This window comes from Engystomops pustulosus, chromosome 2 (assembly GCF_040894005.1).
Source record: "Engystomops pustulosus chromosome 2, aEngPut4.maternal, whole genome shotgun sequence".
Taxonomy (NCBI): domain Eukaryota; kingdom Metazoa; phylum Chordata; class Amphibia; order Anura; family Leptodactylidae; genus Engystomops; species Engystomops pustulosus.
The window spans coordinates 158,634,772-158,706,860 of NC_092412.1; the positions used below are offsets into that span (position 1 = coordinate 158,634,772).

At 42.0% G+C, this 72,089-nt stretch overlaps 2 protein-coding genes and 1 long non-coding RNA gene across 3 annotated transcripts; 2 read left to right on the plus strand and 1 right to left on the minus strand.

The window, feature by feature from the left end:
- Positions 1-12,806: 12,806 nt before the first annotated feature.
- LOC140118802 (uncharacterized) lies at positions 12,807-25,085 on the minus strand. The gene is made up of 3 exons (XR_011853260.1): positions 24,987-25,085; positions 13,429-13,498; positions 12,807-13,252 (listed from the first exon to the last, which is right to left on the minus strand). It is a non-coding gene; the product is annotated as an uncharacterized lncRNA (long non-coding RNA).
- A 1-nt stretch (position 25,086) lies between these two features.
- On the plus strand, positions 25,087-30,596 carry RABIF (RAB interacting factor). Its single transcript, XM_072137142.1, has 2 exons — positions 25,087-25,292; positions 28,423-30,596. The coding sequence occupies exons 1-2, from the start codon at positions 25,182-25,184 to the stop codon at positions 28,666-28,668; spliced, it is 357 nt and encodes a 118-aa protein (XP_071993243.1). The 5' UTR covers positions 25,087-25,181; the 3' UTR covers positions 28,669-30,596.
- Positions 30,597-60,807: 30,211 nt separating this feature from the next.
- On the plus strand, positions 60,808-66,246 carry LOC140118803 (tubulin alpha-1 chain-like). The gene is made up of 5 exons (XM_072137143.1): positions 60,808-60,968; positions 62,434-62,656; positions 63,810-63,958; positions 64,197-64,877; positions 65,870-66,246. The coding sequence occupies exons 1-5, from the start codon at positions 60,966-60,968 to the stop codon at positions 66,161-66,163; spliced, it is 1,350 nt and encodes a 449-aa protein (XP_071993244.1). The 5' UTR covers positions 60,808-60,965; the 3' UTR covers positions 66,164-66,246.
- The last annotated feature ends 5,843 nt before the right edge of the window (positions 66,247-72,089 follow it).

The window sequence follows — 72,089 nt, forward strand, 5'->3', positions numbered from 1 at the left end:
GGCTTGTCGACTACCCCTTATTGTGTTGTCTGTCTTGTCCTGTTACGTGTGTCACTTACATAGTATAGGGACCGCCACCGAGGTTGTCCGCAGTTGCTAGAGCTGTCTTGAGGCAAGTAGGTAGGGACAGTGGGGGGGGTTCAGCCTTAGGGCTCACTGTCTGGTTGTCTTGCCCCCCTATACTGACAGAATAGCCAGCCCAATATACTGTCGCTGTCATGGACAGCAGAACTGCGTTGACAAATATTGTGGAACAGATGCAGCAAATCAACACCATGGTGCAGGAACTAGCTGTTCGGCTTCATGAGCAGGAGACGGCCCCACGTCAGTTTACCATGGCTTCCCCAGCACCACCTGAGCCACCTGTACAACTCCCAGATAAGTTCAGTGGGGATAGAAAGAGATTCTGTGCATTTCGGGAGGGGTGTAAATTGTTTTTTAGATTGCGCCCCCGCTCTTCTGGGGATGAGGTCCAGAAGGTGGGCATAGTTATGTCTCTACTCCAGGGGTCACCACAGGAATGGGCTTTCTCGTTACCTCCTAGTTCTCCTGAGTTGCAGACGGTGGATGGGTTTTTTCAGGCCCTAGGGCTACTGTATGATGACCCGGATAGTGCAGCTAATGCTGAACGTCACTTGACAGGTCTGAGGCAGGGTAGACGTCCTGTGGAGGAATATTGCTCGGAGTTTAGGCAGTGGAGTGGTCCCTCCACTTGGAATGACTCGGCACTTCGATTTCAGTTTCGTGTCGGACTGAATGATCGGTTGAAGGATCTGTTGGTAGCTTATCCCACTCCTAGTTCCCTTGAGGATAGCATGACATTAGCTATCCGAGTTGACAGACGCTTGAGAGACAGGCTAAAGGAGAGAGGTACATCAGACGCTTTTAGACCTTCACCTATTCGTGTTACCAACCCTAGTCCTTCCCCTTCTGCTATACCCCCATCAGAGGAACCTATGCAAGTGGATTCTACTGATGCCAAGACCAGACGTGCATATCGTGTGTTGAACAACTTATGTTTCTACTGTGGGAAAGCAGGACATCGAGTCCGGCAATGTCCATCCCTTCCTGGACCACCGCCGGAAAACTTCTACGCCTGAGTGACTATCGAGGGGGTCACTCAGGCGAACAGGTAACCTTCACCAATAAGAATAAGTTATTATTGCCTATTTCATTGTCTTTGGGAGGGAGAAACATCTCTGGTTATGCTCAGATTGACTCGGGGTCTTCTGCTAATTTTGTTAACCCTATGTTCTTTTCCGGTCTAGAGGTGTGTCCCCTTCTGCTCCAATCTCCTGTTAATGTCACAGGAGCAGACTCAGCCCCCTTTGCTCAGGGGGATATACGTTACATCACTCCCTGCCTTGAGGTTAAGGTGGGGGCAGTTCATGTGGAACGTATGAAGTTTTTGTGTCTGCATAACCTGTCGTCTGATGTGATCTTAGGTTTGCCTTGGTTGGAGAAGCACAATCCTGTTTTTGATTGGGCAAACCGGGAACTGGTAAAATGGGGTACTGAATGTGACTCCCATTGTGAGGTGGTTTCTTTTGCTGAGTGCTCTTCCATGGAAGAGGGTATTCCGAGTTTTTTGTCCGATTATGCGGATGTATTTGATGAAAAAGCTGTGGACGGATTGCCGCCACACAGACCATACGACTGTACCATTGAATTAATTCCCGGTGCCAAGTTTCCTCGAGGTCGTATTTTTAACTTGTCTTGTCCAGAAAGGGAGGCTATGCGGGAGTACATTAAGGAAAGTCTCCAGAAGGGTCACATTCGCCCATCTTCCTCCCCATTGGGAGCAGGGTTCTTTTTTGTGGGAAAGAAGGATGGGGGATTACGACCCTGTATAGATTATCGACAACTTAACAGAATCACTGTTAAGAATCAACACCCTCTACCCCTGATTCCTGACTTATTTAACCAAATTGTGGGGGCCAAATGGTTTTCCAAGATAGACTTGCGAGGGGCTTACAATTTGATTAGAATCAGAGAGGGTGATGAATGGAAGACCGCTTTCAATACACCAGAGGGTCATTTTGAATATCTAGTGATGCCTTTCGGTTTATGCAATGCCCCGGCGGTCTTTCAACATTTTGTGAATGATATATTTCGTCAGCATCTAGGTCGTTTTCTTGTGGTCTACTTAGATGACATTTTGATTTTTTCTCCCGACTGGGCTTCACACATAAAACATGTTCGGGTAGTGATGGAACTGCTTAGACAAAACAGTCTGTTTGCTAAGTTGTCTAAATGTCAGTTTGGTATCCAGGAGGTCTCTTTTTTGGGTTACTACGTCACCCCTAATTCCTTCCGTATGGATCCCCTTAAGGTGGTGGCCATCGAAAAGTGGGAACGTCCCAATAATTTGAAGGCCTTACAAAGATTTCTGGGGTTCGCTAATTATTATAGGAAATTTATTAAGGGGTTTTCTGTTATAGCCAAACCACTTACTGATCTCACCAGGAAGGGGGCAGATCTTGTCAACTGGTCTCATGAGGCTATCCGAGCATTTGACAAGCTCCGTAAGTGTTTTTCAGAGGCCCCAGTACTGACTCAACCTAATTTTGAACGTCCATTTATTGTGGAGGTGGACGCATCAGAGGTAGGGGTAGGAGCGGTGTTGTCCCAAGAATCGGACACTCTCACTAACCTGCGACCTATTGCGTTCTTCTCAAAGAAGTTCTCTCAAGCTGAATGTAACTATGATATCGGTAATAGGGAACTATTGGCCATCAAGTTGGCATTTGATGAATGGAGGCATTTCCTTGAAGGTGCCAAACATAAGGTGGTGGTACTCACTGATCATAAGAATCTGGTTTACCTAGACAATGCTAAACGTCTCTCGCCACGTCAAGCCCGATGGGCTTTGTTTTTTACCAGATTCGATTTTGAAGTCACTTACCGACCTGGTTCCCGTAATATCAAGGCTGACGCCTTGTCTCGTAGCTTTGATTTAGAAAGTTCCCCCAGAACTCAATCTGATACTGTTTTAAGACCCGGGGTAGTAGTGTCTATTTTGCAACCTGACTTGGTGACCCTGATTGCAGAATCTCAGGGTCAAGCACCTCATAACACTCCAGACTCTTTGTTGTATGTACCGCCTAACCTTCGACTCCGAGTTCTTGAAGAGATTCATAGTTCTGTTTTGTCTGGTCATCCAGGTGTGGCAGGTACTAAGTATCTGCTCTCACGCCATTACTGGTGGCCATCTTGGGCTCGAGATGTCAAGGCTTTTGTCGAAGCTTGTGAGGTTTGTGCTAGGTCCAAGGTCCCTCGTAGGCCACCCGAGGGTCTGTTACATCCTCTACCGGTCCCTACGAGACCTTGGACGCATCTTTCTATGGATTTTATTACCGACTTGCCACTATCTAAGGGTAAGACAGTCATTTGGGTAGTGGTGGATAGATTTTCTAAGATGTGTCATCTCATTCCACTACGTAAACTGCCTAACGCTCGCACACTCGCCACACTTTTTATTAATCATATTCTACGTCTTCATGGGGTGCCTGAGAATGTTGTTTCCGACAGGGGTGTCCAGTTTGTGGCTAGGTTTTGGAGAGAGTTCTGTGGCAAATTAGGTATCTCTCTGTCCTTCTCGTCTGCATTCCATCCTCAGACAAATGGACAGACAGAGAGGACCAATCAATCGTTAGAGCAATTTCTAAGATGTTTTGTGGCTGATACTCAGAATAAGTGGAAAGACTTCATTTCTCTAGCAGAGTTTGCTATAAACAATCATGAACAACGTGCTATTAAGATGTCACCATTCTTCTGTAATTATGGTTTTAACCCCAGGTACTCGTCTGTTCATTCTGCAGAATCTATTAATCCCTCAGCCGAGGCCATTTTCTCTAAACTGTGCACAGTTTGGGCCCAAGCTCATCAGAACTTGGTAAAAGCCCAAGAGTCTTATCAAAGACATGCTAATAAAAGACGTATATCTGGCCAGCAATATGTACTAGGTGAGAAGGTCTGGCTTTCAGCTAAAAATCTGAAACTTAGGGTGCAGTCAGGGAAACTGGCACCCAAATATATTGGACCTTATACCATTGTGGAAATCATTAATCCGGTAACCTTTAGGTTGAAACTACCCAATGCTCTTCGTATCCATCCTGTGTTTCATAAGTCTCTTCTTAAAAGATATGTGCCACCGGTGTTGCCTTCACCTCCTCCGGCTCCACTCATCGTCCAGGGGGAATTGGAGTATGAGGTGGAGAAAATTTTGAATTCCCGCTGGGTACAGGATTCCTTACAGTATCTGGTCCACTGGAAGGGTTTCGGACCGGAGGAGCGCACGTGGGTCTCTGCTAAGGACATGCATGCGCCCCGTCTGGTCCGGCGGTACCATTTACATAATCCTTCTAAGCCTGGTCCAATGATTAAGGGTCCTGAGGCCCCTCATAAGAGGGGGGGTACTGTCAGAACCGTTCAGTGTGAATTGTGTCTCAGGGGTTTTGACACGCCCGATTGCGGTGGTGCAGCAAGTTCTGACAGTAATGTGCAATGTGAATTGTGCCTTTGGAGTCTGGACACACCCGATGACTTTGGTCCAGCAGTTAATGAGTTACCTGGTCTTTGCTGGACTGATGCAGGTGATTTCAGCTCCAATCAGCACTAGTCCTATCAGCTTCTTGTCTGTCTCTCCAGCTTTACTTATAAGGCAGCTAGTGGCTCAATTGCGTGCTGGCTATTGTCTTGTTCTTACCTGGATATCCCAGCTCCCCATATTTCCCTGTGACCTCTTTGTACCTTCTGTTATCGTTGCCGAACCTCTGCCTGACTTTTGACTACCGTTTTTTGCCCACTGAATTTGTACTGCGATTCTTCTGGTTTTGATTCTGGCTTGTCGACTACCCCTTATTGTGTTGTCTGTCTTGTCCTGTTACGTGTGTCACTTACATAGTATAGGGACCGCCACCGAGGTTGTCCGCAGTTGCTAGAGCTGTCTTGAGGCAAGTAGGTAGGGACAGTGGGGGGGGTTCAGCCTTAGGGCTCACTGTCTGGTTGTCTTGCCCCCCTATACTGACAGCGCCGTAGAGCTACGGCGCAGAGCGTTAAGGGGTTAAAGGGGTTTTCCCACAAATACAAGTTAGGCTCTATCCATAGGACAGGGCTTAACCTGCTGATGTGTGGGGGTTTCAGTGATGTGACCCCCATAGATCATGAAAACGAGGGGTCTATTGGGGTCCACATAAGGTACATGTCATCGCTCTATGACAGTAATGGAGCAGAATGGTCATACACGGCCGTCTGCTCCATTACTCTGACGGAACGATTTTTGCGTTTCCATATTTTACTCCCCACTTTCAAAAATCAATAACTTTTTTATTTTTCCACGTACAGAGCTGTGTGCGGCCTGTTTCTGCGTAACAAATTATACTTCCTAGTGACAGTATTAAATATTCCAGGCCCTGTACTGGGAAGCGGGAAGGAAAATATCAAATGTGTTTTTTATGGCTTTCACTGCGCGCTCCATAGGACCCCTCCCCTTTACTGCGCTCCATAGGACCCCTCCCCTTTACTGCGCTCCATAGGACCCCTCCCCTTTACTGCGCTCCATAGGACCCCTCCCCTTTACTGCGACAACGAGCATGTCTCCCCCCCCCTAGACAACAAGCATGTCCCCCCCCTAGACAACGAGCATTTCCCCCCCTAGACAACGAGCATTTCCCCCTGCTAGACAACGAGCATGTCTCCCCCTGACCCCTAGACAACGAGCATGTCCCCCCCCAAGACAACGAGCATGCCCCCCCCTAGACAACGAGCATGTCCCCCCCCCAGACAACGAGCATTCCCCCCCCCCCCTAGACAACGAGCATGTCTCCCCCCGACTCCTAGACAACGAGCATGTCCCCCCCCTAGACAACGAGCATTTCCCCCCCCCCCAGACAACGAGCATGTCTACCCCTGACCCCTAGACAACGAGCATGTCCTCCCCTGTGGCTGCGTGCCCTTTTTTGTGTGTTTGTGTTATTTTTGTCTTCCAGGACCGTGCCTGCTGTGGACTGCTTCGGATTCGAAGGATTACGTCTATGACCGACATTTCTAACAAATAAAATGGTCAACGAGGGTGTGTCTGCGTTTTTTGTTCAATAAAATTTTCTGAAAACGGTGTGATTATTTATTTTTTTGCGACACTCTTCATAGTTTGCCGTAGTAGTGGTGCCGGCTAGGTGACGGTGCTCATTACTAAGGGCTGGCCTTAGTGTTTGCCTTAATTTTTTTGGCAAATTCACACTAACGCCCATACCATTACCCCGGTACCCACCGCCACCAGGGGTGCCGGGAAGAGCTGGGTACAAACCAGTACCTGACCGTCTATAGATGGTCAGGTGCTGGGGCGGCCGCAGGCTGTTATTGTTGCGCTGGAATAGCCCCCTAACAGTGGCCTATCCCAGCTCAGTAATGGCAGGCTGCTTCTGCTTTTTTGTATCAGGCTGATTTGAACAATAGGGGCACCCCATGCCGTTTTTCCCCCCATTTTTTTGTAAAAATGGGGGAAACAGCCTGGGAGCCCCCTTTAAAGGGGGAACCCCACGCATATTTTTGTCAAAAATTTTAAGAAAAAACGGCATGGGGTGCCCCCTATTTTTCAAATCAGCCTGATACAAAAAAGCAGCAGCAGCCTGCCATTACTGAGCTGGGATAGGCCACTGTTAGGGGGCTATTCCAGCGCAACAATAACAGCCTGCAGCCGCCCCAGCACCTGACCATCTATAGACGGTCAGGTACTGGTTTGTACCCGGCTCTTCCCGGCACCCCTGGTGGCGGTGGGTACCAGGGTAATGGTATGGGCGTTAGTGTGAATTTGCCAAAAAAATGAAGGCAAACACTAAGGCCAGCCCTTAGTAATGAGCACCGTCACCTAGCCGGCACCACTACTACGGCAAACTATGAAGAGTGTCGCAAAAAAATAAATAATCACACCGTTTTCAGAAAATTTTATTGAACAAAAAACGCAGACACACCCTCGTTGACCATTTTATTTGTTAGAACTGTCGGTCATCGATGTAATCCTTCGAATCCGAAGCAGTCCACAGCAGGCACGGTCCTGGAAGACAAAAATAACACAAACACACAAAAAAGGGCACGCAGCCACAGGGGGGGACAGGCTCGTTGTCTAGGTGGGGGACATGCTCGTTGTCTAGGGGGGGACATGCTCGTTGTCTAGGTGGGGGTACATTCTCGTTGTCTAGGTGGGGGTACATGCTCGTTGTCTAGGGGGGGGTACATGATCGTTGTCTAGGGGGGGCATGCTCGTTGTCTAGGGGGGGGCATGCTCGTTGTCTAGGGGGGGACATGCTCGTTGTCTAGGGGGGGCATGCTCGTTGTCTAGGGGGGGCATGCTCGTTGTCTGGGGGGGACATGCTCGTTGTCTAGGGGGGGGCATGCTCGTTGTCTGGGGGCGGACATGCCCGTTGTGTGGGGGGGACATGCTCGTTGTCTAGGGGGGGGCATGCTCGTTGTCTAGGGGGGGGCATGCTCGTTGTCTAGGGGGGGACATGCTCGTTGTCTAGGGGAGGACATGCTCGTTGTCTGGGGGGGGCATGCTCGTTGTCTAGGGGAGGACATGCTCGTTGTCTAGGAGGGCATGCTCGTTGTCTGGGGGGGGCATGCTCGTTGTCTAGGAGGGCATGCTCGTTGTCTGGGGGGGGGACATGCTCGTTGTCTGGGGGGGGGACATGCTCGTTGTCTAGGGGGAGTGGAATATGCCCCCCGATTATATACATAAATATACATTGGTGCCAGTGGATGCGTTGAAGGTATGAGCAGTGGCGTGGCCAGGGGGTGTGGTTAGGGGGCGTGGCTAGGGTGTGGCTTCTGTGGGTAAAAAAATCTTCTGTCCCTCTTTCTCCTCCACAAAAGTTGGGAGGTATGGTATGTGTACTAGATGGAGGGGTTACTGCATCACCTGACCTAACAGGGACCTCCTCTAGTATGTGTACTAGATGGAGGGGTTACTGCATCACCTGACCTAACAGGGACCTCCTATAGTTTGTGTACTACATGGAGGGGTTACTGCATCACCTGACCTAACAGCATAGCTCCCAACCGTCCCGATTTTGACGGGACTTTCCCGTTTTTCGTACCTCTGCCCCGCGTCACGGGCAGCTATGAGATTGTCACGGATTTTCCCCCCAGGTCCCGCTGTGTCCCGGCGCTGTGTCCCCATAGTAAATACTTTGAAAGCCAGAACTCACAGTACAGAATGGCTTCTACAGACATCGGGAGGGAATCCTTTTCAGAGAAGTGTCGGGCTTAGCGGAGAGCAGGGACCACGTCATCAGCTTCAGATCACCATGTGTCTATATATGGTCACTGCATCTCCTAGGGTTCCCCAGAGCAGACATCGGGCAGGGAATCCTTTTCAGAGAAGTGTCGGCTTAGCAGAGAGAGCAGGGACCACGTCATCAGGTCAGATTAGCATCTGTCCATATATGGTCTCCAGGGCTTCCCCAGACACAAGCTCTTAATTTAATTAAATTAAATAAAGTTTTGGCCAGGCAGAGATTCGAACCTGGGACCCTCTGCACTGCAGACAGAAGCTTAACTAACTGAGCTATAAGCCCAGTGATACAGAACTGAGGATTTCTGGTAACTAAGAAGTGTTATCTGCCATTTACACGGTGACACAGACTAATGCACTGATATATAGAGAGGGATCTTCTCAGAGATTATTATTGTAATTATTCAGACTATTATTATTATTATTATTATAAATTTTATTATTATGGAGATGATTATTAATAATAGTAAAAATAATAATAATCATCTCAATAATAATAATAATCATCTTTATAATAATAATAATAGTCTCAATAATTACAATAATCAATGAGAAGATACCTCCCTATATACCAAGGCAGTAAATCTGTGTCACAGTGTAACAGTAGTCATAGTTCTTAGTTACCAAAATTCTACATCTTGTTAATCACAGAGGCTATGGCACAGTGGGTTGGGGCACTGAGTCATTATTGTACATGGACACTGCAGGTTCTGGGTTCAATTCCCATTGAGGATAATTTTTTTTATTGAGATGATTTTTATTATAATATGGCTAAAATTTGGGGCGTGGCCAGGGAGTGATTGGGGGTGTGGCTTAGGGGGATCGCTACGCGTGCCGCCATTTTGTCCCTCTTTCCCTTTCACAAATGTTGGGAGGTATGCCTAACAGGGACCTCCTCTAGTATGTGTACTAGATGGAGGGGTTACTGACCCTTTTAATTTTGCTTCCCATAGTTCCAACAATCCTGAACTACACGATTCCTGCACCACAGTATCATACAGAGCCTGGGACCAGCCCGGGACGTCTACATGTGGCGTGGTTTTGGTATATTTCTTTTCCCGGAACATCTTGGCACCGTGCCAATTGTCAAAAATTTGCACTAATGTACGGTGTCCAATATGCTTCCACCCTATGTAGTTAGTTTTAGGATATCTCCTATGGTTCTTTAGATACAGCTTCCGATATCCTGCCTTGACTACGCCAATTTATGTATTACTGAGTCAGCTAAGTGCGGGCATTGCCCAAACATGCGAAGCGCTCACCAACACACAGATTGGGATTATTAAAACAGTTATACTTTATTATTGAAAATTACAGAAAACCATATAATTATATCCTTATTGCTTAATTCTTATAATCATGAGAAGCAAACATCAATATATTTACCGGATATTGTAGCATCACTTCACTATCGGGGGACCTCGACAAAGGAAGGCATCACAGACAGAAGTGTGTCCACTTGTCACGTCTGGAAAGTCCCTGCCCCCTGTCAGAATCCCCTTGCTTTTATAACATTTCAGAAACAAAGGCATTATCTGTATTAGATACTGCCGCATCATCATTGTGTATCATATATGAACATGAAATAAACAAAGGCATTATTCGTACTAGATACTGTCACATCATCATTTTGTAACATATGTATCAACAATTCTCGCTTTTAACACTGCGTGATCACATCATGGATGAGACAAAGGACAAGGTTTTACTCCATTTTGTATAGTCCTTATTAGAAACTTAATAGGCCACATTGTCACATTCTAATTGATGTAATTATCATTCACACTCCAAATGCTTCACATTTGTATCACATGATTTTCTAATGAATAATGTAATAATGTATAAAATGTATTGTAATGACAATTGTATCCACTGTGTATCTGTAATTGTATCTGCTGTGTAAAGAGGAAATGAAGTCCAGACTTGGGTGTACCCGCCCATGTCAGTCCTCTTTTCTTTTAAATATGGTTGTGCATTGAGCAAAATGTTACCATGATTAAGGAAGATTATGCTCCTGAAACACATTGGTCTTTGCTATGGACTTTTTAATCTAAATGAAATAAAGAAGAATGGATTTTCACTACTGATGCTGAGCTATTCCTTGCATTTGAATTTTCACTATTTGTGTCCGTGGCCGGCGGACTAGGTTCTCTTGCATCCCAGAAGAGTGGAGACTGGATTACAGACTACATGTCCTGGTGTGTGAGCACTTATACCTGTTTCCCTTTCATATATGTGGCAGTGCTCTCCTCCACCAAGAGAGCGATATCTGACCTCCGACCACCGAGTGTTACATGGCGCCATATGTATCATCAGAGGCAGCACCACGATCACCCCCATCATCACCTTCCCTCATCATCACCCTCCCCCCATCATCACCTTTCCCTATTATCACTCCCAATATTGATCCAATAAATTGATGGTGTCGTCTTCGTGAGGAACCACAGAGCTTCATTGTCATCTTCATCGCTCCTGGCATTACCATAGAAGTACAGTGTTCTATCATGTACACTGCTTTATACTCTGTGTTACCTGCTTGTATGTTTGTGCACTTCTGTGTCTCTCATTAGTAGTTGCCCATAGTAATAATTGGATGTCAGCACAGCAAGGTTAGGGTTATAGTAACCTGTAACCTGGGATGGATGTGTCAGTGATGTAATGAATCTGTAGTAATGGTCCCTCTTCATAGTGATTCTTGGATTTCTGGTGTAATGCCCTCTTAAACAATCTTGTAGTGTCTGCAGACATAATAATAGGAGGAGTACAGAGACCCAGGTCATACAGCAACATCACCCCAACCTGTCCTACTAGGAGTTTATAGGATCATAATAAACTCTTCTCTGTTATTTATTCATCACTTGTATGTCTGGATTATTAAAAAATAAAAAAAAGCAAAAATAAATACTTGGTCAACATTTATTGATCAGTCTGTGCCAGTATTCTTGCATAGATTGCACATAAAATACATGTTCAAACTGCTTACACATGTATCTATGAAGTGTTTGCACCAGTTATGTATCGCGGCTGCACTATCCACTGCGCAACACAATTCTGTGCACGCATTCTGGTGCTTGCACCACATTTTTGCCAGCAAGTTGGGGGTGCACCAGATTAATTAAGACTGTTCGCCGGTCTTCATTAATCAGGTGCACTCTGCACGCTAGTGAGCCAAACTGTACGTAGTACAGTTCTCCTGACTATTAATAGATGTGGCCCAATGGCCCAAATTTATCAAAAGTGGTGCAAACTCTATTATGTAAAGTTCGCCTCACCAATGTGCAGAGTGCACCTGATTAATGAAATGTGCTGCACGGCCTTCATTAATCTTTCCTCCCCTGCACTGCTTGGGAAGTGTACACCATATTTTATTTAGTGCCCTTTAACATACAGTGTCCGACACAGTTCTGTTGAGTAATAAATGTAGCTCACGGTCCGACTCTGCACCGGAACACCCTTTAGGTGCAGAATTTTTGGGCATGTCAAGCATAGTGCAGCTGTGAAACAAAACTGGCGCAAACACTTAAATACACTGCTCAAGAAAAATAAAGGGAACACACACTCAATAACAAACAATTTTACAGGCAATTAGCAAGACACACTCAAAAGGAGTGGTTCTGCAGGTGGGGACCGCAGACCACTTCTCAGTACCTATGCTTTCTAAATTTTGAATGAATTATTATTATTATTATTATTATTATTGCTGTTGCTTTCACACTCTTGGTAGCATGAGAAGTTCTCTAAAACCCGCACAAGTGGCTCTTCTAGTGCACCTCATCCAGGACGGCACATCAATGTGAACTGTGGCCAGAGGGTTTGCTGTGTCTGTCAGCATAGTGTCCAGAGACCTTTAGGCGCTACCAGGAGACAGGTCACTACACCAGGAGACGTGGAGGGGGCTGTAGGAACCCATCAGCAGGACCGCTACCTCTGCCTTTGTGCAAGGAGGAATAGGAGGAGCACTGCCAAAGCCCTGCACAATGACCTCCAGCAGCCACAAATGTGCATGAGTCTGCACAAACGGTTAGAAACCGACTCCATGAGGATGGTATTAGGGTCGGACGTCCACAGATGGGGGTTGTGCTCACAGCACCAACACCGTGGACACTTGGCATTTGCCAGAGAATTTCCGGATTGGCAAATTCGCCACTGGTGCCCTGTGCTCTTCACAGATGAAAGCAGGTTCTGCAACATCCTTCAGCATCACTGGATTGGCAGTTTTCATTTATTTCATACATTCAGATCTAGGATGTGTTATTTTTTTGAGCAATGTACATGTGCAAGCAGTTTGCATGTTCTTTTCAGTGCAAAGGCAGACAGACAACTCGCGCAAAACACTAAAAAATGTGGCCCATTGTTTCAAGTTCTCCAGATTACAAAGAGTTCAAATGGTTGCACCCCATAATGTTCTAACACTTATCCCTATCCTGCAGCTATTGAAGTGTTTTTTGCAGGAGAACCTCTTTAAGCCTTTACAATCCTCTTAAGAAACAGAACATAGAACCATTTCCAGCAATCCTTTATTATAGATATTGTAATCTGAAGTAACAAACCTTCCTGACCACTGGATTCTTGTGGTTTCATCCCAGTAAGATTCCCTCTCCAAATTTGGGGCTCATGATGGGAAAAGCTATAAATGTACAAAGTCTCCACAAATACACATATATGTGATACATCCATATATATGAGGAGGAGGTTTCTGTATTGCCAGCCACATATCTTCTTGTGTAATGTTCTCATATGCTGACATCAGCAGGTTCCTAATCCGTGGTGTGGCTGGCCTTGTATTAAGGTAGGTACAACCTATAGTACATGATCTGTCCCAATATAGTCCTTAGATGGCAGGTATCTTCAGGGTCAGGAACCCTGGGTAACGCTGTCCAGGATTTTCTGAGCAATGCTGGTGATGGATGAGTATGCCGCACTCTTCGGAACTCCTTAATAAGATCTTTCCCCTGCTACAGACTTTGGGTCAGTAGAGGATCAAAAGGAACACAAAGTGAGATTTTTGGAATAGTGGGCAGCACATCTTTATGAATTAGGTTATACTGTATACTGTATTCCAGTGACCCTCTAAATTATTTTTTTAACAAAATCCACTATAGAATAAAATTATAGTATACAAGGGTTTTTTCATTTACCCAGAAATGGGACTCCTGCGTGTTTTGCCACCTCCTCTCCACCTCCTTTGGAAAAGACATTGGTGCATTCCTAGGATGAGACAGAGACAACATGTGTAAGTACAGTTAGTTCAGGTAGGCCCTTATGGAGGCAAGTTGAACCCCAAGGACACACACCTAAGACATGAGCAGGGCCCCCTAACCTCCATCCCACAACATCCTGTATCCCCATCCCCCACTCTTCATCTCACTGTGCAGTGAGGACAAACAAAGCCAATCATATTCTCTACAATCCCAACCACTGGAAGTCCCATCTTCTTACAGAACGTCAGCTTATGTCTCACATCTTCAATAGACACTTCCTGCAAACATTCATATAGTCACAAAATAATGTTATTACTGACAGGGTATTACCTACACAACAGAGTAAAGAATTATCAAGCCATCGGGAATCTGTGTTCTCCAGGAAAGAGTAGGGATATAGTGGCTAGTTACCCCCCCCCCCTCCCCACCGGAAAGGCTGTTGGGGGCTATCCAGGCACATATGAGAAATTTAGGGAGGGGAATATAGTGGACAAATATGTCATCTGGGGATGTCAACGGCCATCTATGTGATCCCTGCATGTCTGGGAATTATTATGGGAGACTCAAGTGGCCATCTTTTCTATCCAGGAATTTCTGGGGAAGTGGATGCTAGTGACCATCAATAGCATTCAGTCATGTCTTGGTAAGATGGCATGATCTGGGCATTTATGGAGGAGGTGGTCATTTGCTCAAGCGGCCATTTAAACCACCAAAATATGTACAGAAAACTTGGTCAGAAGGTTCTAGTGGACACCAAGGTATGTTTGGAAAAGTTGTTGAGGGGGTATAATGGCCATCTATACCAAGCATGTCTGAGAATGTTTCACTGGTGGTCATTCATTCATGTCTGGGAAACTTAAAGGGAGCTCTTGTGGCAATGTATGTCACCCAGCTATTTCTAAGAAAGTTGCCAAGGGAGTTAGTTGGGGGCTTAGTGGCCATCTACACCATCCAGGCCTGTTATGGAAAGTTGGTGGGGGACACCAGTGGCCATCTATACCACCTAGATATGTTCTGGAAAGTTAGTGGGGGACACCAGTGGTCATCTATACCACCCAGGTATGTTCTGGAAAGTTAGTGGGGTACACCAGTGGCCATCTATACCACACAGGTATGTTCTGGAAAGTTGGTGGGAACACCAGTAGAAATCTATATCAACCAGGCCAGTTAGGGAAAATTGTTGGTTGTCTTTAGGTAAAAATGCTTAGATCAGTTTCCACAAGGAATCAATGACATGTTATGAGTGAGTTCAGCATTAAGCACCTGCGGAGTAGTGACCACTACAGCTCAGAGCATCCATGGTGGAGATATGCACATCGGAGGTTTCCGGTGGGGTGTCAATGCTTTATCATTGCTAGAAGATAGAATGAAATGATATTATTTTAAGGCTATATTAGCCCTTAGGACGCGCTCCGATTTTTTTGCCTGTGTCACTATAGGTGCTTATAGCTTTGGAACGATATAAGATATCCAGGGGATTTTGAGATTGTTTTCTCATGACACATTGTACTTCAAATTAGTTTAAACATTTGGATGATATCTTTTGTGTTCAGTTATGAAAAAAATTCTATTTTTGATGCCGATAGTCATATCACCCAAATAAATTCATAACTTACATTTTCCAAAAGTCTGCTTTATGTTGGCATGGTTTTTTAAGATGGGGTGACATTTTTTACATTCTTTGGAAAAATCACCCAAACTCATATTTAGATGGACCTACTCAATTTTTAATTGACTGTGAGAGGCCTAGATAATAGCTAGAATTGTTAATGACCCCATTATCGAAACTACATCCCTCAACGTATGAAAAAGCACTTTTAAGAAGTTTGTTAACACTTTAGGTGTTTTATAGGGGTTAAAACAAAATGGAGGTGCGGCCTACAAATTGTAATATTTTTTGACAATACACTTATTTTGGGTGTAAAATTAAACATTTGTAATGGATTAAATGAAAAAAGGCTCCACAAAGTTAGAAACCCAAGCAAAATCAGTTTATTTAAAAAATCATTAAAAAAAATATTATTCAGGTATTAATTAAAAATGATCTTTTTTCTGATAGTTTTTTGCGTTTTTTTCCCCCGGTCAGTAGCGATTCTGTTTTATTATACAGATTGTTACGGAACCGGCAATACAAAATATGTGGCGTTTTTTTGTGTGTCTGTATTTTTTTATACTTTAGTATATACTTTTGTGTTTTTATGGGAAAGTGACATTTTCGGGTCTCATATTTTTATGTATTTATTTTTTATTTATTCTAGCGTGTAAACTTTTGTGTTTTTAACTTTTTTTACTTATACATACTTGAACTTGAACCATGCTCTGATCGCTGGTTCAAGTCCAATACACTGCTCTACAATACTAATTCTTTGTAGAGCAGTGTAAACTGTCTGAGCATGCAGATGCATGCGCAGACAGTTTACAGTCAGACCCCGAAGGGGCACTTGGGCAGCCCTGGGGCACCTTGCAGACCTCGGGGCTGCCCAGAAGTGGATCAGATTCCAGTAAGAGACATGGGGGATCCGATCCATAGGAGGAAGACCCTTACACGCCGTGGTCATGCTTGACCGCGGCAATGTAAGGGGATAACACTCGCGATTGGAGCCGCCTCCAATCATGGGTGTTAACCCCTTTGCGCACCCTGACGTGATACTACGTCATAGGATGTGGGTCGTTCCCGCACCTTGACGTAGTGTCACGTCATGCCGATCACCTGGGCTCAGAAGCTGAGCCCGGGCGATCGCCGCGGGATCCCGGCAGTACGCGGTAGCCGGGAACCCGCAGTAACAGCCAGGATCGCGACTATCGCGATCCCGGCTGTTTAACCCTATAGACGCCGCAGTGATTGTGACCGCAGAGTCTATTGTGAATCGCCGCGACGATCGGCACCCTCCGTGCATGGTACGGAGGTGCCGATCGTTGCCATGGCAACCCTGAAGCCCGATAAGGACCCCAGGGTTGCCTTTACTAGAAGCCTGTTAGGATCGTGCTGTAAGCACGATCTAACAGTGCTGATGTCAGCCTATGCAGAATGCATAGGCTGACTATGTAATATGCTGCAATACATTAGTATTGCAGTATATTACAATGAACAAGTGATGAAATTATCACTTGTTCATGTCCCACCCTGGGACAAAATAAAACAGTAAAAAAAGTAAAAAAAAAACAAAGTGCAATTTAAAAAAATTATTAAAAAAGAATAAAAGTCCCTTGAAGTCTCATCCCATGCAATAATACAATAAAACATAAAAAAGTGAAAATCACCAAAAAAACACAAATATTGGGCATCACAACGTCCGTTACAACCCGTACAATAAAATAAAATCGTCACTGAACCCGTACGGTGAACGGTGTAAAAAAAACAAAAAAACTTGCAAAAATTATTACATTTTCACATCTGACCTCATAAAAAGGGCATAAAAAGTAATCAAAAAGTAAAATTTACCCCGACATGATACCAAGAATAAGTACAGCTTGTCCAGCAAAAAATAAGCTATAAACCAGCTCTGTAAACAAAAAAAATATACCTTATATACTCGAGTATAAGCCTAGTTTTTCAGCACAAAAAATGTGCTGAAAAACCCAAACTCGGCTTATACTCGAGTCAAAAAAATAAATATATCTAAACTCACCTTTCCGGCGACCCCTGTATATCTTCTGTGCGATCTGTCCGGCAGCGGCGGCAGGCTATATACCCTGGGGCAGGGTCTGGCAGGCTATATACCCTGGGGCAGGGTCTGGCAGGCTATATACCCTGGGGCAGGGTCTGGCAGGCTATATACCCTGGGGCAGGGTCTGGCAGGCTATATACCCTGGGGCAGGGTCTGGCAGGCTATATACCCTGGGGCAGGGTCTGGCAGGCTATATACCCTGGGGCAGGGTCTGGCAGGCTATATACCCTGGGGCAGGGTCTGGCAGGCTATATACCCTGGGGCAGGGTCTGGCAGGCTATATACCCTGGGGCAGGGTCTGGCAGGCTATATACCCTGGGGCAGGGGCTGGCAGGCTATATACCCTGGGGCAGGGGCTGGCAGGCTATATACCCTGGGGCAGGGGCTGGCAGGCTATATACCCTGGGGCAGGGGCTGGCAGGCTATATACCCTGGGGCAGCTGTGACCAATGCATTTCCCACCCTCGGCTTATACTCAAGTCAATAGGTTTTCCCAGTATTTTGTGGTAAAATTAGGGGCCTTGGCTTATACTCGAGTATATACGGTAAATGTTCTGCCCATTGTTACATAGCAATACAAAAACAAGCATATTTCTCACAAAATTTGTTCTATATTCTGCAAAACAAGTTAACCATAAAAAAGCCATATAAATGGGGTATCGCCGTAATCGTGATGAACCGTAGAATAAAGATAACACATTATTTTTATGGTATGGTGAACGTCCGGCGAAAAAAATGCTAAAAACCATAAACAAGAATTAATGATTTTTTTAACCACCACCAAGAAAGAGTTAATAAAATCTGATTATTGTCTATTGAGCCCCCTCGTAAATGATGTCCCTGAAAAGTGGATTTCATCCACAAAAAAAAATAATCTCCCATATGTCCAAATTACAAAAAAATAAACATTTTATAGCCTGTAAAATGTGACATTGCAGATCTGCTCTGAATGGCGCAGCTTCTCTTCTATGCACGGCCGTGTGCCCATACAGCAGTCACCACCACATATGGGGCATCCTCACACTCGGGAGAAATTGGGTATCAAACTTTGTGGAGATTTTTGTCGTTTAATACGTTGTAACGGTTTAATTTTTGGTCAAAATTAATGCATTGTCTAAAAAAATTACAGCTTGTAAATTATACCTTCATATTGTTTTAACCCATGTGAAGCATCTAAAGGGTTAACACACTATATAAAGCAGACATTCGGGAAATGTTAGTTATAAAGTTACTTGGGTGCTATGACTATCTGCCTGAAAAGCAGATAATTTTGAACTTTGAAAATGAAAAATTTTCAGAAATTTTTGCCAAATTTCAATTTTTTTCATAACTAAACACAAAAGATATCATCAAATTTTTTTTATTACTTTGAAGTACAATGTGTGACGGTAAAACAATCTCAAAATCCCCTGGATATGTTAAAGCGTCGCAAAGTCATAACCTCCTATAATGACACAGGGCAAATTAAAAAAATCAGGCCTGGTCCTAAAGGTCTAAAATGGCTTGGACACAAAGGGGTTAAAGCGCGGTGTCAGCTGTACTAGACAGCTGACAGCCGCTGCTTCTGGTGCCGGCTATGTTCGTGAGCAGGTGCCAGAAGCGGGACGTTATAGCACGTCCCGATGCGGGAAGTATCTACCTGCAGGGACGTACTATAATGTCCAGGTGCGTGTAGGGGTTAAACTATCTGATAAACATCAGATAAACAAATCTACGATGGAGAGGAAGCAGCTGTTCCAGCTCTGAGGTAATCTAAGGGGTAAAGGAAATAAACTACTGGATGTAAGGGTGCGTTCACATGTTGCAGTTAAAACTGCATCACAATTAGTTTTGGGTTAGTTTTAGGTGGTATTACTTATTTTAACAAGTAAAAGACATCAAATCAGCAGGTGAATGACATTTGTGGAACAGCTTTCTCCTTCAAAATCAAATTCACTCGTTCAGTCCATCTCTTTCACCTGTGAAATTGACAAAACTGCACCTAAAACCACCTCAAAGCTGATTGCGATGCAGTTTTAACTGCAACGTGTGACCGCACCCTAATAGGCAAAATATAAAGATAATAGGCAAAATTGTTTTACATTCCTATTGATATGTGAAAAATAAACCTTTACAGTTACTCTTTAAGCTTATGTTTACCATCAGCATGTAGTTTCGGATGTTCCTCATATTGGAAGAGCACAAGATAAAGTGTCTATTGCTAAGTGAAGTTTCTAACAGCATTGTCCATAATTTGGATAGCTTGAAAAATGTATCCTGTCCACAAAAAACAAAAAGGTCTCTTCAATAGTAATTGACTTTCTGTACACTTTTTTGGTGGTTTTTTTGTAGTGTAACTAAGGCCGGAATGACTGGTATGAACGCTCAGCAGCCAGAACTGAACTGACAAGCTGAGGTGAGTTTCGGCTGCTCGGCGTTCAGGACAATTATTCCTGCCAACACGCACAACTCGTGTTTAAAACTAGACTGATTTTTACATTGTGATAATCACAGTTCAGTGTGTATTGCAAAAATAATAGTGACTGGTTCATCACACCAAGCTCCTTGAGGCTAGGGAGACTGTGGGTAACATCCACAATAGCCACTGCACATTTGGTGGCTGCTAACATGCACTGATTTATATGTGCAGATGGATGGATATATCCTATAATGGATAGGATTCTGACACACCCCATCTCCTGATGTATGAAGACCACACAGTGCAGGTTTTCATGTAGAACATCAATTATAGCAGTAGGTTTAACTTGTGGATTTCAGAGTTTGCAATGAGAAGCCTTGAATCAGGAGAATTTTGAAATGCAATTCAAGTGCATCGAGGAGGTATAGATGGTAAGATACTACAGGCGGTCCCCTACTTAAGGACACCCGACTTACAGACAACCCATAGTTACAGACGGACCCCTCTGCCCACTGTGACCTCTGGTGAAGCTCTCTGGATGCTTTACTACAGTCCCAGACTGCAATGATCAGCTGTAAGGTGTCTGTGAAGCTTATCAATGAAGCTTTATTGATAATTCTTGGTCCAATTACACCAAAAATTTTGAAACTCCAATTGTCACTGGGGCAAAAGAATGTAACCCGGGGACTGCCTGTAGTTGCTAGTTCCTGAAGTGTTTAGGTCTAAATGCATTTAACCTACCAACACAAATGCACCAATGCATAACAATAAAAGTTACACTTTATAAATAATATAGTAAAAATATTGCTGTGAAAATACAACAAAAAAGCAGAAGTTAGTCCATACACAATCATTGTCTTGTATCACTCATTGTATTGCCAATGTTTGGGCAGGACAAAAATGGATAGACAAATGATAAAATCCTAAATTATTGTATATTAACAAAGTGCTTACACAGCCAGCAATACAAGTATCAAAATATTCCTAGAAAAGGTGCTGCCCTAACCCACATGTCCACCCTCAAGCCTTCTTCCAGGGTTTTTTTTTTCTCTAAAAGCCTATATGGTAAGGTGATTTTTTTTTAAAATAAATAATGTAATCTACAGTAATCAATATTTGATGGATTTTTGTAGGGGGTACACCATGCCACTGATTACCAAAGTATATCAACAAAAAACCTTTATTTTGCAAAAAACATGATGATCATAATTGAACAGCAATGACTGGAGCACAGATAAAGATTCTAATTACATATTCTGAAGGTTATAGAAATCAGTAGGAAGTGCACAGACCTTTGCTTTGAATGACTTCAGCACATCTGCAGCCGGAGAAAATCCCACACTCCTCTGGTGGGATTTTAGTCCTCTATTTTTTAAGTCTCTTCCACGCCCTAGGCCCCCACCACTTAGCCCTTAAAGCGGTCCCCGCTAAATGTGTCGCATGACCGCCCAAATTGCCCACAGCCTATCTGGGTCCAGGTTCCCCGGGCTGTACCCAGGAGACATGTGGCGTGCTCCAACTTCAGCCTATGGCAGAGCAAGGGGACAATGAGTTGCCTGCTCTGCCATGGACAATCGGTGGTATACCAAGATCGAGGCGGCCTGCCGCTGGCAGCGCAGTGTGTGACATCACTGCGCTGCCTGCCAGCAGGGCGCCTGCTTATTGGTACACCTCCGGGGGACACCACAAGAAGATGATGAGGTCGGCTTGCATCAGGGAAACGGAAGAAGGTTAGTACAATTTTATTATTTTACCTTGGACTGTATATAGGTTTTATAGGGGGATTGTATATAGTTATTATGGGGTGTATATAATAGAGGGACTGTATATTGTTATTAAGGGGGGTGTATAAAGTAGGTTATTATAGAGGGGTGTATATAGTTATAATAGGGGGCTGTATATAGTTATAATAGGGGGACTGTATATAGCTATTATGGGGGGTGTATATAGTTCTTATAGGAGGCTGTATATAGTTATTATGGGGGGGTGAATATAGTTAATGCTGGGGACTGTATATTGTTAATGCTGGGGAGGGGCTGTATGTAGTATGCACTATATGCTGGGCAGTGCATGAAGTGATTACTCGGAGGGTTGTATATACTGAATACTGGGAGCTGTATATAGTTATTACTGGGGGGGCTGTACATAGTTTTTACTGGGGGCTATATACACTGATTACTTGGGAAGCTATATACAGTGATTACTGGGAGCTGTATATAGTTTTTACTGGGGGCTATATACAGTGATTACTGGGAAAGCTATATACAGTGATTACTGGGGGCTGTATATAGTTATTGCTGGGGGGGCTGTATACAGTGATTACTGGGGGCTGTATATAGTTATTGCTTGGGGGGCTGTATACAGTGATTACTGGGGGCAGTATATAGTTATTGGCGGGGGCTGTTTACAGTGATTACTGGGGGCTGTATATAGTGATTGCTGGGGGGGCTGTATACAGTTATAGCTGGGGGCTGTATATAGTGATTACTGGGGGATGTATATAGTGATTGCTGGGGGCTGTATATAGTTTTAGCTGGGGGTTGTATATAATGATTACTGGGGGCTGTATACAGTGATTGCTGGGGGTCTGTATATAGTGATTACTTGAGGCTGTATACATTGATTGTTGGAGGTCTGTATCTTGTGATTACTAGTGGGCTGTTTATAGTGATTACTGGGAGCTCTATACAGCGATTACTGGGGGCTGTATGCAGTGATTACTGGGGGTTTGTATATAGTGATTACTAGTGGGCTGTTTATAGTGTTTACTGGGAGCTCTATACAGCGATTACTGGGTTGGTTGGGGGGTTGTTTATAGTGATTACTGGGGGTTTGTATATAGTGATTACTAGGGGCTGTGCATAGTGATTGCTGGGGGAGTTGTATATAGTGAGTACTGGGGGGCTGTGTATAGTGATTGTTGGGGGAGCTGTATATAGTGATTGCTGGGGGGGCTGTATATAGTGATTACTTGGGGCTGTTATTAGCAATTGCTGTACCATCTGGACTACATTCAATGGGGGCCCCCCACCAGATTTTGTTCCACAGTTCTTAGTTAATAAAATGATCCTATACTAAATCAACGTGCCAACGCCATTCCTTTAGGTCCATTTTTTCCCAATAGTGGTGTGTCACACGACGTCCCCCTTACATTTGGTTCAGTGTAATATACCACAGGGGCCAAAGGCCACGCCAGGGGTAGGACGAGGCTGCGGCAAAACACCTATTATGCTGGCAAATCAGCCCATTGGGTGGCACACAAGCGCTAGCACTGTTAAAGGGGTATCCCGGGAATATGAACGTCTGATACAAAAAGCCATAATTCTATAAATAAATGAATGTAAGAAAACTTAATGTCATTAGTCACAAAATGAAGCTTAAATAGTTTGATTTTATGATTCACAAAATTTTATGGCCTCTCTAAAGTCATCACCAAAATGGCTGCCACTGGAAACTACAAGTCCCAAGCTCCTTTAGTTCTCAGTAACTCCTCCTCCCTCTTATGGTCTTCTCCCACTGTTGATCTAACAGGTTTTCGTGCTCTGTTACCATTGTAATGATGTGTAACTGCCATCACCAAAACACTGGCCATACTGGATGCACTGCAACCAACCGACTACAGCCAAACATAGTGCTGATCACATGACCTGCCCAGGCAGGTGCAGGACATGTGAGGTGGACATGTGACCAGCGACCATCTTGTGTCCTGTGTATGCTCCACGCGGAGGAAATCAACCATCGACTGATTAAAGGGCCAGGAGCATTTTAATTCTTCATTACAGTCTATGTCATCAGCATTTTTCTGCTAACGGGAGCAAAATTACAACTAATTACATATTAGCTTATATTTTAAGGACTCATTTGTATATGAATTATGCTGATTCCTGGAATACCCATTTAAAGATCTTTAACTAGGGCTCAAACTGCTCTAATCAGATGTAAGGTGACTTCCAGATTAACTGTTATAGCCAAAATGGCTACCAGTACTGGGATGAGAGCAGACACCAAGACACACCAGTCTCTTAGAAAATACAGACTCACAATGTTTATTAGCGCGCAGCAGCATATATAAAACATAGAAAATTATCTGTATAGGGGCGTGAAAACATGATAAAATACTGCAATGATATAGGCCAGCTGAATATCCAAGACCATCCCATTTAAGTCATTCTCCCAAAATGTTGATGAACTGTTTCTTCCAGAGGCCTTGTTCTCATATAAACAGTATGTTTATATTATCCCAGCTACAAAATGTACTAAGAATGGCTCCAAAGGCTTCTTGCTAACCAAAATAAGAAGAAAATAGCCTGAAGGACAACTATCTCTGACAAGAGTCAAGGAGAAGGCAAACAAGCAAACAAGATGGCTGAGTCATGACACAAATAGACATTTCACAATATGGCTTTTGAATGGACAACAAGATGGCATCTGGTTGGACAAAATGGCATCTGTAGAGAAATATGATATCTTTCACAGCACATCCACCACAGGTGTCTGTCGCCATATATGACAAGCCCATTGGGTGACAGCAGAGCCCCGCTCCACCACACTTGGCCCAGTACGTCTAATTACAGCCGGTGAGGCATGCTTCAGCGACCTAGGGCACGCCGGTGAACGCGGCAGCACAGGTGGCTACTAGACCGACCCCTCCCCTTGAGCGGCATCAGGCAGTAGTGCAGGGCTGACCCTGCAGGGAAGTGTATTAGTAGGATGGGAGGCAGTGGCGGGCAGGAGCAATATTCTGATGTGCTGGGACAGTGCAGGACACATAATAGACAGGTGATACACGTTCATGTTAGGGAATCCGGCCTGACAGGAGACCTGCACGACTATAGTCTGGAGTTTATCGTCATATCCAATGCCAACCAAATTGCACAGAAGAACTGGTGGAGACAGGTTATAAATATATCTGTGGAACTCTTCATTTAAAAAAAAAAAAATCTTCTGTTCTGTATGTAATTAGGAATTTTGCCTCTGTGGGAACACCCCTTTAAGGTGTTAGACCATTTTAGGTTGTTTTCTAAATCCCCTGAAAAAGGGGTGTGGCCGAGCCAAAAAAATATCCTGTGTGCCAGAAAATTCAACTAGATCAACTAACAGGAGATACAAAAGAAGACTCGCCAGTCTTATACTGCACCAGGTTAATTATCCAGACACACAGGGGGTAGTTTATTATTGTTTTCTTGTCTACGTTTTGGTGCAGTTTTGTTTCTTTCCAAATGAACATAGGACAGTGCAATTCCTAATGAGCTGGACCATGGTACAAGCACTGTCTCATCTTCTGTGTGGAGAATATTTGTCAGATCAGCCTTCCCTACACAGACCTCAGATCATAGTGATTTTACAATGCAATTTCACACATGGAAGCTATGGATGTTCATGAAAAAAATATGCAAGCTACTTATTTTAACGCAAATGACTCCACCCACACATGCGATTTTCTGTAGTCTCCTTGACATGTTGCGCTGCCATTTTATGTGCGTCTCTGAAGTTCCCTGGCCTGAAAAGGATAGCATGAGTAAGAGCTAAAGACGCCTAACAAAACCCACCCACTAAGGCAGTCACGTGCTCCTGTGCCGGTCACGTGACAATGACGCACGGGGCCTTCATTCAGCCGATCAAGTATGGAAGAAACACTTGTGTCTGCGGATGGGAAGAACTTGCGGGCGGTGCTATGCCAGCGCTGCGGCTGCCGGGTGTTATCGGTGGGGACAGCTACTCTGGCAAAGAGAGAGGTCAGAGGCCGTAGGTGACGTAGACCACAAATAGCCCTGTGCTGTAGACATTTGCTGCATGGTATCTCCCCCATAGAAGTGGAGTATTAGGCCATGGGAACTACCACCATAACCCTTGTGTACCAGTGTGATTAGATGGATACCCCTACTTATCACAAGAACTGGAGGCCCGAGTAACCTCAAGCTATTTGGAGCTGTGGTTACTCTTTCTAGGGCTATGAAATGATCTTCGTGTGGCACCACCATCTATGAGGCTCACCCCAATATTTCCATTTCACAGTCTAGTGCAGTGGTGGCGAACCTATGGCACGGGTGCCAGAGCTGGCACTCAGAGGCCTTGCTGTGGGCACCCAGGACTTTATCCCAACACAGAGTTTGCCAGATAGGACTCAAGGCCTCCTCCTGTGGTCCAAGACAGCCCAGGACGTGCCATGCTCAGCCCTATTTTAAAGTAAGTAGAAGGTGTGGATAGAGATGGGTTGCCATTGGGACCCTGGAGGGAAGCTTCAATCCAAATTGTATTGGTGAACTCAGGACGCCAATACGATTAAAACCTATGATACAGCAGGGATCAATAAGTTACTGCTTAAATTGTCATGTTGGCACTTTGCAACATATAAGTGGGTTTTGGTTGTAGCTTGGGCACTCTGTCTCCAAAAGGTTCGCCATCACTGGTCTAGTGGTTAAAGTTGGCTCAGATCTTTCCTTCACTCAAGACATTCAATCACTTGCAGGCTTCTTCCACCTACAACTCCATAACATTGCCAGAATCCACCAAAACTCTTATAGGCCCTTAGATTTATTTTCATTTCACTGAAAACTAATGACTAATTCTCCCCGAACCAGATGTCTCCTGAATATAGCAGCCAGATACATATTTTTCTCCAACTGCTACACCTGATCAGTCACAACAACAGATATTCCCTTTAGAATATCTTCCATGGTGCTGCATCTCCGTACATTTCATTCTTCATCTTTCTACTCTCCGGCCATACTCTTATGTTCTGCCAACCTTGGGCCTTAGGCCTATTGCCCATGAGCAAGTGTAATGCATTTTAGTCGCATCATAAGCTCGCCTGAATGTCCGGCCCAAACGCTTTGCGAGCGAAGCTGAACTATCATAAGCTGATTTCAGATCCGGTCTCGGATGGTTTGGCCAGACATTCAGGCTAGCTTACAATGTGAGTATCTTGGGAGTAAGTCACTCACTCGTGGGCAATAGACCTTAGACTCAGAGCTCTGCCTTCGATTCAGGCTGCTCACTCTGTGAGGTGCTATCCCAGACAAAACTGCTTAGTTCCACAATCCTCTCCTTTCAACCACCATCTCCTATTATTCATTGGAACCTTTTCTGTACACTTAAAAGGGCCAGCCTTTCTCTAAAAATAGTTAAAGCACACCTGTCATCAAGAATGTCATTTTTTGGTTGGTAACATTATTTGACGTTACCTGCTGCCTGTCAGCCTGTGGCGCAGTCTTTTCATGCATTCTTCCTCTCATCCAGCTCCCTCCCCTATGCTTGTCATGTGCCTTGAGCAAACATGGGAGGGAGTGGGATGGTGTGGAGGAGAGGAAGAATGCATGAGGAGACACAACAACACACAAGATGCAGCTACCCCCATACCCCAGGGCTCACCACTGGCTGCTGGCAGGGAACCAGGTAATGTAAAATAAGATTTTATAAAGTTAGTGGCAGTATTCAGAATTCTGACAAAGGCATTTTAAAAATCAGCAAAGCATAGGCTATTGGAACCATTCACCAGCCCAAAATTTTTTTTTTGAATTTTTTGGAAACTATATCAATGTAGTTGAAAAAAAAAACACTTTGAAGGCTGCATTCACACGAACGTATCGGGGACGTATATACGGTGTATATACAACCTTCATACACTTAAATGGCCTCACTGCTCCGTGCGGCACCGTACTGTCTGTAGCCGTAGAAAGATAGGACATGTCCTAACTTTTGACGGTACACTGTGCCGGGCCCTATGTTACTGTATGGAAAGGGCGGGGTGAGCGGCGCTCATCCCTTGCTCCTCTCTCCGGCGGCAATGTATGCCCGCCGTACTAGATCATGTGATTGTAGCCTAACAATGAATTAAATTACAAAATGCACTGCAAAGTTTGATACCCAATTTCTATATACCAATACCCCATATGTGGTGGTAAACTGCTGTATGGATTCATTACAGGGCAATGAAGGGAAGGAGTGCCGTTGGGCTTTGTACTGAGACTGTCCACAATCTAAAACAAAAAAATATTTTTTAAACCATTATTTCTGACTGTATTTTATTATGTTGATCCTGTGTTTTTTTGTTATGGACCTGAGGAAGGGGACGATCCGCCCCCAAAATGCTTAGTCCTATTATTATCAATTAAAAAAATAAATTTAATATTATATATTGATACCTAATGTCTATACGGAGCAGTGGGTTCAAGACAAACCTGTTTTTTTTTTTTTTTTTTTTAAAAACAGATACTACATGCTCTTTTATACCGCACCAGCCAATGTGATGGTGCCCAGGGAACGCAGCAGCCGTTTCGATTTTATTCAAGAAGATTCATCATCTTCTAGACATCTCATCACTTAAATGGGATTTCCAGGAATGGTCAAGTGATAGGAAAATAAAAGCATGCAACCTTTCCCACCTCTGGCTCCCTCTGCTACTTTTAGATGGAAGTTCTGTAGGGTTAAAGTACCTGCTTCACTCAATGAGTTGCTAGTTCAGACTAGGGACAGTAAGTGAATTCCTCTGGAAATCAGTACTGATGCCCCATGATTCAAGGAGGCCACTCATTCACAGGTTACCCATGGAACCTCTGGCCAGATGCAGGGCTAAAATCCGCAACTACCTTAGCGTAACACATCCTGGAGCTGGGTATTCTTCTTGTTTTGTTTCCCATACCTCGGCCTGCTTGAGTTATTTAAGATTCTTGGAAAACACATTTGAGGTGGTTACATCAGGACTTGTGAAACATTTTACTATAAATTGAGTTCTTAGCAGGGATAACCCTTCTCTGTGAATTAATTTATTCTATTTGGATAATTGTTTCATGTCATTTTTATTTATTCAGTAATGTGCTTAAAAAAGCCTTATTTTTGTTACAAAGCCCAATTTTTATTTTGCAGCTACTTCTGCCTTCAATGAAGAAGAAATCGTCTCTGGCTGATGAGTCAAATCCAGACTGTGAGCTTCTTGTAGAGCATTGGCTTGTACATGACATGTTCACTTTTGAGAATGTGGGATTCACCAAAGACGTAGGAAATGTAAAGTTCCTGGTGTGTGCAGACTGTGAAGTGGGACCTATTGGTTGGCACAGTTTGGAAGAGAAGAGTAACTTTTATGTAGCAATACAGAGAGTCCGGCATGAGTGAGGAATACGTGCTGACTTCAGAAGGAGCCTTTAGATGATCTGAAATCATTGGCTTCATGAGGTCATGTGTACAGGTTGGACTAGCACTTTCTCTAGTGCCATACATGTTTTCTAACCACTGATTAAAGGGCCTCAATTCTTTTGAACATTTTGTAAAGTTTCACATATACGCTTCTCTGTTTCACTGGTACTCCTACTAGATATTATTAGATGTGGTCATGAAACCATTCTTTTATTTTATTGTCGCTGTACCAGTGCTGGTACCAGTCCTTGGTATACGAATAATTGTACAACTGAGAACTGTGGATTATATAAAATAGGGGGTGGAGAAATACAATAGACTTTACTTTGGTATGCATTGTCCTGTACCCTTCCTCTAGCAAAAACAATACCGTAAGTTGTTATTCAGTTGGTAGAAGAGAATTTTGGTGCAATTTGAGCCAAAAAACGAACCTTTAACTCATGTGTAGCACACGTGTTAAACAATTTGAGTTTTTCTAAACAAGGGCAAGTGTGGCTTATTGGAAAATGAGTTTGATTTAAATGAAAATTAGTATTAATATGCATAAAAAGTTAGCTAAAAGTTTGCCACCTGTTCTTTCGGAATTTAAAGGGGTATTCTCATCTTGGCGTTCTCATTCAGTTTCATTCATCTTCCATATATAAACATTTCTTCAATTAGATGTTATTAAAAAAAATGTTCCTGTGTGAAGATAATTTCTCATAAATGTAGCCATGTTGTCCCTTAGAAACGAGATAGCTTCCTCGGATACGGCCACGTCTGATAGATTAAGTGCACAAAGAAACAAAAGGTTATTGTATATAAAATGTCCGGGAGTTACTAAATGACCCCCAGCCGTCCTGTGGTTATGATTGCTGAATCCTGGCGGTCCGGCAGGACTCTATAGCGCAAGTCTGGCCACCGCTGCCAGAGTGTGACGTGGTCGTATCCGAGGAAGCCATCTGGTTTCTAAGGGACAACATGACTACATTTATGAGAAATTATCTGCACACAGGAACATTTTTTTTTATTCACATCCAATTGAAGAAATGTTTACATATGGCAAATGCATTTAATTAAATGTAAATCCCCTGATGAGAATACCCCTTTAAATCTGTTAATATATATTAAACCTACACTTAAAGAGGTATTCTGGGAATATGAACATCTGATACAAAAACCCATAATGCTATAAATAAATGAATGTAACAAAACTTAATGTCATTTGTCACAAAATGGAGCTTAAACGATTCGCAAAATTTTATGGCCTCTCTAAAGTTATCACCAAAATGGCTGCCACTGGAAACTACAAGTCCCAAGATCCTTTAGTTCTCAGTAACTCCTCCTCCCTCTTATGCTCTTCTCCCACTGATGATCTTACAGGTTTTCTTGCTCTGTTACCATAGTAACCATGTAACTGCCACCAAAACACTGCCCATACTGGATGCACTGCAACCAACCGACTACAGCCAAACATAGTGCTGATCACATGACCTGCCCAGGCAGGTGCAGGACATGTGACCGGCGGCCATCTTCTGTTCTGTGTATGCTTTGTAATGGACCGCGCTGAGGAAATGAACGAACTGACTAAAAGGCCAGTAGCATTTTAATTCTTCATTGAAGTCTATGTCATCAGCATTTTTCTGCTAATGGAAGCAACATTTTAAATAACAACTAATTACATATAAGCTTATATTTTTAAGACCCATTTGTATATGAATTATGCTTATTCCTGGAATACCCCTTTAAATAATTTAACCCAGGAGATTATCATTGGCATTCACCACTGTCATAAATTCTGGTGTTTTAGAAAAAAATATTGATTAATCTCCACTGGAGCTCAAATGCTATTGAAGAGAGTGTCAAATGCAGAATGTTCTGGTTTGTGCTTAAGCAACTTGTCTTCAAATTAAAAGTCCTCATTTGGTTATGTTTTTAGTAATTTCATATTCTATTTAAGCATTTCATTGTATATGGTATTTTATCCAGATATCTGCCCATTTTATGCCTCCCTGGAATACAGTTTGACATGCAGGGCTCAGAGCATTGAACTTTTTTAGATTTTTCTATTTTTATTTTTCTGGAATATCATCAAATTCATTAACTACAGACAATGCTCTATACCAGTTATTTTCAACCTTTTTTGAGCCGCGGCACACTTTTTATACTTAGAAAATCCTGGGGCACACCACCAACCAAAATAGCACAAAATGACACTAAAACAGTAATATTATACATATAGTTAATAATATAGATTCTAAATTTATTTTACTCACTCAGTGTGAAACCTGGGCCTGTTTCGATAAACACAAAAGGGATATCCTGGCAGGAATGGTGGAAAGACACACACGAAGTTCTTCCTCAACAGTTCTCAGTTTCTCCCTGTTTTTAGTATATGGTGCTGATTATTATGTGGCTCATATACTGCAAAATAAAGGGGTACAACAAGAAGTACTATGGCCATGAGGCTCATATACTCAGCATATGAGCTGGTACTTGTAGTACTCCAGCCTCATGACTATAGTATTTCTCATTTTACATTTCTCTGGGAAACAAAACACAGGGGGCACCATAGTTTGGAGAACTTTCCCTGCGGCACACCCGACCAGGTGTCGCGGCACACTAGTGTGCCACGGCACACTGGTTGAAAATCACTGCTCTATACTGAACAACATGTTGACCAAAACCTCACTTCTTTTTATGCACAACCCCCCATCGTCCAAACCAACATGTGCCTGGATGTTAGGACTTAATTACTACTCTATGTACTCTACATCCTCTATATCATTAATCTTATACTGTTCATAAAGTTAAATGATCACCTTCAATCTTGCCCTTTATAACCCATCGATTTAGGAAAGCTGATCAAAGCTGTTCCCTAACTGCATGAAACCCTCCACTCCAACTACCCTCCAGTGGAGTGGAGTGGAGTCATCGCGGCCTCGTCTTCTCCTCTTCTGGCTCGGGTGCATCAGTAGTATCATACTATATAAGGCCGAAAAAAGACTCCAACCTTTAAGAATTAAATAAATGTTTTATCCCCATAGCCCGTGATATTTTTTCTCTCCAGAAAGGCATCCAGGCCTCTCTTGAACATATACATAGAGTCCACCATAACAACCTCCTGCGGTAGAGTTCCATAATCTCACTGCTCTTACAGTAAAGAACCTTTGTCTATGGTGATGGTAGAAGCCGGAAAGTGAGTGTAGATTTTTTTTTTTTTTTCTCACGGCGGATCTCCAAAACCTAAATTTTGGTCATTCCTTTCTAAGCGGTGCTGTGTGTCCAACCTGTATATTATTGCTGCATATTGGATATTGCTGTACCTGCATAATTGTTTTAGCCCCTTCACGCTCTGCGACGGATATACCTGCCGCAGAGCTATGAAGGGTGTATGAAGAGGGCTCATGGGCAGAGATGGGCTTTGCTGCATTTTGCAGCAAAGACCCATTGCGCATGGGTGTCGCCATCTTTCTTGTGATTGTGACTATCCCGAATGTCATCGGAGGGGCGGCGATCGGTTGCCATAACAGCCTCAGGTCTTCGTTAGTGGCTTATTGTAATGAATCACATGCAATAATGCCATATACTGCAATATAGTAGTATTGCAGTATATGGTAGGAACAATCAGACCATCTAAGGTTAATGTACCCTAGATGATCTAAAAAATAGTTAAAAAAAATTCAAAAAAAAGATTAAAAGTGTTAAAAATTAATAAAATATTAAAAATTCAAATCGCCCCCCTTTCCCTAGAACTGATATAAAACATTATAAACAGTAAAAATCATAAACACATTAGGTACCACCGCGTCCCAAAATGCCCAATTTATCAAAATATAATGATGGTTATTGTCGGTGATGACCTCCATAACGAAAAATGGCACCCAAATGTCGGAAACGTGACTTTTACACCATTTTACATTTCAAAAAATGTAATAAAAAGTTATCAAAATGTTGCACAGTCTTTAAAGTGGTAGTTATGAAAACATCGGCTCATTTTGCAAAAAATTTAGTCTCCCTCAGTTCCGTACATCAAAGTATGAAAAGGTTATTAACGTCTTTTTCGTACACATCGGTTTAAATTTTGAAAATGTATTAAAACGCAATAAAACCTGTATAAATTTGGTATCTGTGCAATCGTACCAAACCAAAGAATAAAGCAGAGGTGTTATTTGGAGCGCACGGTGAAAGTCGTAAAAATGGAGGCCACAAGAGCGTGACGCACAAGCATTTATTTTTCAACTTTTCCACATTTGGAATTTTTTTCCAGCTTCCCAGCACAGGGCATGGAAAAGTGAAATTTGTTACGCACAAAATAAGCCCTCATACAGCTCTGTTCACTGAAAAATGTAAAAGTTATGGATTTTTGAAGAGAGCGAGAAATGAGAAAAAAAATCCTGCGTCCTTAAGGGGTTAGGCTTATTTGTCCGCAGTGGCATGAGCAAAATATATTTGCTACTAAAATGCCATATTTGAGAAAACAAAATGCAATTTTTACTCTGCACCATTCAGTTTGTACTAAATTTTGGCCAGCACCTATGGGGTTAAACTGCCCACTACACCATTAGATAAATTATTTGTGGGGTGTAGTTTTCAAAATGGTGTTATCTTTGGTGATATTCTATTGTACTGGTACCTTATGGGCCCTGCAAGTACATTGTGACACCTGAAAACATATTGCCAAAAACCAAATCGCACTAACTCCCTACTTCAAATCTCTGTGAGGTATTGTTGTACTTGGGAGAAATGGCCCAAAATTTTAAAATTTCCAGTCCTGAGAAACAATTAAAGAGTCATTTAATGAGGACCTGTCACCCCAAAAAAGCCCTTCCCTCCCCCCACCCCCAAATGTGCCCCACATAACCCGCTCTCTAGCCCCTTTTTGCCCAGCAATTTTTTTTTTTAAATCTATGATCGGAAAGGTGTTTTAAACAGATCCGACCTCTTACAAAATAAGAGGTCGGATCCTCATATCTGGCCTGCTGAAGTCGCCGTTATTCATAAGGGGGGCGGCTGGCACTCCCCCAGAACACGCCCTGTCACCTAGGACCTATAGGAGAAGCCGGCAGCATGTATTGCGTAATCGCTGAAGTGCAATTTGTTACGCAGAAAACATGCCGACACAGAGCTCTTTACATGTATAAATAAAAAAGTTACAGTTTTTTGAAGGTGGGGCGTGAAAAATCAAAATAAAAAAAACCTAGAAGGGCCAGGTCCTTAAGGGGTTAAAATTTGATCTCCAAAATTTCAATGTTTTTATGGATCTCAACAGCTTCATAAGGAAAATTACCCATTTCGCAATTAAAGAGGCGAAAGGACAATCGGGCGGCAATCCATCGAACGAAACAGAGACAGGATCAGGATCGACCGATAATTATATCCATACAGATCTTAAACCAAAGTCCTCATTCAATTCCACCCAAAGCAGAGGACCGTTTGTGGAAACTTTCTATGCACTGGTGTCCTCGGACCTGAGGACACTAGATGCATATACAAAAAAAACATCGAACCTGAATCAGAAAGAAAGGAAAGCTCTGAAAGAACTTATGGCCAACCCCCAAATTGTGATTAAACCAGCCGATAAGGGGGGCGGCACAGTGATATTGAACAAGGTGGATTATATTCAGGAATCCCTGAAGATTCTGTCCGACACTGATTATTATCTACCCCTAGAATACAACCCTCAACAAGAACATATGATGCACCTCACGAACATGCTTAAAGGGGTATTCTAGATTAATTAATCTGCCATATATAAACATTTCTTCAATTAGATGTCATTAAAATAAATGTTCCTGTGAGAAGATAATTTCTCATAAATGTAGTAATATGGTCCCTTAGAAACCAGACTGTGTCCCTAGATACAACCACCTCTGCTGGAGGGATTGCACAAAAAAACAAAAAGTTTTTGTATATGAAATGTCGGGGAGTTACTGCATGTCTCACATACGTCCTGTGGTAATGATCGCTGAATCCTAATGGTCCTGCAGGACTCTATAGCGCATGTCTGGCCACCGCTGCCAGAGTGTGACGTGGTCGTATCCGGGGAAGCTATCTCGTTTCTAAGGGACTGCATAGCTACATTTATGAGAAATTATCTTCACACAGGAATATTTTTTTTTTAATAACATCCAATTGAAGGAATGTTTACATAAGGCAAATGAATTTAATTAAATTTAAATGCCCAGATGGGAATACCCCTTTAAGGAAGTCCTCGAATTAGGCGTACTTAGCAAGAAAGAATACCAGTACATTGCCCCTAAGAATCCTAGAACGGCTTTGTTCTATTACCTTCCGAAGATTCATAAGGACCCTTTACATCCCCCAGGACGCCCCATCATTTCGTGTATCAACTTTCCAACATCCAATCTGTCGGAATATGTAGAAACCCTCCTCCAAGGATATGTCAAACAGCTTCCAACCTACCTAAAGGACTCCACACAACTCATAGTGTCATTAAGAAATTTTGAGTGGAAACCAACATTCCTCCTAGTCACCATGGATGTAACAGCGCTGTATTCAAATATTTCTCACACCTTGGGCATCCAATCGATCTCTGAAGTCCTTAAAGGACACCTGTCATCAGGTCTACCTGTTGGAGCAGCTCACAAGGATCCCATCCCAGCCTTTATCTAGTCAATTCATACAGTAATCATTGTAAAATCATCTATTCTTTATCATGTAAATGAGGCTGGTCACATGGTCAGAGGCAGTGATGTCACCCCTGTTACCCCTCCCCCTGCTCATGTCTGTGTGTAATGTATAGTAAAGCGTGGCTAGTGTCTGTGCTGCATCTGCTGACATGCTGCATCCTCCTAATATACAGGTGAGAGACACAGACATCAGCTACACATGAATCTGACATGTTCTGCTGTAACATGGCTGCCTGGAGCTGCTGTATCTCTCCTAAACACACACACACATGCACACACATGCACTCACGCGCTGAGCCCTCTCCATAGCCGGTAAGTCTTTGCTGCAAGGATCGCCGCTACCCGTGACATCATCGGGGAGCGGCGATCCGTCGCCATGGTAACCTCGGGTCTCGCGAAGACCCGAGGCTACTGCGGGTTAACCCATGCATTACAATGTGCTATCAGCACATTGTAATGTATGAGTAGTAAAATCCCCATATACTGCCATACTGTAGTATGGCAGTATATGATAGGATCGTGCAGACCCCCTAGGGTTAAAGTACCCTAGGGAGTCTGAAAAGTACTAAAAATAAAAATAAAAAAAAGTTAAAAAAAAAAAAATTATAATAAAAAACCCTAATAACTCAAATCACCCCCCTTTCCCTAGAACTGATATAAATATAAATAAACAGTAAAAATCATAAACACATTAGGTATCGCCGCGTCCGAAAATGCCCGATCTATCAAAATATGATAACGGTTTTTCACTGCATTTAATCCCGTAACGGAAAATCGCGCCCAAAGTCGAAAATGGCACTTTTTTTGTCATTTAAAAAAATAAAAAAATTCTATAAAAAGTGATCACAAGGTCAACCAGTCCTAAAATTGATAACATTGTAAACGTCATCAAAATCCGCAAAAAACAACACCACCCACAGCTCAGTACACCAAAGTATAAAAAAGTTATGAGCGCCAGAAGATGGCAAAATCCCCAAAAAAATTTTTGTACAGGAGGTTTTAATTTTTTTAAATGTATGAAAACATTATAAAACCTATTCACATTTGGTATCCCCGTAATCGTACCGACCCAAAGAATAAAGTAGACATGTCATTTGGGGCGCACAGTGAAATCCGTAAGATCCAAGCCCACAAGAAGGCAGCACAAATGCGTTTTTTTACCAATTTCACTGCATTTGGAATTTTTTTCCCGCTTCCTAGTACACGGCATGGAATATTCAATACCATCTCTATGAAGTGCAATTTGTTACACAGAAAATAAGCCATCACACAGCTCTGTACATGGAAAAATAAAAAAGTTATGGATTTTTGATCATGGGGAGTAAAATGAAAAAACAAAAAAGGGCCAGGTCCTGGTTAAGAGAGACCCGAAAATACCCAGTTCCCAGACTAACTTTATTTTTATAAAGCATTCAGTTCCTCTTGGATCATAACGTCTTTGCATTCGAGTCATCCCTATACACCCAAACAAGAGATACAGCCATGGGGACAAGGTTTGCCCCAAGTTATACTAACTTGTTTAAGGGGGAGTTTGAGGAAGTCTTAATCGGGAGTAACCCCCATTGCAGCAATAGGATCATCTGGTTAAAACGGTACATAGATGACCTATTCATTATATGGGACGGAACAGAATCCGAAGCAAAGAAGTTTGTGGATATCATCAATGCCAATACTTGGGGCATCAATCTCACCCTGAATATCTCTCCATATAAGATTGAGTTTCTTGACCTCCTAATATCAGTTGACCCAACAGGAAGTAAACTCCTCACAGAGACTTACTTCAAGACTGTGGACGTCAACAGCTTCCTGGAGTTCTCAAGTTCTCACCACAAAAAATGGCTAAAGAACATCCCATATAGCCAATATAAGAGAATTCAGAAAAACTGTACCTATACAACAACATACAAAACCCAGTCAATGCTTTTGAAGAAGAGATTCCTTCAAAAAGGATACTAACATGCGCCAAACAGGCACTAAAGGCAACAGCACGTCGCCACCAACCAGCTGAGTATGTTCCCCGTACTTAAAGGCACCTATAGGTGCAACAGCCCCAGATGCCTAACCTTCGAAGTGATTGAACATAGAAAAACATCATTTAAGTCGTACACCTCCACTGAATCCTTCCAGATTCCATCCTTCATGAACTGTATCTCAGACTATGTGGTATATATTCTTGAGTGCCCCTCCCCACTGCAATATGTGGGCAGAACGATGCAACCATTTAAAGAAAGGGTTAATACCCACCGCAATAAGGTGAAAACAGATTTTCAGCAGCATAGCGTCTCAAGACACTTTAAAAACCACCACGGATGTAATTTCAAACTGGCAAGGTTCTGTCTAATTGAACAGATTCCAAATAGCCATCAGGATCGACTCAATCAAATAATCAGAAGAGAAAACTTCTGGATTTATAAACTGAACACCATGTGCCCTTATGGGCTTAATGAAACATTGGAAAAGGTTTGAAGAATCCCGCTAACCATGAAAACATCCAACTGCATCCTCTGCCCTCTTGTATCATGAAGAGAAACCCCCCCCCCAGCATCTGCCATAATGAATCATCCCCCCCACAATGAATATAAACTCCAGCCCTCTAGTGATGACATAGCCATACCTAATAATAACATTTAATACTAGGACGTACTATTTTTCCTATCGCCTCTATATAGGATCCACTAGCCTTTACTAGTTACCGTTCTATGCCCAATTCACTCTCACCACTGCCTACACTGTCCCAGAACAGCGCCACGTCTGAGACCATTTAAGATCAGTATAGGTACACAATCCCATCCCGGTCCCCTCCGCGCAGGCGCACCAGCACCCTTCACAGCGCATGCGAGTCAGCCGGACGGGACATTTAACCCCAGCCTCGAACCGACGGAGCCGTCACTCGCGCTGCTGCCGGCTCGCAACAAACATCTACTCTGTAAGTACTCTCCTCCTGCTCCCCACAGCAGTCACATATTCCAGCGTACTAAGCTATATTTTATTCCAGAACGCCTACCCACTGAGGCTGAAGATCCCACAATAGCTACCGCTAACGGTTTGGATCACCCTCTAGAAGGGACTATATAGAGAAAAAGGTTAGCCCCACTGACATCCACAGAGATTTCCATCTTTTGTGGAATACAGGCGGTCCCCTACTTAAGAACACTCGACTTACATACCACCCCTAGTTAAAAACGGACCTCTGGATATTGGTAATTTTATTGTACTTTACTCCTAGGGTACAATGATCAGCTGTAACAGTTATCAAATGTGTCTGTAATGAAGCTTTAGTGTTAATATTGATTCTTACGAAAACCCCAACATTTTTAAAATGCATTGTCACAGAGATCAAAAAAGTTCTGGCTGGGATTACAATGATAAAATATACAGTTCCGACTTGCATACAAACTCAACTTAAGAACAAACCTACAGACCCTATATTGTATGTAACCCGGGGACTGCCTGTATGTAATTTCCCCATTAACTATCCACTTTCTATCTTTATCTATTTAAACAATCCATGCCCTTTCAGCCTATTTGGGTCATGCAACCATAGACTCAGACAGGTCAGTGTTACAATCTCCACACAGTATCATCATATACACTTGGCACACTACCCTCACTATCCCCACAGTCTGAAAAGATGCTATAATCGTGTTTTGCCCTGTTTAAACTACTAGAAACAAAGCACTATCACATCAGTATGATTACCATTTTATGTATATGATGCTTCTCTGTTGCCACTATAACGATATTTCTTATGATGTGATGCTTCTCTGTTGCCACTATGCCGATATTTTTTATGATACTTATGTATTTATGATCTCACTTGTTCATATGAGCCTACCTTTTAATCCATGTTATGTCGCATATCTATATTTTATCTTCCATACTTTCTATGACCTAATAGTGTATATTTTAGGATTTTATTTGTTTACCTATAAATTAAATTATATGTGAAATGTAGTATATACAATGAACTGTAATCTGTCCAATTTTATGTATATTAATCCCTTAAGAGTGTTGTAATTCCGATGTTTTACGTATTACAGTACCTGGATCTGATGAAGGGGTAATCCTCCCCGAAACGCTTTGTCCAAAAAATTCTTCCATCTGATATATCTGCTACCTCTGAACTTAAGTACTGTCAAATAAATTGGTTATTATATGATACTTCTGTGCCACCTATGTATGTATATGTAGAAGGACCAGCAAGCGCCAGGACCGTCTCTTAAAAGTGTTTCAGCTTCGGGATCGGGCTAGCAGCAGTGCAGTGCTTGCTCAGGAATGGCAGCAGGCAGGTGTGAGTGCATCTGCACGCACTGTGAGGCGGAGATTCTTGGAGCAAGGCCTGGTTTTCTGGAGGGCAGCAAAGAAGCAACATCTCTCCAGAAAAAACATAAGGGACCGACTGATATTCTGCAAAAAGTACAGGGAGTGGACTGCTGAGGACTGGGGTAAAGTCATTTTCTCTCATGAATCCCCTTTACGATTGTTTGGAACATCTGGAAAACAGTTTGTTCGGAGAAGACAAGGTGAGCGATACCACCAGTCATGTCTCATGCCAACTGTAAAGCATCCTGCAGCCATTCATGTGTGGGGTTGCTTCTCAGCCAATCAAATCGGCTCTCTCACAGTCTTGCCTAAAAACACATCCTTGAATAAAGAATGGCACCAGAATGTCCTCCAAGAGCAACTTCTCTCAACCGTCCAAGAGCAGTTTGGTGATCGATAATGCCTTTTCCAGCATGGTGGAGCATCATAGAGTAAAGGTGATAAGTAAATGGCTCAGGGAACAAAACATAGAGATTTTGGAAACTCCCCAGATCTTAGTTCCATTGAGAACTTGTGGTCAATCATCAAGAGACGGGTGGACAAACAAAAACCAACAAATTGTGACAAAATGCAAGCATTGATTCTGCAAGAATTAACTGCTATCAGTCAGGATTTTGTCCAGAAGTTGATTGAGTGCATGCCAGGGAGAATTGCAGAGGTCCTGAAGAAGAAGGGTCAACACTGCAAATATTGACTTGCTGCATTAACTCATTCTAACTGTCAATAAAAGCTTTTGTTACTCATAATATGATTGCATTTGTATTTCTGTATGTGATAAAAACATCTGACAAACACACATAAAAACCAGAGGGCAACAGATCATGTGAAAATATAATATTTGTGTCATTCTCAAAACTTTTGGCCGTGACTGTATGTGTAAGCTATCTCACATCATATAAGAATATTAGGACTTTAAAAAAATGATGAAAACATAAAGTTGAGATATGGGGAAAGTTAGTAAGTAACTGTCTCAAAAGCAGATCAATTACAATTTAGCAAATTTTATTTTTTATCATAAACGCAAAACATATCAATCAAAATTTACTACATGAAGTACAAAGTGTCACAGAAAAATCGCAAAATTCAAGTTAAAGTCTTCAAACGTCATAAACCTATAAAACGACACATGCCAGATTACAAATTAAGAGGCAGAGTCTTAATGTACAAACTGGCTGCATCCTGTAGGGGTTTTTGCACTGTGTTTACATTCAGTTGACATTGTGTTTACAAAACCCAATGTTGATGGTGTGGTTACATATTGTGATGCTAAGGGTGCTGTCAGGGCTGTGAGGCAATGGACCCTCTGGACCACCGTGGGAGATGGTACTAGGCGACACCTGGGACAGAATCTAAGTGGCACCTGGTCTTCACCAGAGCCTGCCGCAAAGTGGGATGGTCTTGCTGCGGCAGGGTACCACCAGGTCGTTCCACAGGTGCGACTAGCCCGCGGTGGCAGCCAAGGGTGACGGGGAGAACAGCACAGGAAGGCACACTAGGACTCGCGTCAGGAAACACTGGAGCTGGCGCAAGGATTAGGAACGCAGGAATGCAGGATCTTCAGGGAAATGGCTTGAAGATCCGTCAGGGAATGATAGGAGCTGCTGGATTAAATGCAGACCCGGAAGTGGCCAGTGCCAATCACCTGTGCGCTGGCCCTTTAAAGGGGGCTGTCAGGCAATTGCCTCTATCCCTTCGTTGTCCCTCTACATGCCTGTAAACTTAAGCAATGAAGTCCTAAAGCTGTATGCAAATGACATGTTCAATGAGTCATTATCATATTCAAGCTGTCCAGTGCTTGACTGACCCCAGTGCTTGACTGACAGCCTTTATAATGTTGTTAGGTATAATGCTGTAATGGCTCCTCCATGTGCTTTCTGGTGCTGGTGGCCCCTGCAGCCTGTCAACATCTCCAGGCAGCCATGTTATAGCAGAACATGTCAGGTACATGTGTAGCTGATGTCTGTGTCTCACACATATGTATGGGAGGACAGAGTATGTCAGCAGGTAAAGCACAGACACTAGCAATGCTTTACTATACATTACACACAGACATGAGGAGAGGGGAGGGGTAGCAGGGGTGACATCACTGCCTCTGACCATTTGACCAGCCTCATTTACATAATAAAGCATAGATGATTTTACAATGATTAATGTATGAATTGACGAGATAAAGGCTGTAATGTAATCCCTGTGAGCTGCTCCAACAGGTAGAGGTGACAAAAATATTGACAGAGACCTGATGATAGTTGTCCTTTAAATCTTGAAGTACCGCCGTGTGGGCCCTGGGGAGCAGGGCCTAGTTCGGACGGGGATGGGAACCCGGAGAGGTAAGTCCACGGAAGCAGGGCCGGTACACCCGAGAGGGGAGATATGGATGTCGTGGGTGCCTGTGACAGGTGCAGTCACACCTTGTTTTAACATTTTGTTTACAACTATTTAATCACAATGTTAACACCATGGGGGGAGGGGGCATTTATCAATCTTTTTTTTTTCATTTTGTTGTCTTATTTGTGACTTTTTAGTGTAACGTCTGAAAAAGTTACACATTTTTGCGCAATTGCAGTAAAAATTACTCCACCAATTCACACTGATTTCCTAAGACAGTTAATATAGAAGTTTTAATCGAGTTGTGGTCTCAATACATCAAAAAAATAAAAATACACATCCTTATTCTCACATATTAAATTTCAATGTTATACATAAGCAACAATAGATAAAATACATAACAGTACTGAATATCAAACGATTATAAAAAAATCAGTCCTATATAAGTAGGCAGCAATATAAAGCTGCAAAAAAATAAACGTAATGTTTGTACCCAATTAGGACATTAAAAGGTAAAAGGCAAAAAGGTAAGGTGGCACTCAAAGGGGCCCACGTGCTTAACCTATACCTCCAAAAATATGTCTGAAATGTAAAAAAGATAAAAAAGGTCTCATTTCTTGTTCCGTATAAGCATATCAAAGTCCATATATTCGATTAAATTGTATGACCAGTCACATGCTCATATGGTTCAGTTGTTTCCACAATTGGATCTTTTAAGCTGCAGTTCACGCAGGATGATTTTACACTGGGTGTGGGCTTCAAATTAGGTGGCCGGCCATTTGTTTGAAATAAGTAGCTGGATGCGATAAATATCTCTTTCATCAGATATACTGGCAAGGTTAACCTTTATTTGGATGTTGTGCTTACCCTCAGTTGTTTAACAGTGAAAGTGTATATTTACAATACAGTCCACTCCTCGGACGGTTAATCAGCTTTTACCTCCACAAACAAAGCAGTCAGATCTGTGTCGATCAGCGTCTTTCCGATTTTTCTGCGCATGCATGTCACTCCATTCAGCGCGGTCAGAGAGGGAATCGCACAGCTCACACGGGTATGTGGGGAAGCCGCTGCCGTTGGACTGTTAGTAAGTGTCCGTCTGATGGCTCGTAGCTAGATTAGATTAGGTGCAGCATAAAAACTGATAAATGATGACAGTCCAGAACCATAAAAATTAGCGTAGATACACGGAACAAATGAGAGAGCTGCTAGACGCGTTTCCGAGCCATTCATCGGCTCCTTCCTCAGTTGCTAATGAAGGTGCCTGGCACGCCTCCACAGTACTCTGTATGCAATTTCCGCGCTATGCGCAATCACAGCAGAGTGTAGAGAGAGAATATGTACTATGATTGCGCATACTGCGAGAATTGCAGAGGAAGAGCCAGTGTGGGAATGCGAATTCCTTCTAAAACATACTTTTGGGCAAAAGCTGCAAAAAACAGGCTCACATGCCTCATATTTGAACCACTAACATATATCAGGCAAGCCCAAAACCTTAAAACAAACAAAAAAAACAAGACACGCGTTGCCAAAGTTGAAACAAATGTTGCCCATTCCGTTTCAACTATGAAAACATTGCATTTCCATCAATGCAATGTTAACACAATGTTAACGGAGTACATTTAGACAAACCTCCTCTCCATAGATGTTGAATTGAGCTTCAAAATGCAACATAAACATCACATGTGAAGCGTCCGAACCCTGAAGTTAACATGCTGTTGGCGCATTCGGTTTTCTACATATAAATGTTAATGCTATGTAAGTGGGCAAATATTCAATTTATAAAAATAATTGGTTCTGTAACCTGAGGCCCACCCTCATCCACCTGCTCTAAAGAACCCTGACTGCGCTGTAAAGGACAAACTGGTAAAGGACATCTGATGTCATGATTATATGACCTTATGTGGGAGGAACAATTTAAGCATGGAGGCCCGCAGGAAGAGACAAAAGCTATCTGCTGCTAAAGAGAGAAGATCCACAGGGAAGGAAAAGGAGGCAGTCTGTGTGACAGACTTGGATGCATAGCTCCCAACCCTCCTGGATTCCTCCTGGTCTCTGCCCTGACACACTAGAAGTGCTAATTACAAGTAAAAACAACACAGTGCATCAAAGCATGAATGGATGAAAGAAACGGCTACACGAACATTGCTCCACATGACATTAGTAGGGTATGATACTGCTGTGTGTCCTGTGTCCCGGAATGTACAATATGCCGGGATAGAAGATAAAACGTTGGAGATAAAAAAGCAGGGCTTCAGACCGTGCTTCTCAAACGTGACAATAGTTTATTTCAGAGGTCATAGGCAGGGGTCCCCAAATTTTTTACATAGGGGGCCGTTCACTGCACCCCTCAGACCGTTGGAGGGCCGGAGTAAGTTTAAAAATAAGTATCAGTACATGTGACCGCATCCATAATACACTGCCCCCCCCCCCTCAATTAATTATTTAATATACTGCACCCCCTTTAGAACTATTTTAAATATTGGCCCAATTAATGAATTGGGACAATTAATTATTAAATATACTGGGACCCCTCTCCATTAATTATTGAATATGCCTCCCGCCCATTAATTACTAGACTACCCCTCATAATTAATTATTTCCTATACCCCCCACCATTAATTATTTCCTATGCTGCCCCTCATAATTAATTTCCTTTACTGCTCCTCACCATTATTTTCTATGCTGCCCCTCACCATTAATTATTTCCTATACTGCCTCTCATAATTAATTATTTCCTATGTTGCCCCTCACCATTAATTATTTCCTATGCTGCCCCTCACCATTAATTATTTCCTATGCTGCCCCTCACCATTAATTATTTCCTATACTGCCCCTCACCATTAATTATTTTCTATGCTGCCCCTCACCATTAATTATTTCCTATACTGCCCCTCACCATTAATTATTTCCTATACTGCCCCTCACCATTAATTATTTCCTAAGCTGCCCCTCACCATTAATTATTTCCTATACACCCCCTCATAATTAATTATTTCCTATACTGCCCCTCATAATTATTTCCTATGCTGCCCCTCACAATTAATTATTTCCTATGCTGCCCCTCACAATTAATTATTTCCTATGCTGCCCCTCACCATTAATTATTTCCTATGCTGCCCCTCACATTTAATTATTTCCTATGCTGCCCCTCACCATTAATTATTTTCTATGCTGCCCCTCACCATTAATTATTTCCTATACTGCCCCTCACCATTAATTATTTCCTATACTGCCCCTCACCATTAATTATTTCCTATACTGCCCCTCACCATTAATTATTTCCTAAGCTGCCCCTCACCATTAATTATTTCCTATACTGCCCCTCATAATTAATTATTTCCTATGCTGCCCCTCACCATTAATTATTTCCTATGCTGCCCCTCACATTTAATTATTTCCTATGCTGCCCCTCACCATTAATTATTTCCTAAGCTGCCCCTCACCATTAATTAATTTCTATGCTGCCCCTCACCATTAATTATTTCCTATACTGCCCCTCACCATTATTTCCTATACTGCCCCTCACCATTAATTATTTCCTAAGCTGCCCCTCACCATTAATTATTTCTTATACACCCCCTCATAATTAATTATTTCCTATACTGCCCCTCATAATTATTTCCTATGCTGCCCCTCACAATTAATTATTTCCTATGCTGCCCCTCACCATTAATTATTTCCTATGCTGCCCCTCACATTTAATTATTTCCTATACTGCCCCTCACCATTAATTATTTCCTATGCTGCCCCTCACCATTAATTATTTCCTATGCTGCCCCTCACCATTAATTATTTCCTATGCTGCCCCTCACCATTAATTATTTCCTATGTTGCCCCTCATAACTAACTATTGGCCCCCGGCCACCACAATCTTTTTACTGCCCTTTTTAATAAAAAACTAAAAACCATGTACTCACCTAAGTCTCCCGCGGTGCGTCTTCTAATTTCTTGTCGCGTCCGGGCATGAAAGGGTGCGCGGCCGCGTGATGACGTCATCGCATGGCCACGCATCTAAGTTCAAAGAGCGATGTGCGTCGGGGTTGTATTCCGGCCACATCGCTCCAGTAATAGTGCTCGAGCAGTCGTTTCCGGCCGCATCGAGCACTATACAGTGACGGGCAGGAGCTTCCTGTCCGGACGGACGGAGGCTCCTGCCCGACTGTCGAAGGCCGTGGGGGCCCGGCGCTGGCGCGGCAAGCGTCGGGGGCCGGATCGAAGCGGTCTGCGGGCCGCATGTGGCCCGCGGGCCGTAGTTTGGGGAACCCTTGTCATAGGTAAACGGACAAGGCGTTTTGGGTGCGTAGAGCTCCCTCCTTCGGGTCCATATGGTTACACAATGTTCTAATAGAAATCAAGAAATACTAAGAATTGGTCTGCGAATGTAAGATGGCCACACTATTATTAGAGATAAATGACCATAAGGGTCTTTGGATTCACGAGGCTTAAACCATCCTCGTCCACGTTGCAAAGGTGAGTTCCGAATTAAATGAGTCTTTGTATTCTAGCGCTGGAGTTTTGAGTAACTTAAAAGAAAAGACAAACCTGTCCTTGCAGAAAGTTAGCTCACAACAAGACTGATCCGTTTATTGTGGGACTGAAACATTTAAAGAAAACCATAAGGCACTTTACATAAGGCGTGTAAGTAGAAAAGCAGCAACTATAATTGGGTGTCCTCACCCAGGAAATGTAACACTATTTGGTAACTTCACACAAAGGAGTCTAATACTATTGGCTATATGCAAATACTGAAACTTCCCAGGTGTTCACCTGGATACCTTCCTCTAGGTGGTGCTAGCAAGCTGTAAGCCTTTGTGTGCTTTGCTCAGAGACGAACCCCACCCTACTTTAGTTATCACTACACAAAGTTATATAAAATGAATGCTGAATCTTTAAAATGTCTGACAGTATGTAAAATGGCGTCTGAGTCCAGTGTAATATCTTTAAAACTATGAAGAAGATGAAGGAGGTCACTATATGAGGGAGGATGGAGGAGGACAGGAGGCCACAATATGAGGAGGATGTAGGAGGACAGGAGGACACTATATGAGGGGGATTGAGGATGGTGGGCAGGAGGCCACAATATGAGCAAGGATGGAGGACAGGAGACCACAATATGAAGTGGGATGGAAGAAAGGATGCTACAATATGAAAGGAATGTAGAGCCGGGGGGCACAATATGACAGAGGAGGACATAATATGAGGGAGGTGGAGGGCAGAAGGCCACAATATGAGGGAGGATGGAGGACAGGAGCCACAATATTACGTAGGATGGAGGACAGGAGGCCACAATATCAAAGGAATGGAGGGCAGTGGGCCACAATCGGAAGGGGAGAACGAGAAGGGCCACAATATAAGGAGGGGAGAGGGGTAGGAGTACAGAAAGTATTATATATTTAAGTGAAGGAGAGATAAATTAGAATAGAATCATAACTTTATTATCCCCATAGGGGAAATTATTTTGTCACTGACAGAAACCACCGTCTTGTTTCCATACAAAATACAACCACATATTCAGATAAATACACACACAAACAAGTAAGCATTTATTAAATACAATATATAAGAATTAAAAATAACATATATCCCCAATTAAAACTATCCCTCAGCACCTCCTGTCGTGTTGGCTAAGCCAATCACAGACGGGATAAAGGATAGCCTAAATCTAGTCGTTTTGCATCTGAGCTGAAGAAACCTATCACTAAAAGTACTGCGCCGTCCGTGAAGAATAGAATACAAAGGATTGAATTAATTATTTAAGATCTAATCCATTTTGCTCAGCATTCACGAACATACAACTGTCTCCCATTTTTCCAAAGGGGCAGCCACGATTGCACTGGCTTTTTTAACCATTTTTTCTGAATCTATTTGAGTCTGTAGGCTGAAGTTCTTACACCAACATATTGTCATTTTGAGAATGACACAAATATTATATTTTCACATGAATGGTTGCAGGATGCTTTACAGTTGGCGTGAGACAAGACTGGTGGTATCGCTCACCTTGTCTTCTCTGAACAAGCTGTTTTCCAGATGTTCCAAACAATCGTAAAGGGGATTCATGAGAGAAAATGACTTTACCCCAGTCCTCAGCAGTCCACTCCCTGTACCTTTTGCAGAATATCAGTTTTCCTTGATGTTTTTTCTGTAGAGAAGTGGCTTCTTTGCTGCCCTCCTTGACACCAGGCCTTGCTCCAAGAGTCTCCGCCTCACAGTGCGTGCAGATGCACTCACACCTACCTGCTGCCATTCCTAAGCAAGCTCTGCATTGCTGCTAGCCCGATCCCGAAGCTGAAACACTTTTAAGAGACAGTCCTGGCGCTTGTTGGTCCTTCTTGGGTGCCCTGAAGCCTTTTTGGCAGCAATGGAACCTCTCTCCTTGAATTCCTTGATGATGTGATAGATTATTGAGTGAGGTGCAATCTTTCTAGCTGCGATACTCTTCCCTGTTAGGCTAGTTATGTGCAGTGCAATGATGACTGCATGTGTTTCTTTAGAGATAACCATGGTTAACAGAAGATAAACAATGATGTCAAGTACCAGCCTCCTTTTAAAGTGTCCAGTGGTGTGATTCTTACTTAATCATGTCAGATTGATCTCCAGCCCTGTCCTCATCAACACACCTGTGTTAATGGAGCAATCACTGAAACAAAGTTAGCTGCTCCTTTAAAGGCAGGCCTGCAATGAAGTTGAAATGTGTTTTAAGGGGAAAAGTTCATTTTCTAGGCAAATATTGACTTTGCAATTAATTGCTGTTAAGCTGATCACTCTTTATAACATTCTGGAGTATATTCAAATTGCCATTATAAAACCTGATGCAGTAGACTTTGTAAAAATTAACATTTGTATCATTCTCTTAAACATGGCCATGACTGTACACCGCGCAGCTACTTCATGCCCCAGTAGCCTCTTTTGATCCTCCTACTATATCTTCAGCACGCAGCTCCTGGTAGCTGAGGACAATGAGCTGTCGGCTCGTGTACTCCGTTCCGAAGCCACCAGCTCTGCATAGAGAGTCCATGCAGAGGCTACTGGGGCTTCAGCTCCAGCTACTCCACGCCCCAGTAGCCTTTTTCACATATTTGCATACTAGGTTTATTATGATTTCTAAACTTAGTGGGCACTGAAGGATTAGCCCTTAAAAGGCCTCAGAATAAACCCTGTTATGGAAAAATGCGCTCAAATGTCCAAATCGCCACTTTTGCCCTTTAGCAACACATAAAAATGTAATAAAAACTGATTTGAATTATATTTACACTTCAAAGTACACGACATGGAGTATAAAATACCATCACTGGGAAGTGCAATTTGTTACATAAGCCCTCAAACAGCTCTGTACATGGAAAAATTAAAAAATTATTGATTTTATTTTATTGGGGAGCGATAAAAAGAAAGTAAAATGGAAAGAGCCCATGAGTGGCAAGGGTTAAAATTCCCCCTATACCACATGATAAAAAGTTTACAAACTCCCTCGGATAAAGATTTGTGGTACCTAAGGCCACGTTCACACGTAGCATTTTGGTTGCGTTTGGATACGCAATCCAAAGGCTCCACTCGTGATAACATAGTTTGGTAACAACGCGACCACATTTTCTTCGGGTTGCCAGAGTTTTCGGGATCGCGCCGGGGATTGTGTTGCTTTCACGTGGCACAAATCGGGGGGGGGCGGGCCTTCGAACTTACATGCACTTACATGCACCGGGAAGAAGAAGGTGAACTCCGGCGGCCCGGGTGGGGAAGCAGGAAATCGGGCGCACGATCTTGGTGAAATGCGGCAGAGTTTATCCTCGTCGGATATTCCGGAACGGGGATCGCACAGGACCGGTTAAGTACATGTGCCCCATTGTGTTTCTAACAAGTTGACTAAACACGAAGGAAAGGCAGTCACCTTTTTTCAGAAATAAATGTTAAATATATCCACCAAAATTTCCCACTAATTTGAAGTAGAAAATGTCATGGAAAAACAAACTCAAAAACACATAAAGTGGCACATGCTGGTTTTGAAAAATTGGCCCTGGTCATCAAGGCGCAAATGAGCTTGGTCATTAAGGGGTTAAAGTAAGTAAAGGAATGGCCTTAAACCTAGTACTACTAGAAGTATATGACAAATCTTGTATGTGTTTGGGGTCAAGTGCCTTGATATTCATTTCCTTGCTTTGTCGCTTGAGGAGGGGTTAGTCAAGTTTCGTTCATAATGCATGAAATCAAATGGTATATTTCCTTTAAAGAGGACCTGTCACCCATACAAGGGCACTAAAGTAAGCAGCTACTAGTGCTACCCCATTTTTAGCAGTGATAATCTGCTAGCTTTATCGAAACCCTCCATTAAAACTATCAGACACTATAGCGCAGTACAATAGGAATGCTGGACCGTGCTCAAAGTGGTCCGGTGTATTCATGAGGGGGCGGTCTGAGGCGCTGCTTCTTCCGCAGACCGCCCCTCCCACTCCATAGGCCAGTGGTGACTGCCGGGCTTCATGGGGCAGTCCCCACCTCCTATCCCGCCCCTCATGAATAGAGCGGCTTGAGAGCAGTCCTATTGTACTGCGCAGCAGTGTCGGTTAGCTTTATCGGAGGGTTACGATAAAGCTAGCTGTTTATCACTGCTAAAATGGGGTAGCCCTAGGAGCTGCTTACTCCTAGTGCCTTTTTAATGGGTGAAAGGTCCTCTTTAATAGAAACCACCCACATATCACCTTGTTCTATTAACCTCACCCCCTCAAACCATTCAAAAGAGCAGGTAGGTAGCTTGTTAACCGCTTAAGTATTTTAAAGAACTTCAAACAAAATGAAGGTTTACACACATAAACTGAATAAAGGTAGAAACACAATCTTACCAAAACATGTGATCACGAGTGGAGCCTTTGGATTGCGTTTCCAAACGTAACCAAAATGCCACGTGTGATCGTGACCTCAGGTACCACAGACCCATTAACCCAGAGAATTTGTACACTTTTTATCATGTGGTAAAAGGGATATTTTAACCCCTTGCCCCTGATGGGCTTTTTCCATTTTACTTTCTGTTTATCGCTCCCCACAGTTAAAAATCAATAATAATTTTCCATGAACAGAGCTATATGGGGGCTTGTTTGGAGCATAACAAATTGTACTTCCTAGTAAAGGTATTTTATATTTCATGCTGTGTACTGGGAAGTACAAATAAAATTCAAAATCTGGTAAAATTGCCAAGAAACCATATTTGCAGCAGTTGCCATATTTCTAGCTGCTCATGGCAACCAATCATAGCTCCCATTTAAAATATTCATGAGCACTGGTAAAATGAAAGCAACTAGAATTATTCTGACTTTCAGACAGCTTGATAAATCTGCCCCAATGTTTGTCGACAAACTAGGGAACGGCTGAAGACTGTGTAAAGAAGTGAGTGAAAAGTGTTGTAGTGTCGTTTGGAGAATGTTTTCTACAGCCGGAGTTGGACCTCTCATACAGATACATTGCAGAGTGAATCCAAGTGTGTATCTGAATCCCTTTCTGAACAGCATGTGGTTGCGTCCTTGTGTTCATCAACCTGCAATCAGTTTTCATGGAGGACAATGCCCCCTTTCACACAGCAAAATGGGTAAAGCATTTCTTGAAACAAGAAACAATGAAATGGCCAGTCCAGGGTCTAAACCCAATAGAAAACCTTTTTTGTATATAGAAAGACTAGCAGTAACAGGCACCACTGGATCAGAGCACCAGAGAAGGGTAAGAATAATGGATTTGTCCATAGCAGCAGGACTGGGGACTTCCTGTGATGTCCCGTGTCTTCCATACTTATGGTGGAGGAAGATGCTCTGCACACCACACCCATGTCAGTGGGGGTGGGGGGATGCCAACAACATTCATACACCTGTGAATGTCCTTGGCATACCCCTACAACCACTTAGATGGGAGTGGTGTTTACACAGGGGGAATGCATTAATAAATACAAAGCATTTAAATGACCCACGGCTGCTTCGAAATCTATACAGTAAGCTTGGTGCTGTTACCATATCTTTACAATCAGCTTTATTCTGTAACTATATGAATATAGTAAGCCCACCTCTGTATAGTTAGCAAACATTTGGCTGATGGCCTTCTAATTTGTATGGGTAGAGGCATTAACCCTATAGCACCAGTAGGGAACGTAAGCACTTTAACCCCTTAAAGACCAAGCAACTTTAGTGCTTCCAGACCAAACGATTTTTAAAATCTGCCTGTGTCACTATACGTGGTTATAATCTTTTAACACTTGTTAAAAACGATTGTTTTCTCGTCATGCATTGTCCTTCAAATATTTGGATGATATCTTTTGCATTTAATTATGAAAAAAAATTCAATTTGTTAAAAATTTAGAAAAATTCTCAATTTTTAAAGTTCTAAATTCTTTGCTTTTTAAGTAGCCAGTCATAGCACCCAAATAACTTTATAAACATTTCCCAAATATCTGCTTTATGTTTGCATGACTTTTTATGCATCCTCTCTTTTTCTAGGTTGTTATGAGGCTTAGAATTGTGAGTGCAATTCTTCACATTTTTATGAAAATCACCAAAACCTATATTTACTGGCACCTTCTCAGTTTTCAAGTCACTTTGAAAGCCCTAATTATAGTAAAACCACATAAATTACCCCATTATAGAAACTACAACCATCAATGTATGAGAAACCAACTTTAAGAAGTTTGTTAACTCTTTAGGTGTTTAACAAAGGAGGTGGAATTTACAATTTGTACAATACATTAATTTTAGGCAATTCACTGTACAATTAGAATAAATATAACATTTTACTTTTTAGGTCCCACGATAACAGCGATACCCCATTTATATAACTTTTTATGGATGACTTGTTTTGCAGAAAAGACATTGTTGAGACATTTGCTTGTTTTTGCATCGCAATGTTCTAAGAGGCATTACATTTAAAAATGTTTTCATATACGGATCTGTTTTAGGGCTTGTTTTTGTGCGGAACAAGCTGTACTCTTTATTGGTATCTTGTTGGGGTAAATGTTACTTTTTGTTCTCTTTTTATCCTTTTTTGAGGTTGGATGTGAAAATATTGTAGGTTTTGCAGAGTTTTATAAATATGTTTTTTATGGCATTCACTGTATGGGTTCTGTAACATTTTTTTTTATTCTACAATGTTGTTACAGATGTACTATTATTGCAGCATATTACATAATCAGACAATGCATTCGGCTTTCACAGCCAAGCTTCTGAAGCAGGCTACTGCGCCTATGCGATTGCCGAGACGTACATGTACATTGTAATGCAGTAACAGACCTTATTTCCTGATGTACTAATGTAATATACCACTAATATATACTTAAATTAAGCTAAACATACACATCTAATTTTCTCTTCATTTTGATCTCGGCAGTAGTCTTCTTTAATCTTGATCACCTGAAAAAATACTTATAATAAGCATGCCAGGATGCTAATTATTCACGTCTCCTGCGTGACATCACCTCCCTTTCCCATGCTGTTGTGGAAAATAAGCAGCCGGACGCAATTGCTTTTTATAAGTCTATTTTTCAAGTTAATCCGGCGTGTCATGCTTGAAGTATACTACCGCCGGGATCAAGATGAAGAGGAAGTCAGGTCATTATATTTAGCTTAATTTTAGTGTATAGTAGTGGTAGATTTCCTTTAAGTGCCTAGGGCAGCATTAGCACTAAATACTGCCCTTCACACATAGGGGCACATTTACTTACCCGTCCCATCACGATCCCCGAGGTGCGTTGTCCGACAAGGATTTGGAGCTGCAGCGATTCACTAAGATCGTGCATCCAATTTCCTGCATGTGTCGCTTCCCCGCTCAGGTCCGCTGGAGTTCACCATCTTCTCCCCGGTGCATGTAAGTGCTTGGCTTGCGACTCAATTTGAATTTAAAATTCTGCGGTTTCTCCGAATCAGTCAGGTTGTCTGACGGCCACGCCACCCAACTTGTGTCGCATGAAAGCCAGCACCGATGCGCAAAAATCCAATCGCGTGTGCCCAAAAATTTGGAAATGCGTTCTGCGGACCCTTAGTAAATGTTCCCCATAGTGTTCCCAAAGCCAGTGACGTTGCCGTCCTGTACAAATCTCATACATAACACTTACAACACTACCTGCATTGCCCAGTGGGGATGAGTGAGATCTGCAGATAGAAATAGACGATGTGTTCACCGGCTCTCTGAACACTATGTAGTTGGTGACAATTGGGGTGGGGGCATGAATAAAGTACATAGTGGAATAGCCCAGACGCTACTAAATCAAAATTATACTGAAAGAAGATAAGTGCAACAGAGGATGGGGGGAGGTGAGTAGTAATCATCTTCCATCAGGCAGTCTTATGGTAGATGTCCTTTAAATATCTTGGGATTGATCTACCGTTTGAGCTTTACAAAATGTATGTATTGGATTTTCCAGGGAGCGAAAAAGGCTACCAACATTGCCTGAATGCTCTCCAACATAGCTTTGTGTGGGGTGTTAAACTACTAGAATCAAACATGCCACATTGTTTAGATCATAAGGTAGAGTTACCACATTGTTGCACACTTAGCTATAGTCCTCAACTGGGGCCCAGGCTACATATAGTTAATCCACTGGGGTTAAGGGGGGCCCAAGCTACATATAGTTAGTCCAGGAGGGGTTGGGGGGCCAGTCTACATATGGTTAATCCATGGGGGTGAGGGGACCCAGGCTACATATAGTTAATCCATGGGTGAGTGAGGGGGGCCTGGGCTACATGAAGGAGTTGCATATAATTAATACATGGAGGTGGAGGGGGTGTCTATAATCCATGAGGGGGGGGGGGCTGCATATAATCAATGGGGGTTGGACAGCATATAATTAATCCATGGGGGTGAGGAGGCTATATATAATGAATCCATGCGCTATATGAGCTTACTGCAAAAGGGCCCACTGAGGCTCTGTCGCCCAAAGGCCTACTGAAACCTGGAGACGGCCCTGCGCATCAGGTATACTGCAGCTGCGACACAAATGTGTTGCGGACACTTTATAAATACATGTGCAATGTAATTTGCACTAAAAAGAAGATACAAAGTCGTACAAAAAATTGGTGCAGGGGCTTTAACCCCTTAAGGACGCAGGGTTTTTTTCGCTCATTTCTCGCTCTCCACCTTCAAAAATCCATAACTTTCTAATTTTTACGTGTACAGACCTGTGTGAGGGCTTATTTTGTGCGTAACAAATTTTACTTTCCCGTAATGTTATTTATTTTAACATTGCGGTACTGCGAAGCTGAAAAAAAATTCCAAATGCGTCACGTTCTTGTGGGCTCAGTTTTTACGACTTTGACTGTGCACTCAAAATAACAGCTCAGCTTTATTATTTGGTTCGGTGCGATTGCGTTGATACCAAATTTATATAGGTTTTATTGTGTTTTAATACATTTTCAAAAATTAAACGAATGTGTACAAAAAAGAAAAACAATTTTTTGCCATCTTCTGAAGCTAATAACTTTTTCATACTTTGGCGCACGGAGCTGTGTGTGGTGTCATTTTTTGCGAAATGAGCTGGCTGTGGCCACAGGCTCATTGTAATGGATATGCAAAAGCCATGTATCCTCGGGTCAAACGAAGACCCGAGGCTACCATGGCAACCGATCGCCGGCGGCAACGGAGGGGTTAATAGCCGCGATCGGTGCAAGCACCGACCGCGGTTATTAGCGGTGGGGGTTTTCTGCAATATGCAAAAACCCCCACCTTTGTATGAAGAGGACTCAGCCCGTGAGCCCTCTTCATACACTCCTTAAACCTCTGCGCCGTAGAGCTACGGCGCAGAGCGTTAAGGGGTTAATAAACTATTATGTTTTGGGGATTTTTCTTTGCTTAGGGCACAGGACTACTTCACCACATCAATGGGAGAATGGATGGAGCCATGTACTGTAAAATCCTGAGTGGCCTCCTCCTCCCATCTGCCTGGACATTAAAAATTGTCATGGCTGTATCTTCCAGCAAGACAATGACCCATAACATATAGCCAAGGAAACAAAGAAGTGGCTAAAAAATAAGCACATTAAGGCAATGGAGTGGCCTAGCCAGTCTCATAGAGAACTTATGGACAGAGCTGAAGCTCTGCGTAGCCAAGTGAAAGCCTCAAAATCTTAATGATTTAAAGATGATCTAAAAAGCCATTTGACAAGTGTGCAAACCTCATCATCAACTAATAGTTTTGAGGTGGTTTTAGGTGCAGTTTTGTTAACTTGACAGGTGAAAGACATGAACTGTACGGGTGAATATAATTTTGAAGGAGAAAGCTGTTCAACAACTGTTATTCAGCTGTTGATCTGAAGTAAACGCACCTAAAACCACCCCAAAACTAATTGCGATGCACATTTAACTGCAACGTGTGACCGCACCCTTCTATGTTCTATTACGCCCAGCTTCTGGCACTGGCTCACGGACGTATACGGCACCAGAAGCATTGGGTGTCACTTGTATATTAGAACTGACACCGTGCTCTGAGACTTGCGATTGGAGCCAGCTCCGCTCATGGGTGATAACCCCTTACATGCCACTGCCAAGCATTACCGAAGGATCCGATCCTTCACCGAGAAGCCCCGAGGTCTGCCAAATGCCCCGAGGCTGCCCCAGCAGTCCTACAGTCAGATCCCTTCAGGGAGAGAGTTTACACTGCTCTACAATGCACTTTTCTGATTCATGGCCACTGGGATCTGTTTTCCTATACCCTTCCCTTTTGTGTATTCCTACTGTTTCTAGTGTCCCTAAACCTGTACTTGGTATTACATTCTGTTAGTTCCGAGTGTATGTGGTTTACTTTCATTGCTTGTTTATCTGTTTGATCAGCCTTAGTCCTTTTGTTAATAAGAGTTAGTTAGAGTTTTAGATTTGTTGTCCCTTGGGAGCTTTTCCTGCAGTCATTATAAATACAGGTGTCTCAAGTCTTGCTCGAGTCATACTGATGTAATTTTGCCGACAAATCTGCGGCAACTGTGTGATGCCATCATGTCAATATGGACCAAAATCTCTGAGGAATGCTTCCAGCACCTTGTTGAATCTATGCCACGAAGAATTGTGGCAGTTCTGAAGGCAAAAGGGGGTCCAACCCGTTACCAGCATGGTGTACCTAATAAAGTGGCCGGTGAGTGTATATTGAATTTCTATTGAATGAAATTCAAGCATGACCGCGGCATGTAAGGGTCTTCCCCCTATGGATAAGATCCACTTCTGGGCACCCCCGTGGTCCACCAAGTACCCAGGAGCTGGCCGATGTTCTTTGCAGTTAGACCCCTTCCGGGTCTGACTGTAAACTGTCTGCACATGCGTCTGCATGCTCAGACAGTTTACACTGCTCTACAATTAATTAGTATTGTAGAGCAGTGTACAGGCGGTCCCCTACTTAAGGACACCCGACTTACAGACAACCCATAGTTACAGACGGACCCCTCTGCCCACTGTGACCTCTGGTGAAGCTCTCTGGATGCTTTACTATAGTCCCAGACTGCAATGATCAGCTATAATGTGTCTGTAATGAAGCTTTATTGATAATTCTTGGTCCAATTACACCAAAAATTTTGAAACTCCAATTGTCACTGGGGCAAAAGAAAAAAAATCGTCTAGAACTTCCATTATAAAATATACAGTTTCGACTTACATACAAATTCAACTTAAGAACAAACCTCCAGACCCTATCTTGTATGTAACCCGGGGACTGCCTGTATTGGACTTGAACCAGCGATCAGAGAATCGCTGGTTCAAGTTCAAGTGTGTATAAGTAAAAAAGTTTAAAAACAGAAAAGTTTAAACATTAGAATAAATAAAAAATAAATACATAAAAATAAAAGCCCCTAAAATGTCACTTTCCCATAAAAACACACACACAGAACTTCCCGTCCGTAACAATCTGTAAAATAAAACTGGACTTGCAGGGCAGAACGCAAAAAATAAGCTTATAACCAGATTTGTCAGCCGAAAAAATAAATAAATAAAATACACAAAAACCCCACATATTTGGTTTCGCTGCGTCCGTGACAATCTGCATAATAAAACAGAATCCACAAACTGAACCCCGTAAAAAACAACTCCAAAAAACACTCAGACAAAAAAATATAATTTTTAATTAATACCCTTTAAAAAATGCTCTAAAAAGTGATTAAAAAAGTTACACAATTTAGCAGAAGACCACTAAAAAGAACAATGCTTCTCGCAAAAAATAAGCCCTTAATCAGATTTGGCTTAAACAGCCAAAAAATAAAAAAGTTATGCATATGAAAATACGGGGATGCCAAATTACTTTTTATTCAATAAAAATGGAAAAAAAAATAAAAATCAATATAAATGACGAATTTTCGGAATCTTGGCGACCTATAGAATACAAATAATATACTATTTTTATGTTATGGTAAACGGCTAAAAAAACACCCACAAAAAAAATCTTCCTAAGGGCACGTTCACACGTCCTGCTAGCGTCGTGTTCATAATGCGATGCTAGCGCACAGGGGCGGGGCTCGGCCGATCGCATATGCGTTTCCTGGGAAAAGCATGCGATTGATAACCCCGATCAGATGCGTTTCTCTGGAAACGCATATGCGATTGACCAAGCACCCCCGTCGTGTTATGAACGCACCCTAAAAATTTAGGATTTTCATTTCCTCCACCAACAAAGAGTTAATAAAATCTTACCAATTAGCTGTAGATGCCCCAAAATCATGTACCTGAAAAGTGCCTCTCATGTTGCAAAAAAATAAGCCCCTATAGGGCCACATTCCAAAAAGGAAAAAATATATAGCCTGTACAATTTGACAATGCAAATCTGCTCTGCATGGCGCCTCCTTCCATTCTATGCCCAGCCGTGCGCCCATACAGCAGGTTACCACCACATATGGGGTATCGGTGTACTCGGGAGAAATTGGGTATCAAACTTTGTGAAGCCTTTTTTCATTTAATCCATTGCAAATGTTTAATTTTTCACTCAAAATGAGTGTATTGTCAAAAAATATTACAATTTGCAGACTGCACCTCCATTTTGTTTTAACCCCTTTGAAACACCTAAAGGGTTAACAAACATCTTAAAAGTGGTTTTTCATACATTGAGGGGTGTAGTTTCCATAATGGGGTAATTTACGAGTCTAGCTATTATTTAGGCCTCTGTGTCAATTGGAAGTCAAGCAGGTCCCTCTAAATACGGGTTTTGTTGATTTTCCCAAAAATTTTAAAAATGTCACCTAAATTCTGAGCCTCATAACATTCTAGTGAAAAATACTTGCCAACATTAAGTAGACATTTAGGAAATGTAAGTTATGAATTTTTCCAAATGTAATTTTTTTTCATAACTAAACACAAAAGATATCATCCAAATTTTTAAACTAATTTGAAGTACAATGTGTCATGAGAAAACCTTCTCAAAATCTCCTGGATATCTCATAGCGTTCCAAAGTTATAACCACTTAGGCCCCTTGCACACTAGCGTTTTTCACGCGCGAGTTCTGCGCGTGCTTTCGACGCGCAGAACTTGCATTGCACTCTGTCCCATTGTTTCCAATGGGTCTTTCCTCATTTGCGTTGTTTTTCACGTGCGTGCTTGCGTTTGTTTTGACGCGCGTCAAAATCGCAGCATGCTCTACTTTTGCGTTTCACGCACGTTTTTCCTGCCCCATTCAAGTCTATGGAGACGCATCAAAAATGCATTGCACTCGCAAGCATTGCAAGTGCAATGCGAGTGCAATGCGTTTTAAATGGATGGGTTCCCCAGCTCGAGATCGAGCATTTAATTAAAAAAACACAGTGAAGAACAGTGAAGAATAGAATAAAAACAGTGAAAACAGTGAACACAGGATCATTTAAGTGAAAAACACAGTAAAGAACACAGTGAAGAACAGATTACAGATGTTCGGCACATCCGCTTACTTGTCGGGAGATACGCGCGGAACGGTGCGAACAAAATAGCATGTGAAGAACAATATATATGTGTGTAAAGAACACATTGCAGATGTTTCCATACATCTGCAATGTCTTCTTCACACAGCAAATCTATTCTTTGCTGTGTTCTTTACTGTGTTTTTCACTTAAATGATCCTGTGTTCACTGTTTTTATTCTATTCTTCACTGTTCTTCACATCTGCTAACTTGTCGGGAGATAATATACGCGCGGAACAGTGAAGAATAGATTGTAGATGTTAGTATACATCTGCTAACTTATCAGAAGACATTCTTTTTCAATTAAATAAAACATTGTATTCCCGAACCATGGTCCCTTTGAAAAAGTCCCATTGACTTAAAAAAACGCGCGTGAAAAACGCACCGAAAACGCAAAAAAAACGCGAACAACACGCGCGTGAAAAACGCAAAAACGCTAATGACTCCAAGGAAAAATGGAACAAAAATGCAGCCAAAAACGTCAGTTTTTCACGCATTGCACCCTGACGTGAAATGCAATGCTATTGTGGAAGGGGCCTTATAGTGACACAGGGCAGATCTGAAAAATGGGACCTCGTCCTAGAGGCGAAAATATTCCCGAAAGGGTTAAGAAAACAATGTGGTTCTTGTTTGTTCTAAACAAGGAAAATAGAATAAGCAACTGCCGAGCACTTTTTTTTATTATACAGTTCTACATGTGCTCAAGGACATTCTCCATAGTCATATACAGTCAGCATGTCACATCACCGGTCTCTGTATTGTCATACTGTAAGCGCAGCACATGAGCTACTGCGGAGACATTGTGGGACGCCTTTCACTGCAGCCCTCTGCTGTCAGGAATGTCACCCGTCCACACCTTCCCACTGCGCACTCACTACGAATCCACCAATCGCACCCTAGTAAAACTTATTCAAACAGCCTCCATCCAATGACGAGATGGCGCTTTTTCTGGCTACCCAATGAGCGGCGCATACGCCCTACCAGTGGCTATAAAAGAAAGTTCTTGGCACTGCTCTAACAGTTGCTGTGTTGGCGGAGACCCGTAGCGCGTCTATAGTCAACGGAGCTGGAGCGGTTATCCCCTCTCTAGACTGATTTTTAGTTCTTTCTTTGTCGGTGTGTGGACTCGGACAAATCACAATCATGGTAAGAGCGATGAACAAATGTGATGGTACGTGTGGGTGAGCCTAGGTGCAATTGGCGCCGCACTCTTATCTGTTGAGTGACAGACGTAAGGATTGTATGTCGGTAGTTGCTCTGTGAGTAACGTGTATATACGAGCGGGCTACAGAGTGTGTGCGCGGACGCTACATACGGTGAAGTATGAGCTATGACTAGCCTCGCCCGGGCGCGGTGATGAGTCTCGGGGCGGGTAAACCTGATGTCCCTTGCCGGTTCCCGCCCTGCTACAAGTCTGTCAGGTTTTGAGTGCGATGTTAGTCAATGTATAACTAGTGCTTGTCGGCTCATAGGTGTGTGGCGTCAATATGGGGCGACTGTGCTATTCTAGAGACACTTCGTCCTCCGGTTTGTAGAAACTGCTCGGAACTTAGAACTTTTAGTGAACATGGCGGCCGCTACAAATGGAGAACGTGGGCTCTTTCTCCTTCTCTGATGTGTACGCAACTGACCAATGAGCCTCAGTCTTCTGGCCCCGCCCATCTATCGGCCTCCTATGGGTGGGGACCAGCTGTAGTAAAGAATTTCTGGTGACAGCCTTTGTATTGCGCATGCGCTCTAGTTTTCCTCGTCACCTGTCCTGCACTTGACAGGATGTGACTTCAGATCTGGTTTAGGCAGCATCTATCCAGTTTCGGGGTGTTGGCTTTGTTCTAGTTTTGCTTCTAGTCAAAACTGATGTTTTACCAGTTGTAGCTAATTTTAACTATTAGGTGACAGGTGGCTTGGACATCAGGCCTTTCAACTCGAAGCAGTCTTCTAGTGCTGTTGTGTTTGGACTTAATTTCACTGTATACAACTAATGGTCTGCGGAAGTGCAACCAAATCTTGGTGTTCCTGTTAAATCAGCAAATCCTGACCCTACATTATCAAAGAAGCTTAGATCAGATTATTAAACCGTTACAACCATATGTAGGTCTAGAGTGATCAGCTAAATGATGCATAACCAAAGGTTTCATGCCCTGGCCTTTTCCTTTGATTAAGATGAAGATGGTTCCGTTGTTTGCCTTTCAAACCTTCAGCTATGACGTGGCAGAATACATTTGCTATGTAGCCTCTTATTATAGAGAACTATAAGGTAGAAGTATTTAGCTTAATAGTCTTGCCATATTACAGAATGCCATATAAATTGCATTTAAGCTGCACTTTTATTTTATTTTTTTGTTTTAAATTGTGATGTGCCTAACAAATCCCCTTAACTGGCTGGGTCTGTTAGAACAATAGGTTGTGATTTTGGAGTCTGTCTGTATTTCAGGTAGTCCACAGGCACTATTTCTTTACAGAAAGACCTTCAGGAGGGATATGTCTGTTTTAGTACGTACATGTACTATAATATACCTTTTAATATCCTGAATTAATAGATGATCCTTGTGGCTGTTAAAGTTTTTTATTTTTTTTTTTAAATGCATAATTTTTCTTTTAATCCCCTCAGCGTGAATGCATTTCCATCCATGTGGGACAGGCTGGAGTTCAGATTGGCAACGCCTGCTGGGAGCTTTACTGTCTGGAGCATGGTATCCAGCCAGATGGACAAATGCCAAGTGACAAAACAATTGGTGGAGGAGATGACTCTTTCAACACCTTCTTTAGTGAGACAGGAGCTGGAAAACATGTGCCACGAGCAGTCTTTGTAGATCTTGAATCTGCAGTAATAGGTAATTGTCATGGATTTAAACCTATATGAAATGACCAGTTAACATTTTGGGAAAGTTACGCCAGTGCATTTTTACTTTAAGTTTTTGTCATCTGAGCTCTTGAATAGATTTTGAAGATATAGGTCATGAAAGCTTTTTTTAATATAGTGTTTAGTCAAAGAATGAATTTCCATGTAGATTGTAATTTTTCTCTAGCTCAAGGATTGGATCCATTGTGTCTGTAATGGACTAAAGCAACTTAAAGAAAATGGTAACCCTTGAAAATGTTATTAAATTTGTTCCCATGTCCTGTATATGTGTGTGTGTAATATATATATTTTTTTTTTACATAGTTTGTGTAAAGGCAATGATGACATTTCGTAAGGAGATAATGGGGGATATTTATCAGTGCCTTTTTCATACGTGAAAAGTTGCTGGCTGCGGTTTTTTTTTTAGGATAAACGCCGCGCAGAAGCCTCTTGATGTATCGGGCTGCGAATTTACAGCGGCGGGGCGATCATACGCTGGCGCACGAGCGCCAGCGTATGAGAAATATCCCCCAATGTCTGGTGGATCCATCATAAAACTGTATGGAGTGCAGTCTTTTTTACTCCATTCCATATCTTAACAGCTTGTGAAAGATTGTTTATGTAAAGAATGAATATTTGGCTTCCTGTCCTCCTGTGTCAGGACTTTAGAAGGTTTATAGAGGGGGGGGGGGGCAAAACATGACAAACTTGTCTTTAAAAGGACAGGCACAAAAGTCCGGAGTCTAATAAGTTTACGATTATCATTTACTTCTAAAAATGAGTTTCAAACGTTGCAATACATGTTTGGGCACTTAGTTTTGCACAAATGGAAAACCACAAACAAAAGGTAATTAAGAGCTGTAAAACCCTAGGGAAGGCTTAATTTTATGAACTGACCTATTAGTTTAGGCCCCTTGCACATAGAGGTTTTAATATGGTATCGCACTGCCACATTTACTTCAATAGTCAATATTGTCATTCATTTGAATGGCTTTATTGCCCATCATATAGGACATTACTATATTTGGACAGATATGCAGTATGACTTCTCCTTGGTTCCAGGCATGTACAAACTGACATTAGGGGGGTGAGGTGCAGCAGATGGCTACGTTTTGAAAGTAACAAAGTGATTTTCTTTTTTATAGATGAAGTTCGAAATGGAACGTACCGTCAGCTTTTCCACCCTGAGCAACTTATTACTGGCAAGGAGGATGCAGCTAACAACTATGCTCGCGGGCACTACACTGTGGGAAAAGAAATCATAGACTTGGTGTTGGAAAGAGTGAGAAAGCTGGTAGGTACAGACAAATTACTCTCAATGTTATGTTATTTTCCCTTTAAATTCACTGTTAGATCTTTATGGGAATGTACCTGTCCACTAATCCAAGAGGTTGTGGAATTTACTTTTTTTTTTTTTTTTTTATGAAGCTATTTACTTCAAAAATAAGTTTCTTATTTTCATGTCTGTCTTGATAAGATTTGGTGCTTGCGTATAATTACATTGGAGGTTTTTTTTCACTCTAATTTTCCAGGCTGATCAGTGTACAGGTCTTCAAGGTTTCCTGATCTTTCACAGCTTTGGAGGTGGTACAGGCTCAGGATTCACTTCATTACTCATGGAGAGACTCTCTGTGGATTATGGCAAAAAGTCCAAACTGGAGTTTGCCATCTATCCAGCCCCACAAGTGTCCACAGCAGTTGTCGAGCCATACAACTCAATTCTGACAACGCATACAACACTGGAACATTCGGACTGTGCTTTTATGGTTGATAACGAAGCAATTTATGATATATGTAGAAGGAATCTAGACATTGAGCGTCCAACATACACCAACCTTAATCGTTTAATTGGCCAGATTGTTTCTTCAATTACAGCTTCTTTGCGCTTTGACGGAGCACTTAATGTTGATTTGACAGAATTCCAAACTAACCTGGTGCCATATCCCCGCATCCATTTCCCTCTAGTCACTTACTCCCCAATTATTTCTGCAGAGAAGGCTTACCACGAGCAGCTTTCTGTGTCGGAAATAACAAATGCCTGCTTTGAGCCATCAAACCAAATGGTGAAGTGTGATCCAAGACATGGTAAATACATGGCATGTTGCATGTTGTACCGTGGAGATGTGGTACCCAAAGATGTGAATGCAGCTATTGCCGCTATAAAGACAAAGCGCACTATACAGTTTGTGGATTGGTGTCCAACAGGATTTAAGGTGAGGTTAAGTTCTAGTAATTTTGTTTACTTTATCAGATTTTGTTTTAACTGTTGATGGATTTTGAAAGAAAATATGACTTTTTAAACAATTTAAGTGTCAGACAATTCTACAGTCACTCCAATTAAAAACATTATGTAGTACAGTGTATAAGACTTCCAGATACAGACAGTCCCTGGGTTAATTACAAGATAAAGTCTACAGAACCCAAGTTCAATTTGTATGTAAATTGGAACTTTAATAATTGAAACCCCATCCAAACTTTTTGGTTTCTGTGACAATTGGATATTAAAACTTTTTATTTGTCAAGGGAACCTGGATTAACAAATCTTAATTGCAGACTTCTTTGGTAACTTGGAGCTGAACATTGTAGCCTTGGACTAAAGTACAGGCGTTCCCCCGGTTACAAAGTGACCTCTGGTAATTTACTGTACTTTAGCCTTAGGCTACACTTAACAGCTATAAGTTATCAGAGGTGTCTAATGAAGCTTTACTGTTAATTCTGGTTCTTATGACAAGCCAACATTTTTTTAATCAACTGTCACGGACCAAAAAAAAAATTTCTGGAGCTAGAATTTTAAAATATACAGTTCTGACTTGCATACAAATTCAACTTGAGAACAGACCTACAGACCCCATCTTGTACATAACCTGAGGACTGACTGTACAGTAAACTGCTTGCAACTAGTGATCTTTTGTAAGTTGACTTTTCTTAAGTCTGGGAAGGCCTCTAATGTTATACAAAAGTGATCTGTAATGAACTTGTTAAATCTGTAAATTGGTTGCCGTTTGTTGGCATCTCCAACATTAAGGAATACTTGAAAACAGAAAATGTTTTCTAGAACATGGACTCCCTTTTAAAGGGCTTACTAACACTTTTATCTCTTATCACTTTTCTCTATCTGTAAAGTTAAGTTTGTATATGAATAGGTTTAAATTGTCTTCTATTAATCAATTTTCCAGAAATAACATTTCTACAACTTTATTTTCAGGTTGGCATAAATTATCAACCTCCTACTGTTGTTCCTGGTGGTGATTTGGCGAAAGTACAAAGGGCAGTCTGTATGCTCAGTAATACAACAGCCATAGCAGAGGCCTGGGCACGTCTGGATCACAAGTTTGACCTGATGTATGCAAAACGTGCTTTTGTACATTGGTATGTGGGTGAAGGCATGGAAGAGGGAGAGTTCTCCGAAGCCCGAGAAGATCTGGCTGCTTTGGAGAAAGATTACGAAGAGGTTGGCACTGACTCTGTAGAAGGAGAGGATGAAGGAGAAGAGTATTAGTGAGGGTGGCAAGTGGTCTTTTAAAATGTCAACATTCCACGTGTGGTCACAGCCACTAAAAATAAAGTTTTTACTTTTGCTGAGTTGTGCGTGTTGCATTGTGGTTTATGCTACATTTACATAGTATACCATAGTTTACCACCTGAGCTACAATACACATTAACCGGTTAAGGACCGGGCCCTTTCCCGTTTTTTCATTTCCATTTTTCACTCCCCACCTTCAAAAATCTAACTTTTTTTTAATTTTTACGCGTAAAAAGCTATGTGACGGCTCGTTTTTTGCGTAACAAATTGCACTTCATAGTGATCGCATTGAATATCCCATGCCATGTACTGGGAAGCGGGGAAAAAAATTCCAAATGCAGTGAAAAAAACGCATTTGTCGTATTCCTGTGGGCTTGGATATTACGGCTTTCACTTCACGCCACAAATGACGCATCTAATTTATTCTTTGGGTCAGTACGATTACAGGGATACCAAATTTGTATAGGTTTTATAATGTTTTCATACATTTACAAAAATTAAAACCTCATGAACAAAAATCTTTTTTTATTTTGCCGTCTTCTTGTGCTTATAACTTTTCCATACTTCGTTGTATGGAGTTGAGAGTGGTGTCATCTTTTGCGGCTTTTGATGATGTTTTCAATGATATTATTTTTAGGACTGTACGACCTTTTGATCACTTTTTATAGAATTTAAAATTTTTTTTTTTTTATGGCAAAAAAGTGCCAGTTTTGACTTTGGACGCGATTTTCTGTTACGGGGTTAAATGCAGTGAAAAACCGTTATTATATTTTGATCGGGCATTTTCGGACGCGGTGATACCTAATGTGTTTATGATTTTTACTGTTTATTTGTATTTATATCAGTTCTAGGGAAAGGGGGGTGATTTGAATTTTTAGGTTTTTTTATTATTTTTTTTTTTCTTTACCATTTTTCAGACTCCCTAGGGTACTTTAACCCTTGATTGTCTGATCGATCCTACCATATACTGCCATGCTACAGTGTGGCAGTATATGGGGATTTTACTCCTCATACATTACAATGTGCTGATAGCACATTGTAATGAATGGGTTAACCCGAAGTAGCTTCGGGTCTTTGTGAGACCCGAAGCTACCATGGCGATGGATCGCCGCTCCCCGATGACGTCACGGGGAGCGGCGATCCTCGGAAAGATGGCGGCACCGATCGCGGGTGTTACCGGTAAGCCTTTGCTGCAATATGCAGCAGAGACTTACCGGCTATGGAGAGGGCTCGGCCCGCAAGCCCTCTCCATGCATCGGAACGCGACCTCCGCCGTGAATACACGGTGGGCGGGCGCGAACCGGTTAAACTAGTGTTATAAGATTTTTAATCCCATATAGATTAAATACTTTATGTAGTAGGATTACCTAGAATAAGTTTCACTTTAAGTATATATCCTATTTGAGCAGACCACCCAAACAAATAGAAAACCTTTTTCTTAAGATCTGTCTGATGTGTGGAGCCAGGTTGTCCCCGCCCATCTGTAAATGGATGTCTATTGCCCATTGACATGTATAGGGCCTTATGCCAGCTGAATATACAGTCGTTTTAAAACAAGTGTTCGTGTGCATGAGGTCTAACCCTGGGAAAAGTCTAGACTGGAGATTTACTCTGGCAGATCAGCTCTGCATTAACAGCATAGCTAGAAGGAAATTCATTATGGAAAAGTGTGCTAAATGGTTAAAATAGGTTATGAAATTTCCCTAAAATTTGGTCACTATGATTTTGACTCGGGTATTACACTAAAATTTGCACATTGTAATAGTTGTGTAAAGTCTCCATATACTGCCATACTGTGGTATGGCAGTATCAGACAACCCTTAACCCCTTCCCGACATTTGACGTAATAGTACTGCATCGCGGGAGGTGTGCTAAAGTCCCCTAAACACTCCCTATACACATGTAATAAAGTAAAAAAAAAACCCCACAATCGCCCAAAAAACACCATATATTTGGTATCGCTGCGTCCACAACAATCTGTACAATAACTCGGAAACATTATTGGGCCTGCTCGGTGAATGCCGTAAAAACAAAACACAAACTCGCCAAAAATGTACATTTTTCATAATCTTCACAAAAATGTTCTAAAAAGTGATCAAAAAAAGTTATGTGCGCCAAAATGGTACCAATTGAAAGGACAACTAAACACGTAAAAAATAAGCCCTAAACTAGTTCTGTCAACCAAAAAATATTAACCCCTTAAGGACGGAGGGTTTTCCGGCTCATTTCTCGCTCTCCAACTTCAAAAATCCATAACTTTTTCATTTTTCCGTGTACAGACCTGTGTGAGGGCTTATTTTGTGCGTAACAAATTTTACTTTCCCGTAATGTTATTTATTTTAACATGCCGTGTACTGCGAAGCTGAAAAAAAATTCCAAATGTGGAAAAATTGAAAAAAAACCGCACGTGCGTCACGTTCTTGTGGGCTCAGTTTTTACGACTTTCACTCTTCGCTCCAAATAATACGCCTACTTTATTCTTTGGTTCGGTGCGATCGCGGTGATACCAAATTTATATAGGTTTTATTGTGTTTTAATACATTTTAAAAAATTAAACGAATGTGTACAAAAAAGAAAAAAATTTTTTTGCCATCTTCTGACGCTAATAACTTTTTCATACTTTGGCGCACGGAGCTGGGGGAGGGGTCATTTTTTGCGAAATGAGGCGACGTTTTCATTGCTACCATTTTGAGGTCTGTGCGACATTTTGATCATTTTTTATTTCATTTTTTATGTTATGTAAAAAGGTGTAAAAGTCGCATTTCGGACATTTGGGCGCCATTTCCCGCCTCGGAGGTCACCGCCGGCCGTAACCGTTTTTATATTTTGATAGATCGGGCATTTTGGGACGCGGTGATACCTAATATGTTTGTGATTTTTACTGTTTATTATGTTTTATATCCGTTCTAGGGAAAGGGGGGTGATTTGAACTTTTAATATTTTATTAATTTTTTTTATTTTTTAAACTTTTTTTTTTATTTTTTTTTTCACTATCTTTTAGACCATCTAGGGTACATTAACCCTAGATAGTCAGATCGCTCCTACCATATACTGCAATACTTCTGTATTGCAATATATGGCATTTTTGCAGCACATTCATTACAATGAGCCACTGGCTCATTGTAACGAATCTGCAGCTGCCAGATAGCCTCGTGTCAAAAGAAGACACGAGGCTACCATAGCAACCGATCGCCGCCCCCCGATGACGTTCGGGGGCGTGGCGATCGAAAAAAAGATGGCGGCGCCCACGCGCCGCCGTCTTTTAAACGCCGCCCGCGACTTTGCGGGCGGCGTTTAGAGGGTTAATAGCCGCGATCGGTGCAAGCACCGACCGCGGTTATTAGCGGTGGGGGTTTTGTGCAATATGCAAAAACCCCCACCTCTGTATGAAGAGGACTCAGCCCGTGAGCCCTCTTCATACAGCCCTTATACCTCTGCGCCGTAGAGCTACGGCGCAGAGCGTTAAGGGGTTAAAGTTATGTCTCCGTAAAGATGGTGATGCAAAAACAAATGAGATTTCCTCTATTAGTTTTTTTCACAGTAAAATTGTAAAAATAAATAAAACTATATAAATTAGGTATCAGCATAATCATAGTGAACTGTAGAATAAAGATAATATAGTATTTTTAGTGTACGGTGTACGACCCCCCCCAAAATTACGAAAAAGGAAACCAAAATTGAGTTTTCTTTTCACCCATACACTCAAGAGTTAATCTCATCAATAAGATAATGACCCACTAAAATGAAGTATTTGTAAAGTGCATCTCATGTCGCAAAAAATAAGCCCTGATATGTCTGAATTGCCAAAAAAAAATAGATTGTATAGCCAATAAAAAGTGACAATGCATAATCTGCTCTGAATGGCGCAGCTTCCCTTCGATGCCCTGGCGTGTGCCCATACAGCAGGTTACCACCACATATGGGGTATTGTTATACACGGAAGAGATTGGGTATCAAATTTTGTGGAGCGTTTTTTGGTATTTTATCCACTGAGAACTAGTAAATTTTTTGAAAAACACATTAATTTAGCCAAAAATTATTTACTTTCAAAATTGTATCAGATTTTGTTTTAACCCCTGTAAAACAATTAAAGGGTTAACAAACTTCATAAAAGTTATTTTACATATGTTGAGGGGTGTAGTTTCTATAATGGAGTAATTTATGGGGTTTTACTTTATTTAGGCCTCTCAAAGTGACTTTAAACCTGAGCAGGTCCCTCAATAGCAGGATTTTGCGTTTTTTATGAAAATTTGCAAAATCTCACCTAATGTTCAAAGGCCCATAACATCCTACAAAAATAAGACTATGCATAAAAAACCATGTCCACATAATAACTAACATTCACCAAATGTCTAAGTTTTTTTTGCTGTTATGACTGTGTGGAAAAAGTAGAACATTTTGAAGTTCTCATAAATAAATGCAAAACATACCACCAAAATTTTTCAACTAACATGAAGTACAATTTAAAAATCACTTGGATATGTTAAAGCATTTCAAAGTCATAACCATTTATAGTGACACAGGGCAGATTTGAAAAAATGGGCCGTGTCAGGAAGGTGAAAAGTGGCTTTAGCGTTAAAGTACCCTCTTGGGGTTGAAAAATGGTAAGGAGAAAAAAAAGGTTAAACCCCCCCCCCCTCCCCCAAAAAAAAAAAAATTCAAATCCCCTCCCCTGCTTTCCCTAGAACTGATGTAAATATACAATTAGTAAAAATCCTAAACATGCAAGGTATTGCCACGTCCCAAAATGTCTGATCTATTAAAATGTAACGTTTTACCGGCATTTACCCCATAACTGAAAACGGCACCCAAAGTTGAAAATGGCACTTTTTTTTTTTTTTTTTTGTCACCATTTTTTTGAAAAACAAAAAAATCACTAAAGTGATTAAAGGCAGTACCGTCCTAAAAATATCATTGAAAACGTCATGAAAAGTCTCAAATCACGCTACCCACAGCTCTGTACACCAAATTATGAAAAAATTATTAGCGCCAGAAGATGAAAATAAATACTGTTTTATAATTTTTTTTTTAATTTTTGTAAATGTATGAAAACATTTTATATAACCTGTATAAATTTATTCCTGTGATCGCACTGATCCAAAGAATAAAGTAGACATGTAATTTGGGGCGCACAATGAAAGCCATAAAATCCAAGCCCACAAGAAAATGGTGCCAGTGTGTGTGTATATATATATATATTTTTTTTTTTTTCACTAATTTCACTAATTTTTTTTCCAGCTTCCCAATACACATGTAATAATGAATACCAGCACTTTGAAGTGTGATTTGTTATGCAGAAAAAAAGCCTGTAGCTCTCTACATGGACTATTTAAAAAGCTATGGATTTTTGAAGGTAGGGAGTGAAAAAATGAAAAGGGGCCTGTCGTTAAGGGGATAAAGTTTCAGCGCCAGTTTTGTGTTGTGACTGCGCTGTGTCTGATAAGACAGAAAAAATCGCGTACATAAAGGGGTGTGTTAATGCTTAGTCTGGCCATGTACCACAATTCTGTCCAAATTTGCAGTATAAACGAGATGCACCAAAAAAAATGGTGCATTCTGAACACTCATGACTGTGCAAAACAATTCATGAATCTGTCCTACACTCCACAGGAAAACTGCAGTTAGTGTAGTTTGCACTGCTTTTGATAAATATGGGCCACAGCGTCTAACACAATTCTGTCACACTGCATGATAAATGTGGCAACTGGTCCAACTGTGCATTGGAACGCCCCTTACAGTGCAGAATTTGGTGTCGGGTGTAGAGCAGATGAGACACAAATGTATGTGACTTTATAAATGCATGTGCAAGCTTTGTCTAGACTAAAAAAAAGTGGGGAGGAAGCCAACTCTCTACCTGCAGAGTCGGTTTTAAATTTAACTGGCTCGAGTGAGTTGGCCAGAT

What these genes read in the sequence shown, in the direction of transcription:
- RABIF (XM_072137142.1), top strand. Translation starts at nt 25,182, where the DNA reads ATGGAAGAAACACTTGTGTCTGCGGATGGGAAGAACTTGCGGGCGGTG. An exon ending in CTACTCTGGCAAAGAGAGAG is followed by an intron (nt 25,293 to 28,422) that starts GTCAGAGGCCGT and finishes TTTATTTTGCAG; the next exon opens with CTACTTCTGCCTTCAATGAA.
- LOC140118803 (XM_072137143.1), top strand. An exon ending in TCTTGAATCTGCAGTAATAG is followed by an intron (nt 62,657 to 63,809) that starts GTAATTGTCATG and finishes TCTTTTTTATAG; the next exon opens with ATGAAGTTCGAAATGGAACG. An exon ending in TGGAAAGAGTGAGAAAGCTG is followed by an intron (nt 63,959 to 64,196) that starts GTAGGTACAGAC and finishes CTAATTTTCCAG; the next exon opens with GCTGATCAGTGTACAGGTCT.